Genomic DNA, 72,089 nt, shown 5'->3' on the forward strand with positions numbered 1-72,089 from the left:
GTAGAGTTTCTGCCGAGAGGTCTGCTGTTAGTCAGATGGGCTTCCCTTTGTGGGTAACCTGACCTTTCTCTCTGGCTGCCCTTAAGATTTTTTCCTTCATTTCAACTTTTGTGAATCTGGCAATTATGTGTCTTGGAGTTGCGCTTCTCGAGGAGTATCTTTGTGGTGTTCTCTGTATTTCCTGAATTTGAATGTTGGCCTGCCCTACTAGGTTGGGGAAGTTCTCCTGGATGATATCCTGAAGAGTGTTTTCCAACTTGGTTCCATTTTCCCCCTCACTTTCAGGCACCCCAATCAGACGTAGATTTGGTCTTTTTACATAATCCCATACTTCTTGCAGGCTTTGTTCATTTTTTTTTCTTCTTTTTTCTTTTGGTTTCTCTTCTCGCTTCATTTCATTCATTTGATCCTCAATCGCTGATACTCTTTCTTCCAGTTGATCGAGTCGGTTACTGAAGCTTGTGGATTTGTCACGTATTTCTCGTGTCATGGTTTTCATCTCTGTCATTTCATTTATGACCTTCTCTGCATTAATTATTCTAGCTATCAATTCTTCCACTCTTTTTTCAAGATTTGTAGTTTCTTTGCACTGGGTACGTAATTCCTCCTTTAGCTCTGAGAAGTTTGATGGACTGAAGCCTTCTTCTCTCATCTCGTCAAAGTCATTCTCTGACCAGCTTTGATCCATTGCTGGCGATGAGCTGCGCTCCTTTGCAGGGGGAGATGCGCTCTTATTGCTTGAATTTCCAGCTTTTCTGCCCTGCTTCTTCCCCATCTTCGTGGTTTTATCTGCCTCTGGTCTTTGATGATGGTGACGAACTGATGGGGTTTTGGTATAGGTGTTCTTCCTGTTTGTTAGTTTTCCTTCTAATAGTCAGGACCCTCAGCTGTAGGTCTGTTGGAGATTGCTTGAGGTCCACTCCAGACCCTGTTTGCATGGGTATCAGCAGCAGAGGTTGCAGAAGATAGAATATTGCTGAACAGCAAGTGTACCTGTCTGATTCTTACTTTGGAAGCTTCCTCTCAGGGGTGTACTCCACCCTGTGAGGTGTGGGGTGTCAGACTGCCCCTAGTGGGGGATGTCTCCCAGTTAGGCTACTCAGGGGTCAGAGACCCACTTGAGCAGGCAGTCTGTCCATTCTCAGATCTCAACCTCTGTGTTGGGAGATCCACTGCTCTCTTCAAAGCTGTCAGACAGAGTTGTTCACGTCTGCACAGGCCTCTGCTGCTTTCCCTTTTGTCGTTTAGCTGTGCCCTGTCCCCAGAGGTGGAGTCTACAGAGACAGGCAGGTTTCCTTGAGCTGCTGTGAGCTCCACCCAGTTCGAGCTTCCCAGCGGCTTTGTTTACCTACTTAAGCCTCAGCAATGGCGGACGCCCCTCCCCCAGCCTCGCTGCTGCTGTTTCAGTTAGATCGCAGACTGCTGTGCTAGCAATGAGGGAGGCTCCGTGGCAGTGGGACCCTCCCGGCCAGGTGTGGGTATAATCTCCTGGTGTGCCCGTTTGCTTAAAGCGCAGTGTTGGGGTGGGAATTACCCGTTTTTCCAGGTGTTGTGTGTCTCAGTTCCCCTGGCTAGGAAAAGGGATTCCCTTCCCCCTTGCGCTTCCCAGGTGAGGCAATGACTCGCCCTGCTTCAGCTCTCGCTGGTCGGGCTGCAGCAGCTGACCAGCACCAATTGTCCGGCACTCCCCAGTGAGATGACCCCAGTACCTCAGTTGAAAATGCAGAAATCACCGGTCTTCTGTGTCACTCGCGCTGGTAGTTGGAGACTGGAGCTGTTCCTATTCGGCCATCTTGCTCCGCCCCTCCCACTATTCAATATTGTACTCAAGGTCCTAGCTAGTCCAATAAGAGAAGGAAACAAAAATACTGGAAAAGAAGAATCAATATGTTGTTACTCATAGATGACATAATTATATACATATAAAATCCAAAAGAATCTAGAAATACTAGAAATAAGTGAATAAAACAAGTTCACTAAATTTAAGGTCCATACGTAAAAATTTATTTTATTTGTATATACTAGCAATAAGCAATTAGAAAATTGAATTTTATAAAAATACCAGTTACAATAGCACCAAGAAAAACCCCTAAGAATAAATCTAATGAAAGATGCACAAGATACCTATCCTGAAAACTATAAACCACAGTTGAGACAAATTAAATAAAACTTAAAATGAAGAGACACACCATCTCCATAATTTGAAATACACAATATCATGAAGATGTCAATTTTTCTAAAATTGATCTATAAATTTAATGTACTCCTATAAAATCCAGATTTTTTGTATGTGAAATTGACAAGCTGCTTTTAAATTTTATATTGAAATGCATCTAATGTAGCCAAAATAGTCTTCAATAAAAAAAAATCTGGACTGTTTACACTACCAGATAATCAAGGTAAGGATAGTCACACAGACCAATGGAACAAGGAACAGAACAGAGAGTTCAGAAGCAAACTTGCACATCTGTAGTCACCTAAGCACAACTGTAATTAAGTAGGGGAAATATGGTCTTTTCAATAAATGCTCTTGGCTTACTGGCTATCACAGAGGAAAACAAAACAAAACAAAAACCTTGAACCTTTCCTCACATCATACACAAAAATATTTGAGACAGATCAGTATACCTAAATGTTAAAGGTCAAGCAACAAGGCTTCTAGAATCATATATTGTATAATATCTTCATGAATTTGGGGAAGCTGTCTTAAATATGACACAAAAACATTACACATAAAAGATTAAATTGGACTGCACTAAAATTAAAAACCTCTATTCATCTAATGATACTATTAAGGCAAGACACAAACTAGGAGAAGGTATTTTCAGTATATCTTTCAGTATAAAAGACTCAGTATCCAGAACATATAAAGAACTCCCATAAATCAATAAGAAAAAGACAATTTAATTTAAAATTGTGCAAAAAAAACTTGAAGAGACACTTCACAAAAGACCAATATGTATATAAAAAGGTCCTTAACAACATTAGTCATTAGGGAAAATGCAAATCAAAACCACCAAATAATATGACTATACTCCCAAGAAAATGGATACAGTTAGAAAGACTGACAGTACAATGTACTCGGAATGTGGAATAACTTGAACAACCACTTGAAAAGTATTTGGGAGATCAACATAAGCTAGTGTCAAAGAAAAACTTCATGCAAACACTTGTTAAAGATGGTAAGGGGTGGGGGCCATGGCGATAGGTACAAGGACCATTGCAAGGAGGTCTTGCAGTTGGGGAGAGAGAGTGGATTAACTCCAACTCCAATAAGGACAAGTGGGAATTTATAACCAAGGAGAAGGCTGGAGTCAGTGGATGAAAAATGCCTAAGAGGAAACATCAAGGATAAGGAATGTCTGGCTAAACTGACTCAACAGGGTTATTGCTGAAGGCAGGCCATGGTGGAAAGATGCTGAGAATGGTCAGATACCAAAGGTGGGGATTTTCCCTAAACTGACTTAGGATTCTTGCTCAAACTGGATTCTGCAAGGACAGAGAGGGAAGCCCAAGGTCAGACCTAGTCAGAGAAGACTCAGGATCCTGACTTAAGTTTTGGTCAAAGGAAGGAGTCTTTGTCACTAGATAGATGTATACCCTGTCACCCAGCAATGTCACTCTTTGTATATTCGCAACTGAAATCAATGCTTACATCCATGGTAGCTTCATTCATAATAGCCCCAAACTGGAAATAGTCCAAATGTTCATCAAGAACAGGTGGTAAGTAAATTGCAGTATATTTTTACAATTCAATGCAATGGAAAAAGAACATATTACTGCTATATTCAACAACTTGGCTGAATCTCTTATAGAAAACATTATGTCACAGTAACCAAATGCAAGAGTATATATGGCATATTTCTGTTTATATGAAGTTCAAAAACAGGCAAAATTAACCTATGTGGCAATAGAAGTCAGAACAGCGATTATCTTTTGGGGGGATTGACTGGAAGGGAATGCAAAGGAAACTTCCAGAATGCTGGAAATATTCTTTGGTGAAAGCTTGTCCCTTAGGGTGCTAACTCCCTGCACCTCTGGTTTGTGTTATTTGGCCCATTTGGGCTGCCTCCGACAAAGCCAGATCCCAGTGCCATGGTGCAGTGCTTTATCTGAGCCAAAGCCTCCGCACATCCATTTCAAGCCAGACTTGGGCACGGGAGAGAATGGAGGAGCTGCCCACACAATCTGCACAGTGAAGGCCATGCTAAACTAGGCCCTCTTCCTGGGGAAAGCTAAGAAGAAACACTGATTTTAGGAGATGTGTGAATTTTAGCAGCAGCCAAGACTCTCCATTGAGCAAGCAGCCAAGACCCAACTTGCAGGGAATGCCAAGCAAATTTGGAGAGCACTTAAACTGGGTCTGTCACACCAGATGACCCTGTCACAGGGAAATGCAGCAGCTGCAGCCAACAAGGGCAAGACAACTAAAGACCCCACTCAGGGATGAAAGGTGGGATTACCCCAACAAGAGAACAAACAATACAGATCAGCCAAAATGCTGAGTAAAAGTGAGGGAAATAGGTGATAAAGGAGGGAGATTATACATGTCTTGAGACCAGCTGTAGCAGCAGGCATTGCAATTTATTTCAATAACCCTCTTGCCTCATGCATTTGAGCAGATTGCAATTGACCACCACTTTGAAGGAGATTCTGTAAATGATTAAACTTGTACCTTCTCTCAGGGAAAAAGTGAGACAGCTTGTGGTCACACACAGAGAAATGCAAATCCTACATTATAATACTGGAGCTAGATATCATGAAAGTACAAGAGTGAATCTGAGAAGCTCAAAGAGTGAAGAGAGTGAACTATATCAGACTCTTCTTATTGAACCTCCTCAGACTTGCTTGGTTCCATCTGTCTACTGGGCACTCAGTCACTTGCTCCACCTCAGTCACTATCCACTCCTTGCAGGTCCAAGCAGTTCCACTGCCTGAGGTCAAGGTGGAACCTTTTGTAACCCCTGGCTCCTCACATACCACAAGGCATGGAGGTCTCTCTTTCTAAGCAATGGCTGAAAGGGCTAGATGACACAGCCAGAAAGTCTAGGGGGAGATGATCACCTGTAGAAGATAAGAAGGAGCCAAACACTTTTCCTTCCTCTCTCCAAAGGGCTGCTCCAAGGCGTGGTTTCTTTGCCCAGCCCCTCAGGAGACATCCCACACAGGAAGGCAAGGGTGCCTGTGCACTGGCCTGCTGGGTCTCTCCATTGCATGGCTTAGTAATGCTCCTCCTTCAGTAATGATTCCCAGCCCTGCCTGACTCATTTCCCCATTCCCTCATTCTCACTGCTCTGGGATTAAACTCTCAAACTCTTAGCACATATGCCTGCCTTAGGCTCTGTTTTTCAGGGAACCCAGGCACATACATTTGGAGTCTGAGATAACTTGGTATCTAAATTTTTAAATTTTGTATGAATAATAAATGTATACATATTTTGATATAAAAGCATATTTTGGATCATCTGGACAACCATATTATAATTGAGTATTTCCACTCTATTTCAGTGTTTCTCTTTTAATTGCTTAAGATTATGCTAGCAAAAAGTACTGATTAAATTTTTATGAAAAGGCACAGACAAGATGAAATTGATGCTTACCACAATCTGAAGACAAAATGAAGTGATGGATGTAGAGATATTTCAAGTATTTCAATACAAGAAAATGGTGGGCCAATTTGAGGTTCCACCTGAGGTTTGGCAAATGGAAAGAATATATACAGCTGCTGACAGTCCGTAATTCATGTTCCAAGGGACACTTCATTTCGCCAAAATAATTTAATGTTGTTAATTGGAATTTTATTGACTGGTAGGAGCTATGGAATAGAGAAAGCAGAGGTCTGATGAGGAACTTGAAGGAGTATGCTTTGTAAAGTAAGATATACATTTTAACTTTACTCTCCATTATAAAATATTCAATAATATCTACATCACTTGCTAATGCTTTTGGTACAAATGGATGTGGAATATAATTGAATATTTTCTTATTTAAGGGGAGCATGAAGAGGTGTTGAGGTTATGTCAAGGTAAACAAAACCACTATTGTGGTAAAGACCACCATGAGGGATAACTAGATATATGGTTTACAAGATGTTTATTGAATATACAGAACAGTCTGGATGTTCCTAGGCAGGAGGGGGTTGGGGTGACTTTGGGTGGGTTGGTGTCCATGGCTGGGTAAACATTTCTTTTTTTTTTATTATTTATTTTCTTATTATACTTTAAGTTCTAGGGTACAGGTACATAACATGCAGGTTTGTTACATATGTATACTTGTGCCATGTTGGTGTGCTGCACCCATCAACTCATCAGCACCCATCAATTCATTATTTATATCAGGTATAACTCCCAATGCAATCCCTCCCCCCTTCTCCCCTCCCCATGATAGGCCCCGATGTGTGATGTTCCCCTTCCCGAGTCCAAGTGATTTCATTGTTCAGTTCCCACCTATGAGTGAGAACATGCGGTGTTTACATTTCTAAGAAGTAAACAAACCTATCAATGGCCAAGCTGCTTGTCACCTGTGAAGACTTCCATGGAACCGGATGTGGGCTCCCCCACCCTTACCCCAGCATCTGGCACACCTGAAGGCAAATTGAAATATTTACAAGTACACAATTTGAGACTAAGATATTGTTATCATTCTCCTATTGAAGACAAAAGCAATAGTAAAACACAAAGACCTGTGATAAACCACCTCTGATAAGTTGGAAATGTGTGTCTTTATTTTTATATCTACATACATATATATATATATAATGGTAAAGAAAGACACCTTCATAACCCACATTTTCCAAAGAGAGAATTCACAGGGAGATGTACAGCAATGGGGCCATTTAAGGGTTCTGTGTTCATCCTGATTCTTCACCTTCTAGAAGGGGCCCTGAGTAATTCACTCATTCAGCTGAACAACAATGGCTATGAAGGCATTGTCATTGCAATCGACCCCAATGTGCCAGAAGATGAAACACTCATTCAACAAATAAAAGTAAGTTCTTAGTAATTATCCATGCTTTTTAAAACATAGCATAATGTTGTGACAGAGAGAATATGAGTGACCTATTCCAGCTGCACGACACTGACATGTATTTTTGTGTCTAAGTCTCAGTTTCTTCATCTGTAAAATGGAAATAAGTTAACCATTAGGATTCTTGTGTCAGATAAGATAATAAATGCAATGCACATAACTCAGAGTGATACATTGTTGGCAATTGATAAATGATAAATTGATATGTACTGCTGTGGATAATGTCACTGAAAATTTAGTTCTATAGTACGGCAGGGTCAGCTACATTTGACAGATACTGTGAGATGCACAGACCCTTTGCCTGATTTTACCCTTGGCACGTATCAGACTCTCCGTTTATTCTCCTAATTGGAACCCCGTTCCCTGTGATCCTAAAAGGAGCCCAAGATGCAAATCTCTGATGTAAGAACAACCCTGACCCTCTGATGGGAGAAAACCTTGCATTTTATCAGCCCCAATTCAAGGGATCCTTTCAAGGATTTCTTGCTACCTCTTACGTAGCAGAAGGGAAAGGAAGAAGGCTTCCTGTCCTGGCAGGGGCATCTATACCATTGAAGAAGGTCTTGTACAACAACAAACAGCTAAAAGTAAGAGGGAAATGCTTTATGAAAGACCACCCTGGAATCTGGTTGTAGCACATCCAGAGGCAGTGCTGTACTAGTAAGAGGACTAGTCTGTAAAATGGGAATAATAATAATAAATATCTCTCTTATTGGATTTTGTGAGGATCAAAGTTTAAAATGCATGCATATAAAGGGAAGCTGGGTGGAGTATGTAAGAATACGGTGCAATATTTTGCATGTCTTCTGTTAATCTAAATTTATCTCAGAACTTTAAAAAATAACTTTAAAAATGCATGCATTAGTGCCTGGTACATAGTAAGAGCTCATAAATAAATGGTGGATATAGTCATCAGCTCTCTCTAGATGGAAAATTAATAGAACAAGGTCCCAGAGGGATTTCCCCAGAGATCCATTGCTCTAAGCAGAGGCAAATACAGAAAGACAATGTTTGGAAAGAAAACCATCTCTACCTGCCGGGAGTGTGTGGTTAGAGAATTGGAGCAGTAGGGGATGGGGAACAGAGTGGAGGGTGTCATTCACCGTAAAGTTTACATACTTAACCCAAAGAGAATCAGGCTGTCTGTAATAAAAGGGAGATTCAGACCTCTTGAATCTCTCAATCATCTAAAATGTTGAGTGAGTTTTTGATTGTTTCTGAATTTGGAAGTGGCATCAGCAAACATGTGACCAGTGTGTTTCGGTCTCTGGCTAGACAGTGGGGTTCAGCAATATGCCAGAAGGAGAATGTAGATGCCATATTCATCTTCAATGACCCTAGTAATTTGTATCTACAGTATACAGTGCTTAGAGCTTTCAAAGTGCTTCCACTTTATTGTCCTTGGAGGTTTTCCCCCTGAGATATGTACTTCTCACTACAATTATTAAATTGGCTTTCTAGTATGGATCCTGAAGTTGGGGGTAAGATAAGTTGGCTTCCATCATTTCCTTCTCTGTAACAAGAACACTTAAGTGAATAGAATGCTCAGAGTCCCTAACTCCCTCCTATTCGATGTCCCAGATCTGCAGAGTTGAGGGACCTCATCGAGGGCTTAGCCACCTTTCCCGACCATTCCTCCCTCTGCTCCAACAACCTTCTTGCTGATGAGAGACTCTCCCCTGGTGCCCCTGTGGGGACAGAAGCCTCTAAGTCAGCCTTTAAAATATTTGCTTCAGCAGGAAAGTCCCCAGATTTCCCTACCTACAAGAGCAGTTGATGGCTCTGCACCACTTCCATCCACTGCATTCTTGCTAATATTAGTAGGGTGAGTACACGTCACAAGCTGAGGAAGGGAGAGTCAGAGAGAAACTCTCTCTCCCCCTGTCAAATATACATACACACGCACACACACGTGTGCACACACACATGCCCATGCACACATGTAGACATACACACGGGCACGCACACACACACGAGAAGGTACACAATAGGGTTATTTTGGAGTCTCTGCAATGCACAGGACCCCACGCACTGCCTGTCTTGCCACTTCTATACCAGTTTGCCACTTACCAAATCCACTTTATTTATCCATTCATTTGTTTATTCATTCAACAAATATTTACAGAGCATCTAAATTATGTCAGGTACTCGAAGTCCAGTGGTCAATATACTATCCCTGTCCTGAAGGAATTTCTAGCCCATCCTATAAACTGTCACCCCCAACCTTCTCTCAGCCTGAGAGTCTAAGTGTGTATTAGGATGTGAGGTCATTTTCTGAAAATCTGGAACAGATGCCAAAACAAAGATCCCTTAGTATTGTTTCTATTACAATGTGGAAGACAAGAGCATTCCGTGTTACTTATTCTTCCTGGGAGACACTGGAAATTCCCATTTCACAAGTCAAATGGTAATATAATACTCTAATATATGAAGGTTTATACCTACTTTTCAAGTTTTTGGTGATCTTGGCTCATTTTTTAATTTTATTTTTTAAAGTGACATAATATTAAACTCTCCTGGTGAGTGTTAAAAATCCAGGAGTTTTAGAAGAAAAAAATGTAAATCATTAAGAACACTTAAAAAAATAGAGGCAACCATTATTATCACTATTTGAAAGGGAGAAACTGAGGCTCAGAGAGGTAAAATAAGTTCCTCAAGTTGACCTCTTAGGAAGAGGCACAGCAGGATTTCCCCTTGCGCTAATACCCAAGTGCTGATTCCCCATAAAATGATGAAGTGTTTCCGCTCGGAAGACAACCCCCACTAGGCAATGGAGTCTGGTCACTCTGGTCTGTTCCCACAAGGACTTTGCTCCTGCAGTGACCCCTTTTTCTCTTACATTTTTGGTTTTTTTCCCATTAGCATAGAAATATTGTATAATAGTTCCCATTAAAACAAACAAAACTGTCTTGTCCTGAAGTCCACTTCCAGCTACTGCCTATTTCTCCATTCCCTTTTAGTTCACAGAAAAACTTCTGAACCTGTTGTTGTCTGTATTCACTGTCTCCACTGCCTCACCTCCCACTTTCTCGAATCCACTCTATGGAGCTGCTGTCTTTATTCTGCCACAAGGGCTCACCATGCTGCCAAGTCCAGCAATCAGTTCTTAGTCCTCATATGAAGTGATGGCTCAGCAGTGCTTGACACTGATGATCACACCCTCCTCCCTACAACACTCTCATCCCACAGCTCCTTATTTCCTCTGCAGGCACTGGCTGCCCTTCTGAGGCCCCTGTACTGGCTCCTCCTCTTCCTACCTCTGAATGCTGGGGTCCCCCACATTCACTAGCCTCAGTCTTCAGCCTCTTCTTTCCTGTCTATGCTCACTTTCGAAGCAAATGGTTTTCAGTCCTAACAGACATACTGCCCCCTTTCTGTAACAGTATCTTCTATCACTCTCCCTGCTCTCTTGTCATAACGTATCTCAGGGAATCTGCAGACACATTTATAATTTAACACTGTAGCTATTTCATTTTAGAGAAGTAAAATTAGGTGTAATTTGAAAATATATAATTATGCTATTTTCTTATATCTAACTCTTAGTACCACGCTGTACAAAAAATAAATACTTCTACAGCCCTTGGCAAAGTTTAAGAAAAAGAAAAATAAATAAACAAATACTACCATAACATTTAGTATTACATTTAATTTGACTTAGTATATAATCCCAAAATGATTACAAGAGTCAGCAGGTGTTAAAATCATATTCACTTTTTCTCTTCATTACTACTTGCTGTGAGACCTTGAGAATTAAGTACTAAGTCTCAGTTTCACCCTCAAAGATTTATTGATCCTCAAAGAAGCGAGTGAAATGAAATGCGTAGCTAACATTTTATACTTGCTTGTGCGAAGTAAACATTGTTCCTAGCACATCACATGTTTCACTTTGTTCCTCACCACGACCTTATCAGCCAGTTACTATAACATAATATTCCATTTCGTAAATGGGAAAACTGAGGCTCAGAATTAGAAATTGCCGAATGTCCCACAAAAAGTGGTGCAGCCAGGATTAGAGTCTGTCTCTAGAGTCTACATTGCTAGTGATTTTTCGATGACACAGGGTATATGGCAGATGCTCACAAAGCTTAGCTATTATCATTAAAATGTATTTCTACATTTCTTCTTCCCATCCTAACAAATAACTAGTTTTTGAAAATGTGAAATTCCGATGTGAATTTGAATGACTGATAATTTAATTTATTTTCAGTCAATTGTTAGGTATGTTTTTTTTTCTTCCCAGGACATGGTGACGCAGGCATCTCCATACCTGTTTGAAGCTACAGGAAAACGATTTTATTTCAAAAATGTTGCCATTTTGATTCCGGAAACATGGAAGACAAAAGCTGACTATGTGAGACCAAAACTCGAGACCTACAAAAATGTGAGCATATCAAGTTCTTCTTTAAAATTCCATTTCCTCCTGTAACCCAGATTTTTTAAAATCAAAATACTCTAAAATCAAACGTGATTGTTTAAAACTTACTCCAGCATGAATATGGAGTTTGCTGAAACTTTGTGATGATAAAAACTGTTTCTTAAATTTCAGGCTGATGTTCTGGTTGCTGAGCCTACTCCTCCAGATGATGATGAACCCTACACTGAGCACATAGGCAAGTGTGGAGACAAGGGTGAAAGGATCCACCTCACTCCTAATTTCATAGCAGGAAAAAAGTTAAATGAATATGGACCACAAGGTATGAACTATTCTACCATACTTCTCATACGATGTAACTATTTTATGTTCAAAGTGTATAAACACTAGCATTATCTTTTTGAGTAAGCGCGTATAAGCCAAATTATTAGAGTTTAAAACATCATCGCATTTTTCACTTGAAATGGAACATGCATTTCACTTAGAATTTCTAGCATTTCTCAGCTATGAATTTAATTTACTTTAGATACATGTATAAATATAGTATTTTGAATTTTCATAAATTATTGTAGCATCATACTATAACTGTAAAAGAATTTAATTTGTATTATTAAGTTTCTATGGATATGCAAGGAGACAACGGAATTAAATCTTCTGCCTGCAATTCATATGATAGCCACGAGATGGCGTATATGTGCAGTGTTCTCAGACGTGCATTCAAATTATGAATGAATCTTGTTAAATTGTGGATTCTTCTTTAGGAGACCGAGGCGGGCGGATCACGAGGTCAGGAAATCAAGACCATCCTGGCTAACACAGTGAAACCCCGTCTCTACTAAAAAATACAAAAAAAATTAGCCGGATGTGGTGGTGGACACCTGTAGTCCCAGTTAACTTGGGAGGCTGAGGCAGGAGAATGGCGTGAACCCGGGAGGCGGAGGTTGCAGTGAGCCGAGATCGCGCCACCGCACCCCAGTCTGGGTGACAGAGCGAGACACCGTCTCAAAAAAAAAAAAAAAAAAAAAAAAGTGGATTCTCATTCATTAGGTGTGGAGTGGGACTCAAGAATCTGCATTTTTAACAAGCTCAGAGATGTTGATTCTAGTTGTCTGTGGCTCACACTTTGAGTAGCAGACAGAATACCTTTGCAATTCAGCTCTCAAAAACATGTAACTAAAGAAAGAACTCCAATGATAAACAAACTTTATCATTTATATATAAGGTATACATAATAATTATTGGAGGAAGTATTAAGTAATGACATATATATAAAATGTACTTTTCAAGTATAATCAAATGTGATTCATTACTAAATAACTAGCATTAGATTTCTTTATCTCAAAAAAGATTTGGATCCCCTAGAACCAGCTTGATTTTCTTTTTTTAAACACATAAGGCAGAGAAAACAAGCAAACAAAAGAACGCCATCCAAGCCCCACTCACTCCCAAATACACTACAGCGCTTAAAGACCTGATCAAGAGGATGTGTCAAGCGTACCTCTCTGTTGTTCTACAACACATTTCACCTCCATAACAGGAACAGAACATTCTCAATGTATGGCTCAACAAATAAGTGTTGAATTGATTGACCTAACTGCCCCATCCCACTCCTGAGCCCACTCCAGCCATCGTGATCATATATATAACCATTCCTTTATAATGTCTCCTTTCTGTACTGTGACTCCACTCCAATTCTCTCACAATCTTCCTTTAAAGAGACCACAAACACCTACAAAATAAAGTCCCAATCCTTCGTGTGGGATACTAGAGTTTCCACACAATGCCCCACGTCACATAACCATCCAAATTCAGCCTTCCTTGGAATTTACATTCCAGGAAAACTGAGCTGTACATAAGTCATTAAGATTTCATTCAAGTTTAACAAATATCACTGAATGCCTGCTAAGTTCTAGACACTATGTGCCCAGATAGGACAGTGAAGAAGTCATATTGTCGGTCCTCATGGAGACAATTTTCTATTGCGGGAGACTGGCAATTAAGTAGAAATGACTATTTATCATTTGTAAGTTCCTAACAGGAGATAGTGAAATGCAAATGGGGAGTACTGGGCCTAGGATGAGGATGTCAGGGCAGGCAGGCTTCTAGGCACACAGAAGCTTGATTTTCAAAGAAGAATAGGGGTTATCCAGGCAAAGATAGGAAGGAAGTATTCCAAGCTAAGGAAACACAGGTAAAAAAGACCAGAGTTGAACAAGAGCATGATGTGACCTAGGAAAAAAGGAGTTCAGGAACTCATCCTAATTCTAGAATTTGGGAAGTGAGTGGAGAACAGCAAGAAACAAGGTTGCAGAGAAGAGCAGGCCTGAGGCATCAGGGACCTTGTACACCATGTTGAGAAGTTAGACTTTCCCTGAAGGATGGAGACATGGAAGCCAATCTGGTGACTATTGCAGCAATTCAGGAGTAAGTGGCAATGGGCCTGGAAAGGTGAGAATGAATAAAACAGACAGAGATGGAGTAAGCAGACCTTGAGGTTTGATGAGATGGGAGCCATGAGGAAGAAGAATTGGTTGAGATGTTGCCCTGGCTGCTGTGGGAATGCCTGGGCTCCCATAGCCGCCTTTGCTGACCTCTGTCATCATGCCTGCACCACCAGGCATTTTAGCTTCTAATCACACATGCCCTCCACTATACCAGGAGCTATGTGAGGACAGGGCAGCTGTTTCTCTGTATCTGAATGGCTGCTTGGCACTTACGAGGTGCCTGATTAACATTTGATAAGCCAAAATAAGTATTTATATTTCAAGAAAATGTACAGCTATGATATTAGATCTAAAGAAATCAAGTCTTTCATTTAAAAAATTAACACAGCAAAGCATAAATATTCCAAAACATTGCTTTCTCCTAGTGTGAGAAGGTAATTTTGCCATTCTTATTGTAATCAGTTTTTTAAAATACTTTCTCACAGGTAGGGCATTTGTCCATGAGTGGGCTCATCTACGATGGGGAGTATTTGATGAGTACAATAATGATGAGAAATTCTACTTATCCAATGGAAGAATCCAAGCAGTAAGGTATGTATATTTTTATTTAACTTGTTCCAAACTATTTTATTTATTTTATTTTATTTTTTTTTGAGACGGAGTCTCGCTCTGTTGCCCAGGCTGGAGTGCAGTGGCGCAATCTCGGCTCACTGCAAGCTCCGCCTCCCAGGTTTACACCATTCTCCTGCCTCAGCCTCCCGAGTAGCTGGGACTATAGGCGCCCGCCATCTCGCCAGGCTAGTTTTTTGTATTTTTTTTTTTTTAGGAGAGACGGGGTTTCACCGTGTAGGCCAGGATGGTCTCGATCTCCTGACCTCGTGATCCACCCGTCTCGGCCTCCCAAAGTGCTGGGATTACAGGCTTGAGCCACCCCGCCCGGCCCCAAACTATTTTAAATTGCAACCTTTTTTTTCTTGAATTGATTACTTTAAAAAATGCGTGTCCTGTCTTATTTTCTAATTCAAATTCATTCTTAGTGCCTTCTTTTTCAGAGTTCCACAAAACCACTGTTTGGTTACTTTACAAGTGTTTCAGTTCATTGAATTCTTCACTCTGCAGCTAGAAATCATTTGCCTCCTTTTTTTTTTTTTTTTTTAACTATACCAACTATAAAAAATCTACAGGTGCTGTGTTCAGTGTCTCCATCATCCCATACCAGCACCAGTGACATAAACAGAGCTAATGAGGCTCTTCAGTGCCTTGAGAGCAGAATAATATCTTTTTTTTTTTTTTTTTTTTTTTTTTTTTTTTTTTTTTTTTTTTTGAGAAAGGGTGTTGCTCTGTCACCCAGGCTGGAGTACAGTGATGCAATCACAGCTCACCCCAGCTTCAACCTCTGAGCTCAAGCAATCCTCCCGCCTAAGCCTCCTGAGTAGCTGGGACTACAGGCACACATTCATATCAGACTAATTTTTATATTTTCCGTAGAGATGGAGTCTCACCATGTTGCCCAGGCTGGTCTTAAGTTTTCGTACAGACAGGGTGTCCTTATGTTGCCCAGGCTGGTGTTGAACTCCTGGGCTCAACAGATCTTCCCACTTCAGCCTGTCAAAGTGCTGGGATTATTTCTGCCGTCACGGTAGTGTGAGCCACCATGCCCACCCAGCCCAGAATGGTATCTGTGTGGACTTTGTCAGTATGAATGGGCTTGGGAGGGACTGTGAAACTTATCTGAAAAACAGTTTGAATATCAAAGCAAAACAGAAACTCCTCCCAGTTTGAATTAAACCTTGCGCAATGTCAGTAGAAATCAAGCACAACCCTTGGAAAGAACACTTGGTTGCCGTGAATTTATGGGCTAATTCTTGCAACCAGTAGTCTCAGTGCACAAAAACTGCTTTAGTGCAAACAGAAGTGATAGGGAACTTCCCAATGTATTTTAAAGAGTTAGTATAACTCAGACACTAAAACCTGACAAATGGAATGAAAAAAATTCTGTAGCTACAGCCTCTCTAAAAAGATAGAGGCGAAAATTTCAAATAAAAGGATAGCAAATTACATCTGGCAAAATTAAGGGAATAACAAACACATTAAAACCAAGTAAGAATGTGTTCCAGAAATCCAAAAATGTTGTAATAGTAAGTAATGAATATAGTATATGAAGAAAAGAAGAAAATAAACGATTGTTTCAATAGATTCTCAGAAGAAACTTGATAAAATGCACATTTATTCCTGCATTTAAGAACAATACCCTCTTTTTAAGTAGAAGTTGGTACAGCATCCTCTCCATGTCTGCTTCCAGTCTTGCTTGCCTGATAGCCCTTTAAGAAGATGCACTCAGCTTTGATTCCTGTCTCGGCCTAGTATGATTTTTTCAAAAGGGGCTCAGAACTCAGTTCTGGCTTCCATTTATCCCACAAGACCATTACTGCTCTTTACTTTTCCCTTTCTTTATAACAGTCAGACTCTGTACACTTGGTCCATTTCCATTATATTATGCCTCAGTGTTGGATCTCTTCAGGCATAAAGAGACACCAAGTGGGCTGGGCACGGTGGCTCACATCTGTAATCCCAGCACTTTGGGAGGCCCAGGCAGGATCGCCTGAGGTCAGGAGTTCGAAACCAGCCTGGCCAACATGGCAAAACTCTGTCTCTACTAAAAATACAAAAAAACTGGCCAGGTGTGGTGGCACACACCTATAATCCCAGCTACTCAGGAGGCTGAGGCAGGAGAATTGGTTGAACCCGGGAGGCGGAGGTTGCAGTGAGCCAAGATCACGCCACTGCACTCCAGCCTGGGCCACAGAGCAAGACTCCACCATAAAAAAAAAGAGAGAGAGAGAGAGAGAGAGAGACAGTGAGAGAGAGACACCAAGTGCACTGCTGCCTCCTAGAGCCATGCACAGTCTTCCTGATGCCTTCAGCCTATACACGCTGCACTGCATGGACCATAGCCCAGAGGAGCTTCTCTGATGCAATCATGTTGCTTTGACTTTTCAAACGCAATGGGCACCATTCCAAACCTGATATCTCTTTCCCGGTTCTCTTTCCTAAGCTTCCAGCCAGTTAGACACTGTATATTGCCTTGGCAGAAAGGGTGATTAGTATTATTTCTTTCCAGAGATATTCTAGAAATGAGTACATATACAACATGTTTTTCTTTCCACGGATAAGACATGATCACCATGTCCTCTTTAAACCTTTTAATTTTAATATATTAATAATATGTATTGTTCATTATCTTCCAAATTTTTAAATTATTTGTAAGGCTTAGAAACAATCACACAAATGACAGCACTGCCCAGGACAGGAGGTTACTTCATTCATATGATACAGAACATCTGTTTAGAGCCAACAATCTACCTCATATTTAATAGGGAAACACTAGAGACACTGCCAGGACTAAGAATGGCCACTGTTATCACAATTATTCAACCTTGCTTAGGAAACTGTGTCCAACGTAATAAAACCGGGGAGGTAAAAAGATGGAAAGGCTGTAATCCCAGCATTTTGGGAGGCCGAGGCGGGCGGATCACAAGGTCAGGAGATCGAGACCACGGTGAAACTCCGTCTCTACTAAAAATACAAAAAATTAGCCGGGCGCGGTGGCGGGTGCCTGTAGTCCCAGCTACTCGGGAGGCTGAGGCAGGAGAATGGCGTGAACCCGGGAGGCGGAGCTTGCAGTGAGCCAAGATCGCGCCACTGCACTCCAGCCTGGGCAACAGAGCCAGACTCCGTCTCAAAAAAAAAAAAAAGACAGAAAGGAAGAGAGAAAATCACTGTTACACAGATGATCTGTGATCCACTTAGAAAACACAAGGAAATAAATTGAAATTAAAATTGACAAGGGAAGCCAATAAGGTGACCAGGTACAAAATAAATATTCAAATTACTTTTCCATATATTAGCAATAACCAGTTCAAAAATATAATACTCCAAGACAGCAATGAAAGGTATAATAAAAGTAGAAACAATGCTAAAAAATGTGGAAGACATATTTAAAGAAAACTATAAAATCCTTCTCAAGGGGTTAAAAGAAAACCAAGATAAATTGAGAGACATTCAATTCATGGAAGACATAAACAAATTTCATATATAGGTTTTATGAAATTCTAGTCAGAAGTACATCAATTTTTACCTCATTAAAAAAATCCAGGAGTTCGTTTAGTAGATAGTAGCTAAGATCATTTTGGGGAAAAGATGTCCTTATTTCTTGGATCATGAGAGGAAAATCACAGAAAAGCAATCTGTCAGAAACTGAGCATAGACTCTGACCCTTTGAAATGACGACATCACCTAAACATCTAACCTTCCTATATTTTCAGATGTTCAGTAGGTATTACTGGTAGAAATTACTGGTAGTAATGACAGATGTAAATTTGACAAGGATGAGGTTCATGTATTATCTAGTAAGTTACTGTCAGTGGGATGAAAGCTCTCACAGATGGTTGTTAGAGGCCTAAATTCATAAAGGGGATTCTTACTTTTCAAATTTTAAATATGCTATAAAACTATATTAATTAAAACAATGTGGGCCAGGGCACAGTGGCTCACCACACCTGTAATTCCAGCACTTTAGGAGGCTGAGGCAGGCGGATCAGGAGTCAGGAGATCGAGACCTTCCTGGCTAACACGGTGAAACCCCATCTCTACTAAAAACACAAAAAATTAACCAGGCGTGGTGACGGGCGCCTGTAGTCCCAGCTACTCAGGGGCTGAGGCAGGAGAATGGCGTGAACTTGGGAGGTGGAGCTTGCAGTGAGCCGAGATCACGCCACTGCACGCCAGCCTGGGCGACAGAGCGAGACTCTGTCTCAAGAAAAAAAAAAAAAAAAACAATGTGGGTAGATATTTACACTTACACATGTAATTTAGTTATTATAGGTAGAATTACAAATCTGAAAAAAGGTAGGCTTTCTTGAGATAGACATTTTTTTAACTATGTGGGGAAAATATTAAGACTCTTTTCCAATTGGATGAACTCTTTAAAGATAAAAAACAAAATCATAATGAAAACTAGAAGAACGTTAATAAGTATCAAATCCCTAGATAGCAAAACTCTTTCAATGCATTCAATCATTGAAAAATATAACTAAGAGAATAATAAATGTGGCTACATAGAAATTAAAAATTTTGTTGCACACAAACCAAACATTAAATAAAAAGGAAAAACAGAAAAAGATATTTGCAAAAATAAAAAAGAAAGCCTTTAGAAGCTTAGTATTGTAATACAGAAAGAGCTTTTGAAAAATCAGTAAAACAGTAACATCCAAATAGAAAAACAGACAAAGGAGAAGGGTAAATAATTTACAAAAGAAGAAATTAAAATGCCCAGGAGTTTGAGACCAGCCTTGGCAACACGGTGAAACCCTTTCTCTACAAAAAATAAAAATTGGCCTGGCATGGTGGCACGTGCCTGTGATCCTGGCTACTTGAGAGGCTGAGGTGGAAGGATCACCTGAGTCTGGGGGTGAGGTTGAAGCTGCAGTGAGCCATGATCACAACACTGCATTCTAACCTGGGCAACAAGAGTGAGACCCTGTCTCAAGAAAAAGAAAATTAAAGAAATGAAATAATACTAGTAATGAGAGATGTAAATTTGACAAGGATGAGGTTCGTGTATTATCTAGTAAGTTACTGTCGGTGGGATGAAAGCTCTCACAGATGGTTGTTAGAGGCATAAATTCATGCAACTTTTCTGGAAAGCAATTTGGGTGACACATATTAAGTTTAAAAATTTATTGATCCTGTGATTTCATGTTTAAAAATGCATTTCATGTTTAAAAATGCATTGTAAGGACATGATAGAGAAGCTGTATCAACAGGCTTTAAAATGTTCAAACTTTTGGATCTAGTAATTACTCAGGGAATCAATCACAGGGCAAACTTGGAAATACAGTCAAAATTGGATATGAAATTTTGTTTATTCATTGATGTTTTATTTATAGTACTGACAAATTGGGAGGGGAAACTAAGTTCAACAAGTTAGTCTGAATACATATGATGGTATTAAACGATATAAAATTATTAAGATCACATTTTGAAAATTTTTTTTTTTTTTTTGAGGCAGTCTCAACTGTGTCTCCCAGGCCAGAGTGCAGTGGTGCGATCTCAGCTCACTGCAACCTCTGCGTTCCAGGTTCAAGTGATTGTCGTGCCTTAGCTTCCCAAGTAGCTGGGATTACAGGTGCACACCACCCTGCCCAGCTAATTTTTATTGTATTTCTGGTAGAGTTGGGTTTCACCACATTGCCCAGGCTGGTCTCAAATTCCTGGCCTCAAGCAATCCACCCGCCTCAGCCTCCCGAAGTGCTGGGATTATAGGTATGAGTCACCGCACCCAGCCACATTTTGAAAAATATTAAATAATATATAAATATATAAATAATAATATTAAAAAGTTAAATATGCTAAGATTTTTTAAAGCAGGAAACAAAGCTATATGTGCAGTGTTATGTTAATATATACATATTCAACATGGTAACAGTAGCTCATTTCTGATGGTGAGACATGTTTTTTTCTTTTCTTCATGCTTTTTGCCATTTTCCAAATTTTCTGTAGTGCTCATGCATTGTTATATGGTTAAAAAATAAAATTAAACAATAAGATGTAGGGGGAAAGCATTCCAACTGTAATAGCAACAAAACTCATAAATACCTAATGCATGGAAACATTTAAAATACCTATGAACATACCAGAACTCCGCAAAAGTCGTATGCAATAAACTAATTAGAAAACAAACAAATAAGAAATGTCAGCAAATCTTTTGTGGGAAATAAAAGAGGGCTCTTGACCTTCTAGGGATGAAGGGAATAGATTCAGAGGTGCCTGAGGACTTAAGTCTGTATTAATGCTAACAACAGCCCTAAGCCAGACTTGGCTCTTCTGCTGCATAGAAATACATTCTAATACCATTTTTGGAATCACCCCAGATACTTTCCGGCAAACAGAAATGACTCTGATGACAGTTTAACAATTTTGCTATGATGGGATGTCCTTGTTTCTTGGATCACGAGAGGAAAATCACAGAAAAGCAATCTGTCAGAAACTGAGCATAGACTCTGACCCTTTGAAATGATGACATCACCTAAACATCTAACCTTCCTATATTTTCAGATGTTCAGTAGGTATTACTGGTAAAACTGAAGTAAAGAAGTGTCAGGGAGGCAGCTGTTACAGCAAAAAATGCACATTCAATAAAGCAACAGGACTCTACGAAAAAGGATGTGAGTTTATACCCTATTCCTCACAGACCCAGAAGGCTTCTATAATGTTTGCACAACATGTTGGTTCTGTAAGTACCTTGTTTTCCCCCTTGTCCCCACCCCCCGCCCAGATTCTTTTGAATTTAGTGAGGCTTTTACTCCAAGTGCTCCAAGGCAGAATCAAAGTTTACAGAAATCATCAGTGAGCAGTGGATTATCTCTGGGACAAGCTGGGCGTGCAAGTCAAGGATAAAGTCCTATCTTCCTTCCCCTCACCCTCCTCGTGTCCACGCTTTCTTCTCCATCATCCTCCCCCAACTAGTTTTTAGTTCAAGTGCTTAGCATTACTTTAAATACTCACAAAGGCATACAAGCACACACATTCTTACTTAAATAAGGACTTTACCCAGGGTGATTAGGCAGTTCCTTTTGTTAGTTAATAAAGACATGATCAGTAGGCTCTTTTTTTTTTTTTTTGAGACGGAGTCTCGCTCTGTCACCCAGGCTGGAGTGCAGTGGCCGGATCTCAGCTCACTGCAAGCTCTGCCTCCCGGGTTCACGCCATTCTCCTGCCTCAGCCTCCCGAGCAGCTGGGACTACAGGCGCCCGTCACCTCGCCCGGCTAGTTTTTTGTATTTTTTAGTAGAGACGGGGTTTCACCGTGTTAGCCAGGATGGTCTCGATCTCTGACCTTGTGATCCGCCCGTCTCGGCCTCCCAAAGTGCTGGGATTACAGGCTTGAGCCACCGCACCCGGCCAACTTTTCAGAGAGTTCTTTTCAGCCTGCATGTTTGCTTTTGGTTAACTGAAATTTTCTATCTTTTTAAGAGTGTTGGTTACGTTAGGGAGTTCATATATAGTTTAAATAGCTTTAAAGTTTTAAAATTCTTAATTTTTTTACTGACCAACTGGTCATAAAATGAACTTGGCCAGTTATTGATATTACTGTTAAATATATAAATCAGAAATTTTGCACAAAATGAGATTGAAGGCATCAGTTAACTGACTTCAGTGGGAAATCTCTCTTATCTTCCAGTCTCATATAAAATTACATTTTCCTTTTGGAATGGAGGTTGAAATAAATTGCAAGAGTCTGCCAATAGGAATGTAGCATAAGTTTTTAAAATGTGATGCACCATGGCTCACCAGGCCCATCGTCCTTCAATTTGGCTTTGCAGTCCATTCCCAGGCCTATTCAGAAACTTCCAGGAGGAGGCCCAGATTATATATTTTAAATTAACCACAGAGTTAAATCTGATGCCTAGTCAGGTGTGGTAGCCTCTGCCTGGGGTTTACACAAAAGTTTTTCAGGTCTTCTTCCTAAAAAGTATCCATACTGATAACATAAAAACATCACTAAAACACGTGACCTGAAAAATGCACATAAAGAGAAAAATGTTGTACAACTAATGATTACTTTCTAAATTAATAGAATCCTAGATACTAGGATTTATAATTGAATGATAATATTGTAAAGTCACTGAGAGGAGGAATCATGTTATTTCTCTTTTATATACTGTGTCTTAATAAAAAATCCCCCACATGTGAGGGATATAAATACTAGCAAGTGTTATATGACATAGGAAAGGGAAAGGAACCATCATGTATTGGCTGTGTTAGTATTGACCCTAGTGCCTATATTCTCATTTATTCCTTGCATAATAACTATCACTATTTTATAGATTTAATAATTCAGGTGCAGAGAGGTTAAGGTTAGTCAAAAAACAAAGTTATATTGAGTTTTTGTTATGTGTCAGACACTAGGGCTAAATTTTGAGGAAGCAAAATTTAGTAAGCAGGTTTTTGTAATAGATGGTGTATTAATTCATTTTCACACCACTATAAACTATACCTAAGACTGAGTCATTTATAAATGAAAGAGGTTTCACTGACTCACAGTTCCACATGGCTAAGGGGTGGCCTCAGGAAACTTACAATCATGGTGGAAGGTGAAGGGGAAGCAATGCACACCTTACGAGGTGGCAGGAGAGAGAGAATGCAGGGGAAACTGCCACTTACAAAATCATCAGATCCCGTGGGAACTCACTCAGTATCACAAGAACAGCATGAGGGAAACCATCTGAATGATCCAATCAACTCCCACCAGATCCCTCCCTCAACACGTGGAGATTACAAATCAAGATGAGATTTGGGTGAGGACACAGAACCAAACCATATCAGATGGATTTACAGTCCAATAAGTGCATTGCAATGTTAAAGGGGCCTTATTGAAATTTCTACAAGATACTATGAAGCTGTAAAGGGCAGAATGGAAATTCTCAGGAGGAAAAGTAGAAAATGAAGAAACATTTCGGAAGTGACTTTTTGGCTGAACATGAAGGTAGTTTACAACATAGAAGACAGAGGAGGAGCAAAGCCTTAGAGATGCCAAAGGCTAGCAAGTTTGGGAACTGACAGGCTAGAGTGGGGTAAATTAAGAGACATGGAACACACAGCCAGAATGAGAATAGAGAAGGAAGCAAAGTTCCAAGTCATAGAGTTTGCCATTGGTATATGAAGGAGCGGATTGTAATGTATTAACAATCATGAGCCAACAAAGGGTGTTAAGCAGAGGAATAAGAGGAAAGACTCTCAGGCAGCTGGGAGGTGGACCAAACAGAGAGAAAACAAGACGGAAAAGTTACATAGGAAACTGCAATCATCTGAGGGAGGGACTGTGATGGCTTGGGTGATGGATATTTCATTGGAGATGGAGAAAAGATGATGAAATGGAGAGACAGTGAAATGTATTGGTCTTGGTTACTTTTTAGGAGGGAAAAGGTAGGAAAACTTCCAGTTTCCTAATTTTGGTGATGGAGTGCATAGTGGTGACATCAAGTTAGGAAATACATGAGGAGGAGGAGCAGATGGGAGGAAGGTGATAAGGTCAATAATGAACATGAGGAGTTTGAGGAGCATGTGAGACCTCCAAGTGGATTTTGGAGAGAGCTGGAAGATTGGGAGTTGAAGGTTGGAATATAGTGTGTTAGTAAATAGGTGGGAAGTAAGGAAATGGAGTTTGGTAGTACAAGGATGGAGAGATAAGATGGTTCCAAGAGAGGAATGCTGAAAAGGGTGCCATGGAGAGAGTAGTGATGGCTTGAAATGGTAAATTTGAGGAGTAGGAAGGAAACCAAAAAGAGGAGGTAAATGGATTGCCGAGGAGCACTAAGGGTCTAATGAGATTGAAGGCCTGGTTTAAGGTAGGAAGGCTGCATTATGACCATGATTTTCCCCAGCACTGTTTTACAGTGATTGTGCAATTGAGCCAAGGTTATGCAATAGCAGAGCAGACAGGAAAAGGACAGAGGATTAAACTATTTTAAACGTGGATTTAGAATATTTCTATCAGGCTGGGCATAGTGGCTCATGCCTGTAATCCCAGCACTGTGGGAGGCCAAAGTGGGCAGATCACTTTAGCTCAGGAGTTCAAGACCAGCCTGAGCAACATGGAAAAACCCCATCTCTACTAAAAATACAAAAATAAGCCAGGCATGGTGGCACAAACCTGTAGTCCCAACTACGCGGGAGGCTGAGGTGGGAGGCTTACTTGAGCCCAGGAGGCAGAAGCTGCAGTGAGCTAAGATTGTGCCACTGCACTCCAGCGGCTAAGTGATACCTTGTCTCAAAATAAAATAAAATATTTCTAACAAATTATCGAATATTTTACCACGTAGTTTACCATTATCTATATCATTTCATTGACAATTTCAGGTAGTTGAATTCTGTACAGAACAAAACCATAACAAAGAAGCTCCAAACATGCAAAATACAAAATGCAGTCTCCGAAGCACATGGGAAGTGATCCGTGATTCTGAGGACTTTAAGAAAACCACTCCTACGACAACACAGCCACCCAATCCCACCTTCTCATTGCTGCAGATTGGACAAAGAATTGTGTGTTTAGTCCTTGATAAATCTGGAAGCATGGCGGTATGTTCAATGAGTCTTGGTCTTCTGGATGCTGGTCACAGATATGCATGTTCTGGACCCTGACTCGGAACTGGTTGGGAATAAACATAACCTGAGGGCCAGAATAGTTGTAACTATAACATTGTCTTCAGAAACGCCCACCTCACCTTTCTTCAACAAAGATTCAGCATCAACTATCTCATTTGCCAAATTGAATTAATTTTCAATTTATGAGCCAAGATCTGATGAATTATATGAGCTTAACATTTTTAATGTTTCACTGACAATATATAAGTCTATAGGTCCACAGCCTTATGTATTACTCTGTTCTCATACTGCTATAAAGAAATACCCAAGACTGGGTAATTTATAAAGGAAAGAGGTTTAATTGATGCACAGTTCCCCATGGCTGGGGAGGCCTCAGGAAATTTACAATCATGGTGGAAGGGGAAGCAGGGATGTCTTACATGGCAGCAGGAGAGACAGAGAGTGAGAGAGTGAGAGAGCGTGAGAGAGAGAGAGAGAGCGCGCACAAAGTGGGAAGAGTCCCTTATAAAACATCAGATCTTGTGAGAACTCACTCACTATAGCGAGAACATCATGGAAGAAACCACCTCCATGTTCCAATCACCTCCCACCAGGTCCCTCTGTTGACATGTGGGGATTATGGGGATTACAATTTGAGGTGAGATTTGGTTGAGGACACAGAGCCAAACCATATCACCTGATACAGAACTTATCTATAATTATTACTAATGCATTGAACTTTAATGATTATGTAATCTGTTTTTATCTTTTACTATTTATACACTGACCCTAAAATTCTACCCAAAGATGCTGCTAAATATAAATAAGAAATTTTTCCCCCTAGGATATGCCTCAAGTAAGCTTATGGTCATTTGCTCTACATTTATGCAACCACTTCCAAATTCCCTATCGCCTTTTCTGTTATTAGTCTTTCCATCTAAATGCAACCTGTTTTTCTTTTGCTTCTCCATTTAGACTGGTAACCGCCTCAATCGACTGAATCAAGCAGGCCAGCTTTTCCTGCTGCAGATAATTGAGCTGCGGTCCTGGGTTGGGATGGTGACATTTGACAGTGCTGCCCGTGTACAAAGTGAACTCATACAGATAAACAGTGGCAGTGACAGGGACACACTCACCAAAAGTTTACCTACAGCAGCTTCAGGAGGGACGTCCATCTGCTCCGGGCTTCGATCGGCATTTACTGTGAGATGTGTTTTTCTATTGTAGTTTAGAATGTTTGCAATTTATGTTGCTTAACAAATTTCCATTTCCAGTGTTTTCATGCATGCCTACCTAGGGTCCAACTGGATGAGAGAGCCAAGGTCAGAGCAATGGTTCAAATGATGCAAAGATACAAACCTCCAAAGATACTAGTAACCAATTCATTTACGCTTTTATGCTTTTTTGCATCTGTGCATTCATGCTTTTCTGCATGCGTATCTGCATTCAAAATATTCATGGTGTGCCTTCTACGTGCCAGGCAATGTGCTAGGCCCTAAGAATACCATGAGGGCCAAATAGACACTACCCTTCTGTCATGGAATTTACCATCTTATTGGGGGAGACACTTTAACCAAAATATAACACAAATAAGTATATATTTACAAACTGCAATGAATGCTGTGAAGTAAAGGTACACAATGATGTAAAAAAGTATCTTCTGTGGGAATAAAGAGGTCTGTGAATATGGTTAAGCTTTGAGGCAACTGAACACTCCAAACTTTAGGGCATATCAGACCTCCTTTTGGGAAAGCAAATAGTTTATTTATTGAAGCAGGAGGGCTTGGGGACTGTAACTATGATTGTATTGGGGTAATACCTAAAAATCTCTCATCTGACCATCCAATCACATCATTCCTCTACTTAGATGTCCTGTCTCCCCATTTTCAGCGAAATTAAGAAAAAATTTCTCTATCTAATGTGTAAGATCTATCATGATGCAGCCTTTATCTACCTTTCCAGGCTTAAGCACCAGGGACTCTCTGCCAGGCAGCCTGTGTTTAAGCAAACCGGATAACCTGTCCTTCAGGGCTTCTACATCTTTGCCACACTAGGTCCTCACCAGAGCACTGTCTCCTCCCTTCTTTGAACTTTTAATCACGCTCATTCTTCAAAGACCCATCTCAGACACCACCTGCTTCTTGACATCTTTCCTGATTCTTTCAACCATATAGAATTGCTTCCTAAACCCTATAACTCTTAAAAGAAATGCCCTCTTATAATATCTAGCTAGTCTGTCTTACATTCTAATTATCCATTGCAATTGAGAATAACTACTTTAGGAATACGAGTTATCTTCTTACCTCCTAGACTGCTAGCACAATATCATTTATGCAGGAGGTTCTTAGTAAATAAAATTGAATTCATTGTTTGATGCACTAATAACACCTGATGTTTAGTTGCTGCAAGTATAAAATGCAATATTCCATCTTTACCTGGAGGCTCTTTAGCCACATGAAACAGAACAGGAGATTGAAAGGGGCTGGCAGGGATAAGGTCTCAGAACCTCGCAGTATCTTAGGCAAGTTTGCCCTAAGCCTGCTCGTTGGGCACATCACACTCAATAGTGCTGTTCCATTTTCCCACGTGGCAGCAGAAATCTGTAGTTTCCAGCTGACACTGCTTGATGTGGACAATGGGCTTGACCATTTCTTCAAGTGCTTCTGTCCCTCTGACCATTTTGGTCCACTTTGAAGATCAGTTCCCTGAAAGTGGTTTCTATCGCATATACAGTTAGCTACGAAACCCTTCTCCAGATGCCTGCATGCATCTGCATTTCATTACCCTGTCACCCACCCAAGCCTTGACTAAAAGAGCAAATAAGGGAGGAAAACAGACAATGAAATCACTTGTGCTGTACCAAACTCTCGCTATGCAAGACCCTAGGGGAGATGACTAATGCCAGATGGCACGGTGGTGAAGAGAGAACTTCTGATTCTGCATTTTCCATTCAGATGAGTAAGAGAGAGAGTGGTATACCAGTGGAATTTAGGATGCCCCCTGGAGTGGAGTCTGGGTGTGGGGTGAGAGAAGCTCATGTGGCTTCAGGGTGATGAGGCAAAGGACCTTGGATGTTATACTGTCTTCAAGATCCCTGCTAGTCCTGCTGCAGGCCCTGGTCAGGTCTGCCCTGGGCTCCTTGCAGTGGTGTCTGCTGTAGCCATAGCAGTTTGGCTTGTTCTCCTTTGTTCTCTTGGCTTGCTCAGGGCCCAGTGGTCCTTCCCCACTGACTCAGTCCCACCCTGGCTCTCCCTGTCGGAGAGGAGCCCTGAGCACCACCCTGTCCTCCGTCCAGCCTCTAGCCACACTGTTCACTCCTCAACCTCTGTGGCAGGATTATCTTTCTCTCACCTGCCAACATTCAACTCAGCTGTCTTCTGTCTCCCCTTTAGGATATGTGGGAACATTTGCCTGTTTTCCATGACACACGGCAGTTATGGGAAGTGAGACAAGAAAATCCAAATTGGGCCTCTCTGGCCTGCAGCTTATTAAGGCCAAAGCCGTGATCACAGCTGACAGGCTTCTGGGCTCTGGGCTCCTTGACACAGCAACAGTCACAGTTCTGTTCTCTTCTAGGGAGTGAAGGCAGCCTCCTCTAATAGCTGAAACAGGGAGAGAGGTGGAAGCCTCCTTTCCCTTCAACCTTCAGAGGACACCTTCTTTTCTGAGATTCTAGGCCTTTGGAGGATGCCTTCTTATCTGAGATTCTAGGTCAGAGAGATGCTTAGGCTTGACTGCTTGTTTCCCCTATTTCTGGGTCTCTCCTTCCACTCTTTTTAGGGGAAGAGTGGACTCTTGCTTTCTTTTCTTAAATAGATAGCATTATTATTTTATCTAATTTTCCTTCCATCCTAATCTTATTCAACATTGGCAGGAGTATCCTCTCTATGCCGTGTAAAAAAATAAATAAATAATCCAAATGTACCAGGAATAGTTGAGACACAGGTGTCACACAACAACTAGGAACTGAGATTAATGGAAACGAAATGTTTTGCTTTAATCAGAAAGACTGTTAAAAATATTGACAACTCATGTGACCTAGGTAATGACCAATCAAAACCAATGCCAGGCATAAATAGCTGGTATTGTCCGACTGGTGAATATCATACAAATTAAAGTCTGCCCTGGGTCTAATATCCCCCCAATATAATCCCCGTTAAATGAGGATGGTTTCTGAAGGCGTCTTGGAAGCTCTGAAAGCCTATCAAGGAGACACCACGTGAAGGAAACTAGGAACACCCTTTGCTGTTTCCCCAGTGCTGTCCACCCCTAGAGTTGCCCTGCATCCCACACCATCCCTCTCTACAGCAGACTAGCCAAGGGGAAAGACAGCAGTCAAGTTCCATGAATGCTGCTGGGTTAAGATTGTATCATTTCAAGGCAGACAGATATTTGGTCATTCCCAGACACTTTGGTTTATTCCTTCTGGAATTTCTTTTCTCCTTTCCTGTAAGCAGAATTTTCATAAACACCTTGGCCACCCTGAGTCTGATAACTCATGACCTGAATTCTGTCCTTAGGTGATTAAGAAGAAATATCCAACTGATGGATCTGAAATTGTGCTGCTGACGGATGGGGAAGACAACTCTATAAGCGGGTGCTTTAACGAGGTCAAACAAAGTGGTGCCATCATCCACACAGTCGCCTTGGGGCCCTCTGCGGCTCGAGAACTAGAGGAACTGTCCAAAATGACAGGTGAGGGATGATTTGCTGAGACCCCCGGTATTGTCTCTCCTACTGGACTGTGAGCTCCAGTGAACTGGGGAGTGGGGGAAAGCTGAGATAGAGAGAGAGAAGATAACCTAATTGGCCAACTAGCCACCCTTACCCCCAAATGACTATTTGAATGGACTCTGCTGATTTATTTTAAAGCTTTGGATCTAGGACTAGGGCAGTGTGGAGAAGAGAGAACTAGCACAGCACTCTAGTGAGGACTTAAGACCTTCTTCCTGAGCCAAGAACCACTCCCTTCCAGTGGCAGCTGGCCAAGAGACCCAGAGGAGACAGATGACAAGCCACTAACTACATAACACCATGGCACAAGTGCTACATTAGCAATAGGAAGTACAATAAAGCACAAATAAGGGAGCCTTTAACTTTACCTGGAGAAGAAGCGTTCAAGAAACAGGAGGAGTAGCAAGGAAGGGCAAAGAGCCTGTTAAACAAGGCAAAAGATCACTCCCAAAATAGAATACAATGCAGTTTCTCCATAAAACCTTAACGTATTGTGTGTCTAACTCTCATACACAGTCAGATGGTTAAAATAGATTCCATATGTCACCAGTTTCTTTAGCAGAGTAGGTGAACACTTTTTTTTTCTTTTTTAGGGATAATATTGTGGATCTCAATTATCATACTGAGTTGCCTTCTGAGGCCACTAAAATGCCAGAACTGTATATTCCTAGTACTACCTGTCCTAGACTGGGTTTCTTAGAAGCAGAGCCTGAGACAGGGATTTGGGTGCATGCAATTTATAGGGGAGAGAGTGCTCAGGAGAAAAGGAAGGAGGAAAGGATAGGGCCAAGGAAGGAGCTAAGCACTGATGCAGACGTAGGCAGTCTAGCTGCACCCCCAGGGGACTCTGGAATTGAAAGTGCATCACAGACTTTTCTCACCTTGAGGCAGGAGGGTGGACTTTTCCACCATTGTGTCTATCAGTCTTTGACTGTGGACTGTCAGAACAGGGCAGAGGAGAGGGGCATGTTATTTCTCTATGCAGGGTGGCCCCTTTTAGTAAGACAATTCTCTGGAAGAGGAGGCAGCTATAAGCCAACGCCTAGAGCAGCTGGGAAGAAATGCACTTGGCTAGGTACGGAGATGTGGGTGGGGCATCAACAGCCTTACTGAAATTATTTCCTTAACTTCAGATGGAATCATAATAGTTAAAAAGTACTTTCACATCAACTAACTTAGTGACACCTATTCTAAATAGCCCAAGACTGCCTGGCCTGGTGTAAAATCCTGTTTTTATGATATACTACTCTGTAACTGTCCCTTTGTCCACTGTTGTTTCTTGCTGTTGTCACATATCTGTCTTTCCTCATTTAGAAGAAAACTCTAAAGCCAGGTTTGTTAGAATTATGTTTCAAATAAATCAATAGTCTTGGAGTACGGCTTAATGAATTCTCTCAAGTAAAAGTACAGGACCTTTAATTTCATGATTTCATGGCATAAGTTTATATCATAAGTTGATATCAAATTGTATCAGAGATTCATGGCTGCTTTGCAGATAGTTAAAGTAACCAGGTAACTGAGATGTTGCTGAAGCTATTATGTACTAAGATTTAAAAATTAGTGGCTGGGTCTGGTGGCTCACTCCTATAATCCTAGAATTTGGGGAGGCCAAGGCAGGTGGATTCATTGAGCCCAGGAGTTCAAGACCAGCCTGAGCAACATGGTGAAACTCATCTCTAAAAAAAAAAAAAAAAAAAAAAAAAAAAATTAGCCAGACATGGTGGTATATGCCTGTAATCCCAGCTACTTGGGGGCTGAAGTAGGAAGATCACTCGAGCCTGGGAGGTGGAGATTGTAGTGAGCCAAGATCATGCCACTGTACTCCACCCTGGGCAACAGAGCAAGAGCCTGTCTCAGAAAAAAAAAATAAATAAGTTAAAATAGTATCAAAGTCTGAGTTAATGTAGGCACCTATTTGATGTTGATCTATTTACACTTTAATAACACAATGGGATATTTATTTTGTATATTCTCTAAACAACAGCTAAAATGTTGCAAATATTTGCTTACTGGTAAGTAATTTCTGAAAATGTATTGCATTTTAGGAGGTTTACAGACATATGCTTCAGATCAAGTTCAGAACAATGGCCTCATTGATGCTTTTGGAGCCCTTTCATCAGGAAATGGAGCTGTCTCTCAGCGCTCCATCCAGGTTGGAGTTCTTAATCTTTGGTTTTTCATATTTACACACAATCATAGCCAAGATGAAGAATTTAATGGCTAAAAGTTTTAAGTTTTACACTCTTCTGGTACTGAATTAAAATTAAAATAGAAGGTCCAGCCTGATATTAGACATTATTCCTAAAATGCAACACTACTCATTTAAACAAGGCAATTAGTGTTTACTTGTTTGGAAGCAATACCAAGTGACTTCTTCATAGAAATCAGCAGATAAAATGTCGTAGGTCCAAGAATTCTTTTTTAACATCTCTAAACAAGCAACTAGAGCAATGTAGTTGGCTCAGAATTTTCTTCAGAGTAGATCATCTCAATTACAAATGTTCTGGGACAAGTGTCCAGGGACTACTTGTTTTATTTTTCCATTAAATCAAATTTCTGATGTTTGCCAAGATTTACATATAATGGACAGAAAGTGCTTTGTACTGTAAAAAGCCAGCGGTGTCAGTCTAGACGCCTGGATCTTGGCCCTGGGTCTGTCATTAACTATGTGACCTGGGCAATGAACTTCACCTCTGTGGACTTTCATTTCTCCACCAGGTATAGACCAGAAAACTTCCAATGGCCCATCTGGTTCTAAAATTTCAGGAAAACCAAATTGCCTTTCAAAAGTCTTGGGACTATTAAGAAAAAAGAAAAAAAATGCATCTTTTTTCAATGCTTTTTTTAAGTAATTGCAGAAATTATTTGCGTTAATTTTTAAACTAGAGAGAGTGAACAATCAACATTCACACTGGTGTGAATTATAATTTTTATGATGAAAGTTCAGATAAAGATAAAGGAATATCGTAATGTCAAAGCCTAATAATGACAGATTTTGAAACCACAGGCTTTCTGGCTTATCAATGGAGCATTTACTCAATCTAGGAAGACACCAATTATACCCATCTGGGTTATTCTGGTTCAGATTTAGAAAATTAAACTCAAGGGCCTGGTTTGGGAAAATGGAGGAATGTGTCCTAGAAAAGTAATTAAAGTGATAAAAGGACAAGTTCACATTTAGGAAATTTCTGCCTGTGATTTTTGTATTTAACAAACCTAACAGAGAGAGAGCGAGAGAGATGGAGAAATGAGCAAGACTCATTCACCAGCGTGCCACAAGAACCAGGTCTAATAGCCCTTTACTTTCTCCACATGCCAGCTTTTAATCTACCTGTGAAACTAGGAAATCTGGCTCCATGACCAGCCCAGTCTGTCTTCTAATAGGTGCTAACTTTGAGACAATAACTACCTAGGAGATAATCCTCAAAATCACATTTTCTAAAAAAGTCTTCCCTACCTCACTCCCTGCTCTGCAGCTCCCTCATCTATTCCAAAAAAGTTGGCCTTGGCTTACTTCATTTATCTCCACGGGGCCTGCAATACTCCTTGACTGACCTAGCAATTAGGTAATTCAGACAATTTCACCCACAATGTGTAGGTGTCACACACACCCACAATGTGTGGGTGTGATGAATGTCAAAGGATTGATAGAAATGAAATCCTATAGGAGATCAGAGGAAAAGGGGAAATTTTTTACAACTGGTAAATGAGATGGACAGCAGAGAAACCTTTACAGAGAAAGTAAAATTTGAATTTTGAAGAATGAGTAAGGCTTGGACAAATAGAGAAGACTAAGAAGGCTTAGATAAATGGAGAAGACAAATGTAAAGCCTTCTAGGAAAAGTAAAGAGTATGATAATAAAGTCAAAGAGTCAGGGATTCACAAGGATATTTTGGGGAAGTGGTCTTGTTTGGGTGGAGGAAGGGAACTTGTGGAAGCTAAGGCTAGAAAGATAACTTAGAACTGCATCATAATTGCTCCTAACACCAAATCAAGGACTCAGGCATTACTGAAGTCTTTTTGATGGGGCACTGGGAAGAGAGGGGCAGAAGGGAAAAGACCATGTGATGGGAGCTGTATTCTCCAGAAAGTAAGAGCTGTTTTTCTTAACAGCTTGAGAGTAAGGGATCAACCCTCCAGAACAGCCAGTGGATGAATGGCACAGTGATCGTGGACAGCACAGTGGGAAAGGACACTTTGTTTCTTATCACCTGGACAACACAGCCTCCCCAAATCCTTCTCTGGGATCCCAGTGGACAGAAGCAAGAAGGCTTTGTAGTGGACAAAAACACCAAAATGGCCTTCCTCCAAATCCCAGGCATTGCTAAGGTATGGAGTCAGCTTTTTTTGTTTCTCATAATTCAACAAGATAAAATAAAGCTTTTACAATATAATTGTAGCATTTTAAATGTTGGTGGTGGCTAAAAGGAGAGTCAGTATTGAATCAAAGAGAGAACAAGGAAAAAAGTCTCCATCCAATGAAAATCACTCAGTATGCCAGCAAGTAAAGAGAAAGGAAATAGGTGATATTTTGTCCAGGTACTAAATGGAGAACCTTCAAATTACATAGTAATCAAGATGCAAAACGATCCTCGACGTTTTGGGATCACAAAAACGATTTGCGTTGTCTCAGAGACTCGTCTCTTATAAAAACAAAGCAACAATAAGCATACAGCTTTCAGACCTCACCATCCCCCTGACACCCGCCGTGGAATTTTCTTGACAATGGGAACAATATAGTTAGTTCAAACACACTGAAGCTCCCCATGGCTGACAGAGTATCAAACATGCACACCTCTTCTTAGATATGCTTCCAACATGCGTGTATCAGAAGCTTTTCCTTTACGTGACATTGAAGTCAGGTCTGTGTCACCTGAAGTTATTCATTGGAAATGTTTACACGTGTTTTGGTTCAGGTTGGCACCTGGAAATACAGTCTGCAAGCAAGCTCACAAACCTTGACTCTGACTGTCACATCCCGTGCATCCAATGCTACCCTGCCTCCAATTACAGTGACTTCCAAAATGAACAAGGACACTGGCAAATTCCCCAGCCCTATGTTAGTTTATGCAAATATTCGCCAAGGAGCCTCTCCAATTCTCAGGGCCAGTGTCACAGCCCTGATTGAATCAGAGAATGGAAAAACAGTTACCTTGGAACTACTGGATAATGGAGCAGGTAATCACCCAAGAAATTGGAAAGTATATATTTCTTTTTCCAAGAAGCAACCAGGGAATGCCAAAAGGGCACAGTCTGGTGAGGGCAGTTAGACAGGCAAGGCAGAACAGCACTGGGGTCTGGTTGGGAGAGTTCTCCACTTCCCCACAATTCCTACGTTTCAAAATGCTGGAAAATATGAAGGCTTCTGCAAGCCCCAAAGCACATTAATAGCTCAACCTCAATGGATTCAGAGTCTCTAGGGAGTTGTCATAGGGTATTCCACAAACCCCAAAAAAAGAAAAAGAGGAAAATTCATAACTATACTGTGGTAGGTGCTTTGTATATACACATATGTACACACACATATGTGTGTATGTATATATACACAAATGCATGTATACAAAGACATATATAATCTTTGTTTTTACAATATCTTCACTGAGGCTTTCACTTTTAGAAAGCAGCAGACGTAGATTCAAGCACAGTCCTATATGATTCCTGTATCTATGCAGATTCTATATTAGCTTGCCCCAAAAGTGAAAATTCTGCCCCTTATTCTTGTCTTTAAGAAGTCTATTGGGGAGAGACAGAAAGAGAATTCTACATTTCTTTTTAGAAAAAAACATGTCTTCTTACTGTGAAGCAAGTAATCATACTAGAATGAATCCTGTGAATGAATTTCCCACCTAAATCTACCTTGGGGAGAAGTCATTAATTTTATTAAATAACCATACAACATTTTTTTCCTCCACAGTTGCATATAGCAGTTTAATTTAGTTCAACAGATGCTTATTGACTAGTTACCTTGTGCTGTGTTGGGTGTAACAAAGAAACAATATCATCTTAGATTTCATTAAAAAAGTCAACAATTCAAGAAGACAGAATGTATACCTAAAACCACACACACTACACACACAGTGATAAAAGAAGTAAGCCTTACCCTCAACACACCAAAATCTTAAGCTCTTGGAGCTAATGCTGAATTTCTTGTTGCTTTGAAAATTCTTTTTTTTTTTTTTTTTTTTTTTTTTGAGACGGAGTCTTGCTCTGTCGCCCGGGCTGGAGTGCAGTGGCCGGATCTCAGCTCACTGCAAGCTCCACCTCCCGGGTTTACGCGATTCTCCTGCCTCAGCCTCCCGAGTAGCTGGGACTACAGGCGCCCGCCACCTCGCCCGGCTAGTTTTTTTGTATTTTTTTTAGTAGAGACGGGGTTTCACCGTGTTAGCCAGGATGGTCTCGATCTCCTGACCTCGTGATCCGCCCGTCTCAGCCTCCCAAAGTGCTGGGATTACAGGCTTGAGCCACCGCGCCCGGCTGCTTTGAAAATTCTTAGCCTACATATGAGTTGGAAATATACAAATACCCTCCCAGTTACCTTTAGGATATTTATTAATTCCTTCATTGTTTATCAAGGTGCTGATGCTGCTAAGGATGACGGTGTCTACTCAAGGTATTTCACAACTTACGACACGAATGGTAGATACAGTGTAAAAGTGCGGGCTCTGGGAGGAGTCAACGCAGTCAGACGGAGAGCAATACCCCAGCAGAGTGGAGTAATGTACATACCTGGCTGGATTCAGAATGGTAAGCAATCTGTAATAACACACCTGGCTTGTGCAAAAGGATTGGTTTCAAGAGGAAACTATTAAGCCTGTGGGGCAGAATGGTGCATGATTAAATCAGGGTTTCTCAACCTTGGCACTACTAAGATTTTAAGCCAGACAATCCTTTGTTGTGGAGGGCTATCCTGCACATTGTGGGATGTTTAGCAGCATCCTTAACCTCTATCCATTATTTGTCAATAGCAATTCCCTAGTCATGACAATCAAAAATGTCTCCATATGTCATCCACTGTCCCTTAGGGGGGCAAACTAGCCCCCGGCTGAAAATCACTAGATAGAACACAGCTTTTGACTGCCTCACTTCAAAGCCCAGCCCTCTATCAAATACAGTATTTTGTATAATCTTTTGTACTTCACTCTCCTCAGTTGTAAAATAAGGATAATAATGGCAGTTACCTGATAGCATGGTCACAAAGAATAAATAACACATCTAACAAACTGTTACTGGTAAATAGTATTTAATAAAGGTTTTATCATTATTTTAAAAACATTTTTAATGAAGTTCTTTCCATTGAAGCATTTCTAATTTATCCTAATGAATCATTTAAACAGAATTTAAAAAGCAGTAATTTAGGGTTTGTTATCTACATCAATATCATTATCCAAGTCCACTGTCTGTCTTTCCTCTTTTCTCCTCCTGCTCAGGCCAGGGAGCATAGTAGATGAATTTCATGCAGGCCAGCACACTGACCCCATGTGTAAACAGTTGAGAAAATTATGTCCATGAAACAGACAGTCCCATACCACTTTTGGTTACAAACACTTGCCCTGGACTAGAGAAGGAGTTGAGACCAAGTTTGTGTCCCAGTGGATTCCCGGACTAGTTTTCCATCAATCTCCACCCTGTCCTGGGCAGGCTTTTTCTTGATGTTGGTGTGGGGGAAGGAGAAGAGCTCCTTTGAGAACCTTCCCACTGTCATCTTTACTTGGCTGTGTGCTTAGTGAAGAGAGAGAGGATTCAGTGACACATGGTGTCCCTCATGCAAAGGTGATAATAGAGGGGAAATGTTTTAAAAGATGCCACTGCCTTTTTTTTTTTTTAGACAGTCTTGCTCTGTTGCCAGGCTGGAGTGCAGCAGCGTGATCTCAGCTCACTGCAACCTCCGCCTCCTGGGTTCAAGAGATTCTCCTGCCTCAGCCTCCCGAGTAGCTGGGACTACAGGTGCACGCCACCACGCCTAGCTAAGTTTTGTATTTTTAGTAAAGACAGGGTTTCACCATGTTGGCCAGGATGGTCTTGATCTCCTGACCTTGTGATCTGCCCACCTCGGACTCCCAAAGTGCTGGGATTACAAGCGTGAGCCACCGCGCCCAGCCAATGGCACTGCTTTTTGAGTTAGGGGAAGGAAGCAGAAGGGGACTGGTTAAGTGACTAAGTCTAGCCTTATCACAGCATTTTACTTACAGTAATACATTTCATTCTTGTAAGTATCCATTTTTAAAGATGGGGAAACAGAAGCTAGAGAGGTTATGGGTTCATATAACTAATAGTGTTAGTGCCTCGCATAACAGTAGGCCATGTTCTTCCCTCTATCCCTCGATAAGCCGTAATGGCAGTCTCTACCGGTGCTTTCAGTATGAACCCTGAACCTGCTAGAGCATTCACTCCATCTTTGCCAAAGACCAGATTAATGGGTATGAAGATTAAATGGTCTTTAACAGATAAAAATTTTATAAAGAGGTAGAGTTTATGAGAAAACAAATTCTAAGTAATGCCATGTTAGGATCTTATGAGATATTTTTATTGAAAAGAAAAGAGAACCTGAGAACTCTATAGATTGAACAGACCAGGGTATTTTTTAAATTCCACAATTACTTTTATACCTATCTTTGATAAGAATGTGGATGAAATTGGAATTACTACAATAACTAGATTCCCATGCATTCACTGAGAAAATCAGAAGTCTTTCAAAAGCACAAAATTTTGGAACCTCTAACATAAAACATTTCATTAAAAACTGAAATTTAATAAGAAACATGAAACGCAAACATGGAGAAAGTGAAAGAAATATGCATAAACAATCAAGGCATTCTTGAAGGTCCAGTTGATTAGTTGCCAAATAAATAGGAAAGATAATGAAACCCACACTACTATTTAGGTGGAAGACATTTCTTGAGGCAGTCTGAGGTTTAAAACAGAGTTAGCATTTAGGCTGGGCACAGTGACCCACTCCGTAATCCCAGCACTTTGGGAGGCCGAGGCAGGTGGATCACCTGAGGTCAAGAGTTCGAGACCACCCTGGCCAACATGGTAAAACCCCATCTCTACTAAAAATACAAAAAATAGCTCGGTGTGATGACACATGCCTGTAATCCCAGCTACTCAGGAGGCTGAGGCAGGAGAATCACCTGAACCCAGGAGGCGGAGGTGGTAGTGAGCTGAGATCGCGCCACTGCACTCCAGCCTGGATGACAAGAGCGAAACTTCATCTCAATAACATAAATGAAAGAAAGGAAAGGAGAGGAGAGGAGGAGAGGAGAGGAGAGGAGAGGAGAGGACAGGAAAGGAAAGGAAAGGAAAAACAGAGGTAGTATTTAAACTGACCTTGCGGAAAGACAAGATCAGGATGGGCAAAGAGATGGAAAAAGAAGCAATTTCAGGACAAATGTCATGAAAATAAATTCCAAAAGGTTATTCCACTAAATATCCAGGGAATATCTTAAGAGATAAAAAGCCGTGATTCTCTGTTTGCTCTTTTCCCTCTGATGAAACCATATTTGGGGTCTTGTCTCCAAATATTTAAAATTAATTCTGTGCGTGGAAGTAAAGAAGCAGAAGTGGGGAATAGGAAGAGGGTGATCCGATAATAAAACAGACGGAGGTATCACCATTTAGTGATGTTGCTTACCATATTTCACATAATTATTTTAATGCAGATGAAATACAATGGAATCCACCAAGACCTGAAATTGAGGAAAATGTTCAACACAAGCAAGTATGTTTCAGCAGAACATCCTCGGGAGGCTCATTTGTGGCTTCTGGTGTCCCAAATGCTCCCATACCTGATCTCTTCCCACCTTGCCAAATCACCGACCTGAAGGCGGAAATTCACGGGGGCAGTCTCATTAATCTGACTTGGACAGCTCCTGGGGATGATTATGACCATGGAACAGGTAAGCTGAACCTGGTGTGGACCCTGTAAAGGAGTTTACCAGCCAAGCAGAGGAGCAGAAGCAGGTGAGGCAGGCACCTGTGTTCTGATGCTTGGGGGCAGAAGGCAGGAGGGATCTTGCTGGTCCTTTGAAATGAAGGATAAATGTATTTAAAGAAGAGAGATTTAAAACCTGAAAAACTGGTATACTTTGGGAGTAAGAGGTTTCAGCCAGGAAAGGTAAACCTCACTTAGTTTCTGAAAACTTGCCAAACTGTCCTTTGACAAACTCCATTTTCTGGGGAGCAGTGACCCCTGGAGAAGAACTGGGAATAGAGCATAGATGTCTATAGAGCAGAGCTCTTTTGGAAGGAACCTCAGGTCCTACCAGACTTTCTCTTTCAAAGTGCGGTCTGCGGACTACAGCATGCGGATACCATGAACACTTGTTAGAAAGTGTTTTCAGATCTGCATTTTCAGATCCCTGGGTGATTTGTACACACATTACAGTTTGAGAAGCACTGGTGCAAACTCCCTCTATAAATAATAAAATAATAAACAGTTGTTAAACAACCTCTTCTTTCTGCCAGGCACTATGCCCAGAAATGCTGACCAAGGCTTTAAGTCATGCCCAATCCAGTTTTATGCTTATCACTGTGTCATTATATACAAAGAAGAATGTAAAAGAGATAGTGACCCTTGTAAATAGGACCATCGGTTCATTTATTTGGGAATCTTATGGGGTGATGATATAATTTCTAATAGACTTTTAAAGCTTTTTAAATATTTTTTAAAGCTCTACAGCTTAGGAAGTTTCTTTAAGATTTCAGAATTGAAGTCACATTCTTTTTTTTTGTTTTTCTTTTTAGCTCACAAGTATATCATTCGAATAAGTACAAGTATTCTTGATCTCAGAGATAAGTTCAATGAATCTCTTCAAGTGAATACTACTGCTCTCATCCCAAAGGAAGCCAACTCTGAGGAAGTCTTTTTGTTTAAACCAGAAAACATTACTTTTGAAAATGGCACAGATCTTTTCATTGCTATTCAAGCTGTTGATAAGGTCGATCTAAAATCAGAAATATCCAACATTGCACGAGTATCTTTGTTTATTCCTCCACAGACTCTGCCAGAGACACCTAGTCCTGATGAAACGTCTGCTCCTTGTCCTAATATTAGTATCAACAGCACCATTCCTGGCATTCACATTTTAAAAATTATGTGGAAGTGGATAGGAGAACTGCAGCTGTCAATAGGCTAGGGCTGAATTTTTGTGAGATAAATAAAATAAATCATTCATCCTTTTTTTTTTTGTTTTGATTATAAAATGTTCTAAAATGTATTTTAGATTTCCTGTAGGGGGCGATATATTAAATGTATTTCCTGTAGGGGGCGATATACTAAATGTATTTTAGACTTCCTGTAGGGGGCGATAAAATAAAATGCTAAACAACTGGGTATATATGCATAAAAACTATCCATTCAAATCCAAAAATTTAATAATCATTGAGTCTTTTATTAATGAATTTAAATACTAGAAAGAAACAGGGCTTGCATCAATAAATGGAAGTATGTTTTTATTTGTTTTAAGGAGCTTTGTCCCTTAAAAACAACATGCAATTGCATAAATCTAACAGAGTTGCTAAAAGTTGTTTGGTTTCTTTTGGTGAAGAAAAGACCAAACTAAATTATTTAAATATAAAAGTCGTGACTTGTTATGTAGGGGTTTTGGACCAGCATCACCAGGAACATGTCTTATTTTCTCTAAATTTGAGCAATGATGGTGCATTTAAGGAAGTGATGGCATTGAAGAAAGAAAGAACAGCATAATGAAAGTTCTCTAGGCACAGAAATGAATGTTATGTGCATGAAATTACAAGAGTTAGCGATGCTTTAAGCCATGGCAGTGGGGATAAGGTGGGAAAGACAGTTTCAGGCCAGGTGTGAAGGGAAAGTGATTGAGAAAAAAATATTTATTGTGTACTTTGTCCAAGGGCCCTTCTAATGCCTTATATGCATTACTTTATTTAATGTAATTCAGTTCTTTCAACAAATGTACACCAGCTGCTTATTATTTTCCAGGCCAATGCTAGGTTCTAAGGATAGAGAGATAAGTAAGCATTGGATTTTTTCCTGTACACTAAAAAGAGCATTTGAGGATTTATTTTTGAAGTCAGGAGGCAGATATGCTCAGAGATATGCTTGAGAAGGGGGTCTTTGAGAACCACATGAAGGCCTTAATAAGCGTGAGAAAGGCGGGTAGCATGACAGATGAAAGGGGAAGGAGAAGAGGAAAAAGGGCTGCATGTGTAGGCCTAGCAGTATGGCAGTCTTCGTGAAGGACTAGTCACAGATTCCAGTGCCTGCAGGAGTAGATATTCCTGTGAAAATTGTTTCAAGTTCTCAGTTATTAGCACAATGAGTTCAAGGTATGGGTGGCTTTCTTTATGATTGAAAACAAAATATCTAGCATATTGTTTTTGTGTCAACCCAAATTTCTTTATGTGTAGACCTTTCTTATTTCAAAACCAGATTTGAGGCATCTTAGTGATACATGCAATAAACATAAAAATAAAGAAATAAAATATATAATAAAAACTAGAAGAAGTGGTCAGCTATAAACCTATAAAGAATGCATGGGGGAAAAAAAACTAAAGGAAAAATCACCACATCGAATGCCTAATACAATGTTCTGTACAATTGCTACAGCCAAGTCACATATTTCACTTTGTGGCAAGTAGGCAGGACAAATGAGGCGTATATAGTAACAAGATTAACAGAGTCTATAGTGAAAAGCAAGCCAGAAGCAGCTCAGGAGAAGCATGGTTTTTCCTAGTCATGAGACCCAGGAGAAGTTTTATCTATGGATCCTCAGTTTATTAGGGCACTGTGATGTTAAGGGCTGCAGCAGCATCCTTACAGTAATCATAACAAAAGTTTAATATAGTGCTAATTACATCCTTCACAGTAAGCCAAAGGAGCAACACCACAGCATTGTTCAGGAAAGGCAATTATACAGGGACCCCAAAAATGCGGGCCTAGCAATTAGCTCTTGAGCTTGCCCCAGAGGTAAAATTTGGAGTGAATGGGTTGCATGTCCTTCAGGCTGTTTCCTAGGACCCATGTCTTTTACATACAAATTTGTTATAAAAACTGAACAGTAGAGCGTTCCAAGACTATGAAGACCCTGATGTTCCCAAAGTCAGTACTGTTTATTGAGGGCACAACCAGTTGCTTTGCCAGCCAAATGGTCACAGGGTTGCTGGGGGTGCATGGCAATATATTCAAGCGTGTGTACAAGGCATTTGAGGTTGGGGGCATGGAAAAATACTGAGGCACTGTGTGTATGATATTTGTGCATGGGAATGTAACTCCTTGACCCTGAAAACAGAACAAGGAATGGAGTGTGTCATAAGAAACGCTGAAAACAGCCTCCCGAGAATGCAGTTTGGGAGCTTTTACAAGGCCATAGGTGCCTCGCGACCCGACCTCAAAAGGCCATCTAGTGGATGTTTGTAGTTTAACAAGCCCTTTCAATAAATACTTGGCAGATAGATTCTGGGGTGACACTCTCTCTCAGAAGAGTGGTCCCCCGCTCCACTCAGCTGGAATCGTCTGATAACTCATTCTTGGTGTTCACTGCAAGCTATAAGCTCTGCAAGCGTCAGTTTGGAGTCCTCTTCTGAATGTTACAAAACCAAACCAAGCACATACCTGATGAGAAGGCCACTTACCTGCCCCATGTGACAAATGAGTCTGAGGTCCCAACTTCATAGAACATGGTTGCCATGGGTCTCGCCTGGAAAATTTCCAATAAGTCACTCACTGAGATTTTAATTTCCCATTTAGGTGAACTCAGAGAAATGTAGCATGGGATATAGTAGTAACCTGCAGAGAGGCTTACCACGTGACTTCGGAGAAGAAGAGATAAATGTCATCATGTAGATAAGATAGAAAATAGAGAACAACAAAGAAAAAGCATTCTTATGTACTCTGGGTTATAGGAAAGTTTATTGCAAAATGGATCTGTATTGTCATAGGAGATAAAATAAGCCAAATTTTTGCCTTATGCCATCATTGACTCGCAATGGCCTTAGTTTCTTTAGTTTCTGATAAGCCAATTGAGTGAGTGAGTAAATCTGGTAAATCTGTCCCAGACATTGGTACTTCTCTTGATATCCAAGTATCCAGCATCAGAAGAGGTAGGGAGAAATATTCTCCAAGCTCCCCTTTGCAACTTCCAAGCTAGGCTGTTACCCCTATGATCTAATGTGGTTTGTTTAGAGCCTCCATCCTATGTCATTGATCTACGCTGTTTTTTATCCCTTCTCTTCACTGTTATCTACTATCCTCACCCAAGCTAGACACAACACTCTTCCTCCTTCACCTCTTAAAATCACTCCGAGTGGGATCAGAATCTATATGAATGAGTCAATTAATATCTCAGCCTCAAAAGTCCTTGATTGTCACCCCACTTCCACTAAAATTTAGCAAACTATTGGTTTGAATAATAAAACTGTCTCTTTATAAGTAAAAAAATTCGAATACTGGCAATTCCATGTGGTTTGACCAAGTACAGCTAAGGCCGCATTTTGACCTAGTAATGACCTGAAACAACTCCACCTGTGAAATCTTAAAATCCAGTATCCTATTCTGGCCACAACCTCCTAACCCTCCGTGCTGTTCACTTCCTACCCCACTGAACTGATATTGTAATTTCATGATGACTGTCATCACTTGATTGTTTCTTTTCACCTGGTCCATTATCTTTTTCTTTCTATGGCCCCTATATGCCTTGGGGTGTCACTTCAAGTCCTCCTTTGACAATTCCTTCAACTCCCACATCTACTTACCCTCTTAACACACCTGCCCTGAAATCCTCTAGCTTTGCATTTAGCATATTGTCTGTGTGATTGAGACATTTATTTATCTATTCAGCAAATATTTTTAAAGTACCCACATTGTATTCCAAGTTCCATGTTAGACACTAAGATTACAATGGATAATAAGCTATATGGTTTCTGCCAACTAAAGTACAATGAAGCCAACAGACACTTAACAATGCTCAGATCTATAAGGAACTTAAATTTACAAGAGAAAAACAAACAACCCCTTTAAAAAGTGGGCAAAGAACATAGACACTTCTCAAAAGAAGACATACATGCAGCCAACAAGCATATAAAAAAATGCCCAACATCACTAATTATTAGAGAAACGTAAATCAAAACCACAATGAGATACCACCTCACACAAGTCAGAATGGCTATTTTTAAAAAGTCAAAAAATAACAGATGCTGGCAAGATTGCAGAGAAAAGGGGGACACTTATACACTGTTGGTGGGAGTGTAAATTAGTTCAACCATTGTGGAAAGCAGTATGGTGATTCCTCAAAGAGCTGAAAGCAGAACTACATTTGACCCAGCAAACCCATTACTGGGTATATACCCAGAGAAACATAAACCATTCTACCATAAAGACACACACATGTGAATGTTAACTCCACCACTATTCATAATAGCAAAGACATGGAATCCACCTAAATTCCCATCAATGATAGACTGGGTAAAGAAAATGTGGTGCATATACACCGTGGAATACTATGCAGCCACAAAAAAAGAACAGATCTTGTCTTTTGTGGGAACATGGATGGAGCTGGAGGTTATTATCCTTAGCAAACTAATTCAGGAACAGAAAACCAAATACCACATGTTCTCAATTATAAGTGGGAGCTAAATGATGAGAACTTGTGAACATAAAGAAGAGAACTACAGACACTGGGGTCTACTTAAGGATGGAGGGTAAGAGGAGGGAGAGGAGGAGGAAAAAATAACTATTGTCCTCTGGTCTTTATACCTGGGCGATGAAATAATCTGTACAACAAACCCTCATGACACAAGTTTACCTATGTAACAAACCTTCATATGTACCCCCAAACCTAAAATAAAAGTTAAAAACAAACAAACAAACAAAGCAATGCACAGTATGTAGGGTCTATTTCAGGGGAAGCACATATTATAGGAACTCATGCTATATATACCTAATCCACATGTGGTATCTGCCAGAGAAAGTGATCCTTTTACTTTAATGGTGTCTGGGTATATGTATAAAATAAGAAGAGAAAAGCAAGAGAAAGAAATGAAGCAAAATAACCCTAATCAAACCTCTGTTTCTCCAAATATTTCTACATCTTGGAATTAGTCATACTGGGCAAAATCTACTTCCAGGTATACTCTGGAATTCCTCTAGGGATCAAATTCTTTTCTAATTAATTTTTTGTTGGATATTAGCAAGTTATAATTATATATATTTTATGAGGTACAAAATGATTCTGATATATATATATATATATATACACACACACACACACACACACACACACACACACACACACACACACACACAATATGGAATGATTGAACCCAATTAATTAAGAAATCCATCACCTTAAATTCTTATCATTTATTCCTCCTGTCTGGCTGAAACATTATATACTTTGACCAACATCTCCCCATTCCCTTAACTCTCCAGCCTCTGTTAATCCCCATTCTACTCTCTGTTTCTATGTGTTCAATTTTTTTGGCTTCCACATATAGATGAGAACATAAGGCATTTGTCTTTTGTGCCTGGCTTATTTCACTTAGAATAATGTCCTTCTGGTTCATCCATGTTGTCACAACATAACCTCTTTTTTTAAGGCTGAATAGTATTCCACTGTGTGAATATATAGATATGTGGTGTACATATATATATATACAACTGCATATGTATGCATATATAGATACATATACATTCATCCAAATAGATGAATGGATAAAGAAAATGTTCTATATACGGATGGACACTTAGATTGATTCCATAACTTGGCTATTGTGACTGATGCTGTAATGAACATGGAAGTACAAATATGTCTTCAACATAGTGATTTAAAAACTTTTGAATATGTACCCAGAAGAGGAATTGGTGGGTTATATGGTAATTTAGTCTTTTAGGAGACCTCAATACTGTTTTCCATGATTGCTGTCTTAGCATACATTCCCACCAACAGTATACTAGGTTCCCCATTCTCTACATCCTCGCCAACAACTGTTTTTTGTCTTTATTATAATTGCCATTCTGATAGGTATTAAGTGATATCTCATTGTGGTTTTAATTTGCATTTCCCCAGTGATGTTGACCAGTTTTTTCACGTATTATTGACTATTTCTTGTCCTCTGTGTTACTTCGGCCCATTTATTGAGTGACCCGAAAGACTGCCAGTTTTTAGTGGGGTCCAGAACAGAAGGCTTTGCAACAAGCCCAGGCTGCTGTGCAAGCTGCTTTGCCACTTGGGCCACATGACCAGCAAATCCAATGGTGCTTGAGGTGTCAGTGGCAGATAGGGATGCTGTTTGGAGCCTTTTGCAGGCACCCATAGGTGAATCACAGTGGAGGCCTCTAGGATTTTGGAGCAAGGCCCTGCCATCTTCTGCAGATAACTACTCTCCTTTTGAGAGACAGCTCTTGGCCTGTTACTTAGCTTTGGTGGAAACTGAATATTTGACTATGGGTCATGAAGTCACCATGCTCTCTGAACTGCCTATCATGAACTGGGTGCTTTCTGATCCATCTAGTTATAAAGTGGATCATGCACAGCAGCATTCCATCATCAAATGGAAGTGGTATATAATGTGATCTGGCTCGAGTAGGTACTGAAGGCACAAGTAAGTTACATGAGGAAGTGGTTCAAATGCCCATGGTCTCCATTCCTGCCACCTTGCCTTCTCTCCTCCAGCCTGCACCAATGGCCTCATGGGGAGTTCCCTATGGTCAACTGACAGAGGAAGAGAAGACTAGGGCCTGGTTCACAGATGATTCTGCACAATATCCAGGCACTACCTGAAAGTGGACAGCTGCAGCAATACAGCCCCTTTCTAGGACATCCTTGAAAGATAGTGAAGGGAAATCTTCCCGGTAGGCAGAACTTCCAGCAGTTCACCTGGTTGTGCACTTTGCTTGAAATTAGAGATGGCCAGATGTGCAATTATATACTGATTCATGGGCTGGAGCCAATGGTTTGGCTGGATGGTCAGGGACTTGGAAGAAGCATGATTGGAAAACTGATGACAAAGAAATCTGGGGAAGAGGTTTGTGGATAGACTTCTCTGAGTGGTCAAAAACTGAAGATATTTGTATCCCATGTGAGTGCTCACCAATGGGTGACCTCAGCAGAGGAGGATTTTAATAATCAAGTGGACCAGGTGACCCATTCTGTAGACATCACTCAGCCTCTTTCCCCAGTCACCCCTGTCATCGTCCAGTGGACCCATGAACAAAGTGGTCATGGTGGCAAGGATGGAGGTTACTCATGGGCTCAGCAACATGGACTTCCATTCACCAAGACTGACCTGGCTATGGTCATTACTGAGTGCCCAATTTGCCAGCAGAAGAGACCCACACTGAGCCCTCCATATGTGAATGGCACCATTCCTTGGGGTGATCAGCCAGCTATCTGGTGGCAGATTGATTATATTGGACCTCTTTCATCATGGAACAGGCAGAGGTTTGTCCTCACTGGATAGAATAAGTGTCTATCTGGAATAGACACTTACTCTGGATATGGGTTTGCCTATCCTACATGAACTGCTTCTGCCAAGACTACATCCATGGACTCACAGAAAGCCTTATCCACTGTTGTTATATTCCACACAGCATTGCCTCTGACCAAGGTACTCATTTTACGGTCAAAGAAGTGTGGCAGTGGGCTCATGCTTATGGAATTCACTGTTCTTACCATGTTTCCCAACATTCTGAAGCAGCTGGATTGATAAAATGGTGGAAAGGCCTTTTGAAGTCAAAATTACAAAGCCAACTAGGTGACAATACTTTACAGGGCTGAGGCAAAGGTCTCCAGAAGGCCGTGTATGCTCTGAATCAGCATCCAACATATGGTACTGTTTCTCCCATAGCCAGGATTCATGGGTCCAGGAATCAAGGGGTGGAAGTGGAAGTCGCACCGCTCACCATCACCCCTAGTGATTCACTAGCAAAATTTTTGTTTCCTGTTCTCGTGACATTACATTCTGCTGGCCTGGAGGTCTTAGTTCCAGAGGGTGGAACTCCTGCCACCAGGAGACACAACGATTCAATTAAACTGGAAGTTAAGATTGCCACCTGGACACTTTGGGCTCCTCCTACCTTTAAGTCAACAGGCTAAGAAGGGAGTTACAGTGTTGGCTGGGGTGATTGACCCAGACTATCAAGACGAAATCAGTCCACCACTCCACAACAGAGGTAAGGAAGAATATGCACGGAATACAGGAGATCCATTAGGGCGTCTCTTAGTATTACCGTGCCCTGTGATTAAGGTCAATGGGAAAGTACAACAGCCCAATCCAGGCAGGACTACAAATGGCCCAGGCCCTTCAGGAATAAAGGGTTGGGTCACTCCACTAGGGAAAAAACTCTGCCTGCTGAGGTGCTTGCTGAAAGCAAATGGGATACAAAATGGGTAATACAACAAGGTAGTCATCGATATCAGCTACCATGACAGAACCAGCTGTAGAAACAAGAACTATAATTGTCATGAGTATTTCCTCCTTCTTTTGTTAAAAACATGTTTGTACATGTATACACTCACACCAAGAAAATATCTTCATTTTACTTCCTTTCTCCTTTATCATGTGACATAAGATTTATTGACTTCACATCAGCATTTAAGTATCATTAACTTTGTGTCATAGTATTTGGGTTGGGGATTGGTGCATTTCGGTTGTATGAAAGACAGTTGTATTATGTTAGGCATAATCATAACATTATTATTATCTCTATTTGAAGATTATGTGTGATCTTAGGAGATGTATATGCGTTCAAGTTGACAAGGGATGGTTAATACTGAGTGTCAACTTGATTCAATTGGAGGATACAAAGTATTGATCCTGGGTGTGTCCTTGAGGGTGTTGCCAAAGGAGATTAACATTTGAGTCAGTGGGCTGGGGAAGGCAGACCCACCCTCAGTCTGGGTGGGCATAATCTCATCAGCTGCCAGTGCAGGTAGAATACAAGCAGGCAGAAAAATGTGAAATGAAAGACTGGCCTAGCCTCTCAGCCTACATCTTTCTCCTGTGCTGGATGCTTCCTGCCCTTGAACATCAAACTCAAAGTTCTTCAGTTTTGGAACTTGGACTGGCTCTTCTTGCTACTCAGCCTGGAGATGGCCTATTGTGGGACCTTGTGATTGTGTGAGTTAATACTTAATAAAATCCCCTTTATATATTCCATTAGCTCTGTGCCTCTAGAGAACTCTGACTAATACATCCTCTTTTGAGAAATGTCTATTTAGGCCCTTTGCTTATCTTTTAATCAGGTCATTTTCTTGTTATTGAGTTGTTTGAGTTCCTTCTATATTTTAGACATTCTCTCTTTATTAGATATATGGCCTTGCAAATATTTCCTCCCATTTCACAGGTTGCCTGTTCACTCTGTTATTTGTTTCCTTCGCTGTGCAGGAGCTTTTTCGTTTGATGTAATCCCATTTGCCTATTTTTGTTTTGTTGCCTGAGCTTTGGAGTCGAATCCAAAAAAATCATTGCCCAGAACAATAACAAATATAAAGAAAATACAAGCACTATAATCTTTAAATTATACTTTAAAAATACACCTGACATATGGCCTCAATAGATTTTCATTGCCTCCAAGTAATTCTACACAGTTTCAGACTTTTAAAGAAATGCCAAAATCTTTCCCAAACAAATGTTTTAGAGTGATTCATTAAACTAAGAAAGAGAAGACAAATCAACAAAGCCGTGTTCAAGGAGGCTTACAGTAAAATTTCACACAGACAGTAACATTTAACAACCCAGGTAAGAACTAAATAATGACGAGAAAGTTATTCAATTAAAAAGCCCAAGCAATGCATAGTTATTGTATTTGAGAAAAATCTATTTAACTGAGTTCCTGAGCCCACATGCCAAAAGGAAAACATGTTAAATGGTTCTTCCTAACCTATTTTAGCTGTTTCTAGAGATAAACCTTTTCCTAAATTTCAAAGAAGTTCAGAATTCTTAAGGGGGAGGGGAGACTAATTAGAGTGATGACCTGTACAATGGACAGCACAATTCAAATTCCAGAGGGCACACTGAGTTCATATGTGATTCAGGCAGGCACAGGAATTCACTACTCCTACTCATAGGGCATGGAAGTGGGACCCCAGGCAGCACTTTAAGGATCCAGGCAATCGGTCCATGAAGAGAAAGGTCTCCCTCCTCAGATACAATCTGAGGGTTGGAAAGCAAAATACTACCACCATCATCACACCAACTGGAGCGGGGACGTGCAGGGGGAGGGAGAGGTGAGCAAAACTCAGAGCCTGGACCGAGAAGGAAATGGAGTGATATTATTATCATTAATTATTGTATCTGATAATGATAACAGCTACCATTTCCTGGTTTTTGTTTTGCTTTGTTTTGTTTTACTGAGTGCCAGACACTAAGTGCTTCCCATATTCACATCTAGGCCTTCCACTAATATTTGAGTGTCCTGAGGCAAGAGGACAAATGTAGATCCAGATACCATGTGTCTAAATATGCAAACATTACAAATCAGGCCTACAAGCTGTTACAGTGTGTTATCTCCTATCTTGACAAATATACCTTCATAATGATTTGGAAGGCCAGGTTCAAATTTAAAATTCTTGGAAACCTCTTAGTGTGATGGTGGGACATGACAACTCAGGAACACATGGGGCCATGGTTCACCCTCTTCCTATCTTTCTCCACCCCACAGTCCAAACCCCAACGGGCCTCATGCATATGGGTGTGGCCTCATCAGCTCATACACCATATCAATAGCCACCTTTTTCCATCTTTCCAACCTGGAAGTATACATACCTTTGTCACAATCTTCCCTAGGAAGAACCGGCCCTGGCACCCAAGTCAGTTCTGGCACACACAGACCATGGAAGGAGGATGAGTCATTTGTCAGGGAATTTCAGGTTGGGTATGTTATGCATGTTCTAGAAATGTGGGGCTCTGGGAGGACACACACTGGGTGTCACAACCCCTTGGTCCTGTGGACTCTCCACTCCATTGGAAGAGGACAGGACATATTACATAATTTTGGGGAGCCAGTACAAAATGAAAATGAAGGACCAAGGCCTTATTCAAATATCAGGAAAAAAAGTGTTATTAAAGTTAGTAAAATATGAAGCTTTTTTCTTTCTTCCACAGTGCATCTCAGCTTGTCATGGTATATATATATATATATTTTTTGTCATTTAATGTTCTACACAAAGAAAAATTATAATTCTAAAGTATTCATATGAATTTCACCATGCATCTACATTGTGGTGCCAGTTTTAAACACAAATGTAAGAACTTTTAACTTGTATATTGAATACACAATTTGTATTTTGTAGCTTGTACATGCATACTTTGTTTAGTCAAAACAATGAAAATACTGCATAAAACTGGCTCAAGTGTTTTTATTTCACTTAATATGTTCACATTCTATCAACACACTCTACCTTCAGCTGACTGATGAATAAGAAAAGACTGAAAGGAAAAGGAAATATGGGCTGCTTCATCTTCTTCCTTCTATGTCATCATTTTCAGCACAAGTAATTGGCAAATACAGGGAAGTAACACAAATAAGAAAGGATAGGTAGAATCGCATGGTCATTTATGTTTCTTAGAATGTCATTGCTTTCTTTCTGTGTTGGAAGAAAGTTCTGATTTGAACTGAAAGTGTGGTCTCAAGATGTCAGGGCACCTGCTTACTCAGTCCTAGAAATGGCATGCTTATCTGGTACTTTGAGTCTCTGATTTTCCATGCATTCTAGGTCTACCCAAATTATTTGTACATGAGCCATCAGGAACCTGTATGCAAATGGCACAGTACGGAATGGCAAATACGCATATTACACCTATCTCCACTAGTTACACACGTTCTCTATTGTCCCATCAGAGTTCCCTTATAAAACACAAATTAAAAGATAAAATTATTAAGAATTTTAAGACACCTGAAGCAGAGGAATAAACCAAGCACAGGACCCCTTGAGTGCAGGGCCATAAGTGACTACACAGGACTCTCATGCCCATGAAACTGGCCCTGGGCCCACTAAGGGGAAGAAATGTCTTATCAAAAGGCTGTGTAGATGGACAACTAAGACTGAAAGCTAAATGATCTGCCTGCAAACTCATTTGGTAAGCGACTTAAGCAGTATGTAAATCAGAGTTAGTCTGACTCTGAAAGCCAATCTCTTTCACCAGTTTATTATATTTCCTCTTGAAAGAAGCTTAGTTGCATGAACTGAGCCAACACTGTACAAGCCTCAGATGTTCAACAGCTTTAGTCCTTATAGCCAAGAAGCATTTTCAGGTTAATTCATTGGCAGGCTCACTCCAGAAACACAGTCGCAATTATATTAATGCTATTCACAAGACATTATTTGCTGGATGAAGAAAGAAGCGGAAAAACTACTTTCCTTACAGCAGTAACAGAATACTTAGAATAATAACAAAATATTTATCATTGCTTAGTAATAATACTAAGAATTGCTACTATTTACTAAGCACTTTCCATGTGTCAAGCACTACTCTAAGAGCTTCCGCTGTATTATCTCATTTTTCTTCACAGAAACCCTAGGTCAATGATATTATTATCTGTATTTACAAATCAGGAAGCTGAGGCAAAGAGTGGTTCAACTAGTTGAGTAAGATCATAAGGCCAGTTAGTGACAAAGGACTAGGTTAGTTGAACCCAGACAGCTTTGCTACTTTGAACCGTTTCTCTCTGTGCATGGATCCATCTCTGTGTTAGTAAGCTCTATCTGCAGGCAGATAGAACTAAAGCAATTGACCCAGACAAGATAATCTGTAAATATTTCTAGAGTAATAGTACAAGTAACTTCAGGAACGTTTTAGTTTATCTGATGAACATCTAACATTAGTCATTTTTTTTCTTGCATTTTACTTTTCAGAAAATAATTTTTAATGCTTTCATTAAAGATCTAACTTTTTGTCGTGTAGCCAAAGTCCCATACGCAGGAAATATTTTGTATTTAATTCAATGTCCTGTGTACCTTCCTTACCTATATTTCCAGGAACCAGGAAATCAGGGGAAATTCCTATGGATTCAGGGAGGAACTGTTACAAGGGACTATTCTCAACATAACTATTGACTTTGGAATTTTTATGACTGTGCGTCCATCAAATTTACTAACTTAAAGTATGTAGTTAATGGCCTAGCTTGCTTGCCTGTTTTGTTTTTCTGTTTTAACACCGGATAAGGCGTGTCAATCAAATTTGCTAATTTAACACAGTTGACATAGTTATCTAGTGAGTTGGAGTTTTTTGTTTTGTTGTTCTGTTTTACTGCTGAATGGATTCTTTTTTTTTTTTTTTTTTTATACTTTAAGTTCTAGGGTACATGTGTATAACGTGCAGGTTTGTTACATATGTATACTTGTGCCATGTTGGTGTGCTGCACCCATCAACTCGTCAGCACCCATCAATTCATCATTTATATCATGTATAACTCCCAATGCAGTCCCTCCCCCCTCCCCCCTCCCCATGATAGGCCCCAGTGTGTGATGTTCCCCTTCCCGAGTCCAAGTGATCTCATTGTTCAATTCCCACCTATGAGTGAGAACATGCGGTGTTTGGTTTTCAGTTCTTGTGACAGTTTGCTAAGAATGATGGTTTCCAGCTGCATCCATGTCCCTACAAAGGACGCAAACTCATCCTTTTTTATGGCTACATAGTATTCCATGGTGTATATGTGCCACATTTTCTTAATCCAGTCTGTCACAGATGGACATTTGGGTTGACTGGATCCTTTCCTTACTCCTTATACGAAGATTAATTCAAGATGGATTAGAGACTTAAATGCTAGACCTAATACCATAAAAACCCTAGAAGAAAATCTAGGTAGTACCATTCAGGAAATAGGCATGGGCAAGGACTTCATGTCTAAAACATCAAAAGCAACGGCAGCAAAAGCCAAAATTGACAAATGGGATCTCATTAAACTAAAGAGCTTCTGCACAGCAAAAGAAACTACCATCAGAGTGAACAGGCAACCTACAGAATGGGAGAAAATTTTTGCAATCTACTCATCTGACAAAGGGCTAATATCCAGAATCTACAAAGAACTCAAACAAATATACAAGAAAAAAACAAACAACCCCATCAAAAAGTGGGCAATGGATTCTTAAATTAGGAGAACTGGCATCTTACTAATCTTTGTCACTGTGGGTTAGACGATTTGAGAATCTAGTGAGACTTTGAATCAGAATCCCAAAAGTGGTTGTAGATGCTTTAAATTCTTACCACTTTTCTATCTTTTTTTTTTTTTTAATAATAGAGACAGGGATCTTGCTATGTTGCCCCAGGCTGGTCTCGAACTCCTGGCCTCAAGTGATCCTCCCACCTCAGCTTCCCAAAATGCTGAGACTACAAGTATAAGCCACCTTACCCAGCCCATTCTCTTAAAAGAAAAAAAAAAAAAAAATCACCACTTGAAATGATTTAAACCATTCACCAATAAAAAGCTACTATAGAAAAAAATCTATCATATTTTAATTTAATTCATCAACAATAAGTGACATAAACAATTCTGTGTAAAAAGTCAATATTCTTTGGAACTGTCCTTTAATCCTTTGGGAATCTGTTGTAATCAACCTTCGTTTTGACTAATAGCAAAGACACAATCTGATTTTTTAAAGCTCTGATATGCAGAGAAGATAAAGAGAATAGTTGATTCTTGAAAATGCTTTTGCTCCACTCAACCAAAGAACAAATTTTTTACCGTCAAAAAGCATTTTCTAGACTTTACCTGGAATAAGCTAGAAAAAAGGATTGGTAAATTTAAGAAACCTGTTTCTTTCTTTTCCTTCCTTCCTTCCTTCCTTCCTTCCTTCCTCCCTCCCTCTTCCCTCCCTCCCTCCCTCTCTCTCTCTCTCTCTTTCTTTCTTTCCTTCCTTCCTTCTTTTTTCCTTCCTTCCTTCCTTCCTTCCTTCCTTCCTTCCTTCCTTCCTTCCTCCTCCTCCCTCCCTCCCTCCCTCCCTCCCTCTCTCTCTCTCTCTCTCTTTCTTTCTTTCTTTCTTTCTTTCGAGATGGAGTCTCAATATCATGTAGAGAAAACATAATTAGTGTGAGGCCCAAAGAGGAAATAAGTCACTGCTATAGAAATAGGTATTTCCCGGTACCAGTATCTAGTCTCTGGGGTGAATTTGTTTAAAAAAAAAAAAAAAATAGGTAGCCGGGCGCGGTGGCTCAAGCCTGTAATCCCAGCACTTTGGGAGGCCGAGACAGGCGGATCACAAGGTCAGGAGATCGAGACCATCCTGGCTAACATGGTGAAACCCCGTCTCTACTAAAAAGTACAAAAAACTAGCCGGGCGAGGTGGCGGGCGCCTGTAGTCCCAGCTACTTGGGAGGCTGAGGCAGGAGAATGGGGTGAACCCGGGAGGTGGAGCTTGCAGTGAGCTGAGATCCGGCCACTGCACTCCAGCTTGGGCGACAGAGCGAGACTCTGTCTCAAAAAAAAAAAAAAAAAAAAAAAAAAAGGTAATTTATTATAGAAATGATGGGAGAGTAAAGTAAGTCTGAATGTCAATTTTTTTGCATATATGACAAACTATTCTAGAGAAAAACAGCAAATATTTCTCTGTAAAATTTCTTCCAAAAAAAAATTGCAAAACTTTTCAAGATACTGTTGTATTCTATGTTTTAAACACAAGATAATCTTACAAACATTTCCTTACAATACCTTTTGCTACAACTTAAAATCAATACTAATCTTCCCAGTCTCAGAAAAAATAGAGAACTGTTGTTCCTGGTTAATGCGTTCTATGCCTCTTAAACTTGAGTGTGTACATGAAACACTTGGGAGCTAGTTAAAATGCAGATTTTGGTTCAGTAAGTTCAGGAGCCCAAGATTCTTTATGTCTAATAAGCTCCAGATGATGCTGGAGGACATCATTTTGCATGAGACTGCCCCACTTCTCATACCTTTGGCTATCTGCCCCTTCCCTCCTTGCTATCACTGATTCACCCTGGGTGGGCACCTGACTCAGAAGGCTTATCAGAGCTCTTCTCCAGGACTTATTCAACAGGAGCCAGTGAAGGAGATCAATGTCTCTGACAGAAAAACTACATGTTGTAAGGCTCGGGGCTCCTCTCTATCCATTTTTCCTGCTGAAAGAGGGAAGCTGGTATAAGAGGTGAGGCCAGTAGACCAAGAGATGGTCAGAACGCTGGCTACATTCATGTCCCCAGTTTTCCCAGTTCCCTTTGAACCTGAGCTCTAGGGGCAGCCTCACCTTACAATGCTATTTGAGACATGCCCAATACTTTTTACATATACTGTACATTTAACTAACTTATTTGAGTTGGTTTTCTGTCACATGCAACCATCAGAGTGCTGCCGAAGTATAATACTCATACAGTACAATTAAATTTCAGAAAATAACTTGTTTACGTTAATTTCCTTTTTGAGCGAACTAAATCATTTAGTGTAACCTTTGTACCCAGAACCTATTTCCTAAATTTTTGTTTCTTACCTCTTGGTCTGAGTCTAACACTGTCTAGCACTTGAGACATAGTATTTGTTGTCTGGGATTCATCTACTCAAACAATCTGTACCACATGTCAGGCACTGTGCTGGAGGTGGGACCATGTGGTCCCTGTTTTCCAGTAGTTTACAATTTAGTAGGGGATATGAATAAAGCAACAAAGTAATGTAATGTGATGTAATATAATGTCATATTAATATAGGAGCATAAAGGAGACAGTATCATGGAGAGGGTGGTACCTCCTCAAAGTCTTGATGGATAAAGAAGGAAGAAGGAAATTCCAGCCAGAAAGATTCAAATAGGCAAAGGTACATCAATGAGAATTATAATGCTTTATGTAGAAAAGTGCAAATGTTTCATCCCAAAGCATGAAGAGGAGAGAATAAGAGGGTCAAGGGTACAGAGGCAATAGGGAAGTAGCCAACACAAATCAGGAAAGGCTTTGAATAACATGACAGCGATCTTGGACTTTTATCCTGTAGGCAATGGATAATGATTGTGAAAAGCAGCAACAGGTGTGGATCATGTTTTACTTAGACTGTGTTGCAGGACATATTGAGAGCAATCAAGTTAGAGACAAAGAGTTCTGTAAAACAGAGTTGGCAATCTTTGAGCTAGTGAGCTATTGAGCAAAGCTATAATGAGGCAGAATAAAATATTTTAGGGTCAACTGATTTTTTCTTTTTCATTACCTGTTACAAATATCCTAACTTTCATACATTTTCTTTTACCCATAGGTAATTTTGGAATTGTTACATTACCACTTAAAATATTTGTCGATGAACCTTATACTATTGCATCATTTAAAAATCTATACTGAGAGTCTCTGTCTTACTAAAAGTGAGTTTAACTAATTCACGAAGGTTTATTATTATTTACTTATTTATTGCATTTATTTCTTCATTTTATGTATTTCCTTTGTGTTTCTTCTGTTTCCCTCCTTTCCTAACATCTATTGGATAGGTTGAGTTTTACTCTGCTGGTTTGAAAATTACACATTATGATTTTTAGTCTTCTGGTATTTTTCTCAACTTAAGATGTGTTCTTATCTCTAGTATTCATTGATTTATTTCCTACAGTAATAGAATTCTAAAGCTTGTCAGTAGCTATATTTTCCTTATCCCCTTCATTCTCAACAGAAATGCCTTAGTAATCTCTTTTGTCTCTCTGGACTCCAACACCAACCTGACTCATGTTGGTGTTTTCTAAAGTTTAAACATTGATAGACTTTTGTTGTTGTTATTCTTTACTTTAGACAAGAAATTTTACTAAATTATTTACTGATATTTATTTCCTATATCATATTTGCTTCTAACTGGATAATTTCCTCCAACAGTGCTTTTAACATGTGTGTTAGGTGGTCTGAGTCTTAGTATCCACTTCATGCAAATATGTAAGTGATAATTAAAAATACTAGGTTTAATTTGTTTCTTTAAACACTTTGAAAATATATTCTACCACTTCTTGCACCTAGAGCTGCTGTTCAGAAGTCTGAGCTGGATGTGTAGCTGGTCATCATCAGCACACAGAAGATAACTGAAGCCATGTGTGGGAGGGAGATCACCAACTGGAACACAAATGGGAGAAGAGAAGGGAGCCAAGAATGAACTCCGAGAAAAGCTAACATTTAAGGAGGGGATACAAGAAGAGGCATTGTGAGCTAGACTGAGAAGGAATGGCCAGAGTTTTGCAAATGTAATCAGAAGTCATGAAAACCAAGAAAGGGGGCAGTTTCAACAAAGAGGGATAATCAGCAACAACCTCAAATATTACAGAAAGATCTAGCAATACAAGTATTTCAAACTGTTTTTCGCATGTAACGATGTGTACAAGTTACTGCATTTTCTTTAAGATGAGAAAGGTTCGTATCATTTTTCTATGTTGGGGGGGCAGGGGGAGGAGTAGGAAACCAGTAGAGAAGAGGACATAAAAAAGAGAGGAGACAAATAGCACATCAAGAAGGTACTGAAAGAGAATGGAGGATAAAGAGCACAAGTGCACAGAGATTACCCTTTACAAAGGTAATGATCAGTGTTCTCTGATGATTAAGGAAAGAAATAGTCACGAAGGCAAGCATTTGAGGGAGTTCATGTCTAGGAGCTTCTATATTCTTTGTGAAGTAGGAATCAAGGCCTTTTGCTGATAGATAGGGAGTGAGGTGAGTTAATAGTGCCAGTAGTATTGGAACTATTAATGATACCAGTAAATAGCACCAGTAGTACTGGTCTACTTGTACTTGTCGTATGAGATATCGCTTCTAATTAGACCAAAGAACAAAAATATTTGCCTAGAGTAAATAATTAGATTTCCCCCATTGATTCCCCAGAATCAAAAACCAAAAATAAACCTAAGAGAAAGTGTTGCTTCTATGTCCTTAAAAAGTTGTGAAAAGGAACCATAGTGCTTTAATTGCATGTTTAAGAATTTATTACATTTTCCTTTTAATGTTATGAGGTGGAAGTTGTCTGACGAGTCTCTGGTTCTTCGGGGAAAATTTTGGTTCCAACCTAGATTTTTGTAATTCTAAGCTCTATAATTAAGGCAAAGACTCAGTTAATAAAATTTTACAAAGTTAAAGACTGATCAGGGAGCAAAATTTTGGTCGCTGTATAGTTTCCCAGGGTTGCAATAACAAAGTGCCACAAACATGGCAGAATTTTATCGTCTCATAGTTCTGGAAACTAGGAGTTCAAGATTAAGGTGTTGGCAGGTTGAATCCTTCTGAGTTTTTGAGGGCCGTGAGACAGAATTCGTTCCATTCCTTTCTCCCCCTAGCTTCTGGTAGTTTGCTGGCAATCTGTGGCATTCTTTGACTTATAGACACATCACCTGATCCCTTGCCTTCATGTCTACATGGTGTTGTCCCTATTTGAGGGTCTGTGTCTAAATTTCCCCATTTTATAAGTACACTAGTTATATTGAAATAGGAGCTTCACCAGTATGATCTCTTAATTAATTACATCTTTAATGGCCTTATTTTCAAATAAAGTTATATTCTGAAGTACTAGGGGTCCAGACTTCAACATAGGAATTTTGGAGTAATAAGATTTAACCCATAATAGCCCTTTTCCAAACTTCCAAAACTCTTTCCAAAGAGCCCCTTTCAAAACTTTTCAGGTCATGAAAGTGACTCAGGGTATTTCAAACTCTCAGTCTATGGTTATTACTTTTGTTTTTATTTTTATTTTTTCCCAGGTTTTCTGCTTACGAGAAGAAAAGCAAAAGTGAAAAGGAGGAAGCCATTTATGTAACAACCTAGGAGGAAGGTGCTGGCAGCCTAAAGAAACAGATGTGAGAGGAATTCTGGTCTATATAAGAAGTCTGACTGCCATTTAAAAATTCAGGATTTTAAAAAATAATTTTGTTTAAACAAGAGTGTTAAAAATACCAGCTATTCAATAATTCAAAAGAATTAAGAATTAGTGAGTGCCATAAACTATACATCTGACAACGGTCTAATACCCGGAATTTATAAGGAACTTAAACAATTCAACAAGCAAAAAACAACCCCATTAAAAAGTGGGCAATCACGCCTGTAATTCCAGCACTTTGGGAGGACAAGGCAGGTGGATCACAAGGTCAGGAGTTCGAGACCAGCTGACCAACACGGTGAAACCCGTCTCTAGTAGAAATACAAAAATCAGTTGGGCGTGGTGGCACACACCTGGAATCCCAGCTACTCAGGAGGCTGAGGCAGGAGAATCGCTTGAACCCGGGAGGTGGAGGTTGCAGTGAGCCGAGATCGTGCCACTGCACTCCAGCCTGGAGTCAACAGAGACACCATCTCAAAAAAAAAGAAAAAAAAAGTGGGCAAAAGACGTGAACAGATGCTTCTCAAAAGAAAACATATAAGTAGCCAACAAACATATGAAAAAAATGCTCAGCATCACCAGTAGTCAGAAAAACGCAAATCAAAACCACAATGAGATACCATCTCACACCAGTCTGAATGACTATTATTAAAAAGTCAAAAAACAATAGATGTTGGCAAGGCTGCAGAGAAAAGGGAACACTTATATATTGTCAGTAGAACAGTAGATTTGTTCAGCCACTGCAGAAAGCTATTTGGAAATTCCTCAAGGAACTAAAAACAGAATTATCATTCAATCCAGCAACCCCATTAGTGGGTATATACCAAAAGGAAAGAAATGGTTCTACCAAAAGGACACATGCACTCGTAAGTTCATCATCACACTATTCACAGTAGCAAAGACATGGAATCAACCCAGGTGACCATCAATAGTAGATCAAATAAAGAAAATTTGGAATATATATACACCATGGAATACAATGAAGCCATAAAAAGGAACAAAATCACGTCCTTTGCAGGAATATGGATGGGTCTGGAGGCCATAATTGTAAGCAAATTAATGCAGGAACAGAAAACCAAACACCATACGTTCTCCCTTGCAAGTGTGAGCTGAACATTGAGCACACGTGGATATAAACGTGGGAACAATAGACACTAGGGAGGAAGAGAGGGGTGCGTGAGTTTAAAACTACCTATTGTGTACTATGCCCACAACCTGGGTGATGGGATCATTCCTACCCCAAAACTCAGCATCATGCAATATACCCATGTAGCAAACATGCACATGTACCCCTGAATCTAAAGTAAAAGTCGAAATTATTTTTTAAAAATTAGTGAATGTAATCCTGATAAAATTAATAGAATTTTAGAGTTGAAAAGAATCTTAGGAATTACCTATTCTAATATCTTAATTTGCTACATCATATTATAGAAGGTCAGAGAGACGGCAAAGTTAGACCCAGAAACCATTTCTCCAGATTTCTAATACAGTGGTTCTGCCTGTCTCTTATGATACCCAGTGTGTTCTACATGACAATAAATCAATCAGTAAATACCTGATCAAAATCCTTAATTATGGAAGAAAGCAAAATATAAGGCATGACTGATACTTCAAAGAAGCTTACAATTTTGTTAGAGAAATAACACATGTACACTATATGAAGATGATAGTAGGTAATTTCAGGTTTTTGTCTTTCTGGATGAGAACTGCCTCCTGCATCCAGATCTCTATGACTAGAACTTTTCCGCCATAAGACCCCCATCTTCTGGCCACAGGTGATTGGTTTAGAGACTGGTATATGACCCATGATGGGCCAATTATAGTATCTCATCCCCCTCCCACTCTGGTAATTGACCAAGGGATGGGTACCTAATCCAAGTCAGGCCAATCAAAGTATTCGCCTAAGAAACTGAATGAATCCATTCTTTTCCAGTGAGAGAAGCTTTAACGCATAAAACTCAGTTTCTGTTCTTGGCTCTGTTTCTTGTCATATGGACAAGGTCAGCCTTCATAAGAGAGAATGGAAGTGACTAAAGAAAGTAGAAACAAAGGAGAGAGAGAAATGGGTAAGTTCCTGGTTTCGACTGCTCTTGAAATTAGCTGTACCTTGACCTTCCCACACTTCCTTGTTCAATCTTCATTGGGATCTAATAAGTATTTACCACATGTTAAGCCCTATTCTAAGCATTTCACAATAACAACCCATTTAATCCTCACAACAATCCTATGAGGTAAGAATCATTACTACCCCCATTTTACAGAAACTAAAGCACAGATTTAGTAACTTGCTTAAGATCACACTTCTGGTAAAAAGTAATCCAGCCAGGATTCAAATTCAGGCAGTGTGTTCCAGAAACTGCTCTTACAACCAGAATTTCGTATATATTTCTGTTACACGTTGCATTACACTAAGTTGCAGTCATTTGTCTCCATGTCTGTCTTCTGCGACCTCATTTGTCTCCATGCTAATCTGTGACCTCACTAAAGTCAAGGGCTATATTTAACTTCTTTTTGTATCTTTAAGGCCTGCTACAGTGCCTGGTTAATAGTCAGCAGGGCACTGAGCAAATGCTTGTTGGACTATTGGTAACCCTGGAAAACTGAGGTTACCAATACCTGACACCAACCTACCTAATAAAGCTACCTAATAAAGGCAATAACACTGTGGTGTTTAACTCATTAACTTAAACATGAGATAATAGAAAGTGTTAAACCTTCATCCTCTTAAGTTTCTAAATTTTTCCTTATGGCAAAATATATGTAAAATAAAATTTACCTTTTTAACCATTTTTAAGTACACAACTTAGTGGCACTAGATACATTCATACTTTTGTGCAACCATCACTCCCATCCATCTGTAGAACATTTTCATCTTCCCAAACTGAAACTCTACCCATTAAAAATAATTTCCCATTCCTGCCTCTCCCCGGTTCCTGGCAACCACCATTCTACTTTGTCTCTCTATGAATCTGACTTCCGTGGGTACCTCATAAAAATTGACTCATACAACATTTGTGTCCTTTTGTGACTGGCTTGTTCCACATAGCATAATGTCTTCAAGGTTCATCCATGTTGTAGCATGTGTCAAAATTTCCTTCCATTTTAAGGCTGAATAATATTCAATTGTGTCGAGACCAGCTCAGTCAGGGAAACCCTAACCCAGTGGTGCTAGAGGAATTAAAGACACACACACAAAAATACAGAGGTGTGAAGTGGGAAATCAGGGGTCTCAGCCTTCAGAGCTGAGAGCCCCGAACAGAGATTTACCCACATACTTGTTAACAGCAAGTCAGTCGTTAGCATTGTTTCTATAGACATTAAATGAACTAAAAGTATCCCTTATGGGAAACGAAGGGATGGGCTGAATTAAAGGAATAGGTTGGGCTAGTTAACTGCAGCAGGAGCATGTCCTTAAGGCCCAGATCATTCATGCTATTTTTGTGGCTTAAGAATCCCTTTAAGCGGTTTTCCACCCTGGGTGGGCCAGGTGTTCCTTGCCCTCATTGCGGTAAACCCACAACCTTCCAGCTTGGGCGTTATGGCCATCATGAACATGTCACAGTGCTGCAGAGATTTTGTTTATGTTCAGTTTTGGGGCCAGCTTATGGTCACATTTTGGGGGGTTTGTTCCCAACACAACTGCACATAGATATCACATATTTTTTTAGTTCATTCATCCATCAATGAACAGTTTGGTTGTTAACTGTAAATAATGCTGCTATGAACATGGGTGTACAAATATATGTTCAAGTTCCTATTTTCAATTCTTTTGGGTATATACCCAGAAGTGAAATCGCTGAATTATATGATTATTCTGTGTTTAAAATTTTTGAAGAATCACCATACTATTTTTCAAGATTGCTGCATCATTTTACATTCCCACCAGCAATGCAAGAGGGTCCCAAATTCTCCACATCCTTGCCAACACTCGTTATTTTATGTTTTTTGTTTTGTTGGTTTGATGATAATAGCTTTCTAGCAAGTGTGAAGCAGTGTCTCATTGTGAAGTTTCTAACATTTTTGACCAGTGTTTATCTTTCTGACAACTCTGAATATTCTAAATTTCATACTACTCTTGAATCCTACACTGAAAGAAAACTTATTTCAAATCATAGAAATAAAGAACACTTCCCAAAGGATAGTATTCTTTCTATTTTATGCATACTGGTATGGAGGTGTTGAAATACTCTACGTTTTGTGCTTAATATACAAAATTCACACTTTTTTCCTAGTTAACCCTGTGTTAGTCTTTGTCCTGTCTTTAATTGAGCAGTTCATTTAGACCCTATTTATCTTTATTCTGTTTAGATCAGCTTTACAATTTTTCAGTCATTCAAACTTTTTATCCAGTTCTTCAGGTAAGAGTCATCAACAAGTGAATGAAGAAGCACGTTATTTATCAACTGCATTTTCTAAAATTGAGGGGCAAATTTTAAAACATTTTATGCTCTTTATATTATATATTATTTATTTAAACATTGTATATTATTACTTTATATTATTTATATTATTTTATATTATTACTTTATGAAGTATATTATTACTTTATGAAGTTTTCTCCCTTAAAAACATATTGTCTTAAATAACCGTCAAAAGAATTTACTTACAAAAAAAAAAACACAGCAAACTTTATTGACAGGCACTTTGTCTAAAAGAAAATTAAAATTGATTTGCTCTGTGACAATCTTCTGAATAAAATACCTCAAAGTATACAGAAACATTAAATTTCTATCTAGAGGGAAAACCCATTATATAAACACTGTATTTCACTAAATAAGGAGTTCAATAATAATTTTCAACTTGCTTACTTTGAAGCACACATATGTAGAAAGAAGAAAAACAAGTAGCCCAACCAATAATTAGTTGGGCAAGTATTTAACTGAAAGAGGGACCTTTCCTTCCAATCATCCCTCCCCCAAGTGGCAAGAGAATTGTCTGAGCAGGTTTTACAAGAATAATTCAAAAGCTAAAATAGGATATGAATGGCACAGCTGACTCTGTACCAAGAATGAAGGGCATGCTTGGTAAAGAAATGCAAAGATGTGAATGCCTAGCAAAGAAAGTAGATCAGGCATGAAAGATTATGTGGGTGGCAGTGCTGCCACCATAAGCCTCTTTGACTGTAGCAGATAAATGATTTATAATAATGCATTTACATCCAAGTCAAACAAACAAAGGCATAGTCTGGCCATTATAGTCAATATGGTGAACATCAGTGCTTCTCAAAATTTATTGTGCATATGAATCATTGGAGAACCTGTTAAAATGCAGATTCTGATTCAGTAGGTCTGGGATAATGCCTGAAACTGCATTTCTAACAAGCTCCCAGCTGATGACAATGTAGCAATGCAGCTGGTCCACAGACCACACTTTTTTTTTTTTTTTTTACTTTTTTTTTTTTTTGAGACAAAGTCTCGCTTTGTCACCCAGGCTGAAGTGCAGTGGTGCAATATCTTGGCTCATTGCAACCTATTTCTCCCAGGCTCAAGCTATTCTTTTGCCTTAGCCTCCCCAGTAGCCTGGGATTACAGGCATGAGCTACTGTGCCCAGACCATAGACCACACTTTTAATAGCATGACATACAGAATCAAGAGATACAGCGAATCAGATGGAAATTGAAATTTTCTGAAGCTCTTGGTGGTGTGCGCCTGTAATCCCAGCTACTCAGGAGGCTGAGGCAGGAGAATCGCTTGAACCCGGGAGGCGGAGGTTGCAGTGAGCCAAGATCGTGCCACTGCAATCCAGCCTGGGCAACAGAGGAAGACTCCTCTAAAAAAAAAAAAAAAAAAAAAAAAAAAAAAAAAAAATTGCATTCTGATAAAAGAGCAGGCATTGTTGGGGCCACCACAGTCCTCCATAGCTGCAGCAGCCATCTTATGATGAGTAAAAAGGCACCAATCCAAAGCTGGTGAAGAAATATAGAAAGAACCTGTGTCCTTATTGCCATCATTAAGCTACTATACTAGCCCTAGACTGCCTTATAAAGAAAATCAATCCATATTTGGTTCAGCCACTATTAATCAGGTGTTACAACTGAAAACACTCCTAATAAATAGATATAGGCTAAAAGTACTAATGTGTCAAGTGTGGACAAACAAGCTAGCAGGACAGAGAGAGAAAGAAGGAATGAAAGACCTGGGTAGTCTGGCCTGGCACGGTGGCTCACGCCTGTAATCCCAGCATTTTGGGAGGCCAAGGCAGGTAGATCACGAGGTCAAGAGATCAAGATCATCCTGGCCAACATGGTGAAACTCCATCTCTACTAAAAATACAAAAATTATTCAGGTGTGGTGGCACAGGCCTGTAGTCCCAGGTACTCATGAGCCTGAGGCAGGGGAATTGCTTGAACCTGGGAGGCGGAGGTGGCAGTGAGCTGAGATCGTGCCACTGCACTCCAGCCTGGGCAACACAGCAAGACTCCATGTCAAAAAAAAAAAAAAAAAGACCTGGGTAATCCCAACTGAGATAAGCTTCTGTGAATAAGCAAGAATCCACCATGGACTAGAAATCCTCAGCTTTTTATAGACTTCATTTTTTTCTGAAGCAATTTCAGGTTCACAGCAAAATTGAGAAAAAGGTACAGAGATTTCCCATGTATCCCAGTTTCCTACACATGCATAGCTTCCCCTGTTATCCACATCCCTACCAAATATAGTGATATATTTGTTATAATTGATAAACCTACATTGACACTATAGTTTACATTAGGGTTCACTCTTGGTATTGTACATTCTATGTTTTCACAAATGTATAATGACGTGTCCACCATTATAGTATCATACAAAGTATAAATCTGTGCTTTGACTTTTTATCCTCACCCTCCCCCACTCAATCTCTAGCAATCACTCACCTTTTTACTGTCTCCAAATTTTTGCCTCCAAATTATGCCAGAATGTCAAATAGTTGGAATTCTACAGTATGCAGTCTTTTCAAATTGGCTTCTTTCATTTAGTAATATTTATTTAAGATTCCTCCATGTCTTTTCATGGCTTTGTAACTCATTTCTTTTTAGTGGTAAATAATATTTCATTGTTTGGATGTACCACAGTTTAATCATTCTCTCATCTACTGAAGGATATCTTGACTGCTTCCAAGTTTTGGCAATTATGAATAAAGCTGCTATAATAATCCATGTGCAGGTTTTTGTGTAATGTCTTCAACTTTTTGGATAGATACCAAGGAATAGAATTGCTGAATCATGTAGTAAAAGTATGTTTAGCTTTGTAAGAAACTGTCTCCCAAAGTGGCTACGCCATTTTGTATTCCTGCCAATGAGAGTTCTTGTTGCTCCAGTATTGCTGTCATTCGATCTTGTCAGTATTCAGAATTTTGGCCATTCAAATTGGTGAGCAGTGGTAGTTCATTGTGGTTTTAATTTGCATTTCCCTGATGGCCTATGATGTGGAGCATGTTTTCATATGCTTATGTTCCATCTGCATATCTTCTTTGGTGAGGTGTCTGTTAAGGTCCTTGGCCCATTTTTAAATTAGGTTGGTTTTCTTATTGTTGAATTTTCAGAATCCTTTGTATGTTTTGAGTAACTGTCCTTTCTCAGATGTGTCTTTTGCAAATATTTTCTCCCAATCTCTGGCTTATCTTCTTATTCACTTGACATTGTATTTTGCAGAGCAGAAGTTTTAAATGTTGATAAAATCCAGCCTATCAATGATTTCCTTCATGAATTGTGCCTTTGTACTGTATTTAATAAGTCATCACCATATACAGGTCATTTAAGTTTTCTCTTATGTTATCTTCAAGGAGTTTTATAGTTTTGCATTTCACATTTAGGTCTATGATCCATTTTGGGTTAACTTTTTGTGAAGGGTGTAAGGTTTGTGACTAAATTCTTTTTTGTTTTGCATGTGGATGTCCAGTTGTTCTACCACCAAACTATCTTTACTTCATTGTGTTTCCTTTGCTCCCTTGTCATAAGTTATGATCAGTTGAGCATATTTGTTGATCTATTTCTGGGCTGTCTATGCTGTGTCCTTGATCTATTTACCTATTCTTTTGCCAATACCACACTGTCTGAATTACTACAGCTTTGTAGTAAGTCCTGAAGTCAGGTAGTGTCAATCAGTTCAATTTTGTTCTTCTCCTTCAATATTATATTAACTATTCTGGATATTGGCTTTCCGTATAAACATTAAAACGAGTTTGTTGATATCCACAGAATAACCTTCTTGGATTTAGATTGGGGTTGCATTGAATCTAAAGATCAAGTTGGGAAGAACTGACATCTTGACAATATTGAATCTTCTTATCCATGAACATGAAATATCTTTCCATTGTAGTTCTTTGATATCTTTCATCAGAGTTTTGTAGCTTTCCATATACAGATCATAAAAATATTTTATTAGACTATATTTGTTTCTTCTTTTCAGTTCTAATGTAAATGATATTGTGTTTTTCATTTCAAATTCTTTTTGGTCATTTGGTGTGTAGGAAAGTGACTAACCTTTGTATATTAACTTTGGATCCTGCAACTCTACTATAATTATTTATTAGTTTCAGGATTTTTTTTGCCAACTTTTGCAAATTTTCTACATAGACACTCAAGTCATCTGTGAACAATGGCAATTTTATTTCTTGGTTCCCAATCTGTATATCTTTTGTTTCTCCCTCCCGCACCCTTCCCCCATCCCCACATTTTTTTCTTATTGCATTAACTAGAATTATCAGTATGTTGTTGAGGAGTGGTGAGAGGGACACTTTTGCCTTGGTCTGATCTTGGAGGAAAAGCTCTGATTTCTCACTATTAAGGAAAATGTTAGCTGTGGGGTTTTTTGTAGATATTCTTTGTCAAGTTCAGGAAATGCTCCTCTATCCCTGGTTTACTGAGAATTTTTATCATGAATGGGTGTTTGGTTTGTCAAATGCTTTGAATCATCGATATGATCATGTGATTTTCGCATTTTACCCTATTGATGTGATGAATTAGATTAATTCATTTTCCAAAGTTGAATCAACCTTGTATAAAGGGATAAAAACCTAGGGTATATCCTGTTTGGTCATGGTATGTAATTCTTTGTATACATTTTTTGATCCACTTTACTAATATTTTGTTGAGGATTATTGCATGAGAGATATTGGTCTGTAGTTGTCTTTTTCTTATAATGTCTTTGTCTGGTATTGGTTTTAGAATAACATTTGCCTTATAGAATGAGTTGGAAAGTAACCCCTCTGCTTCTAGCCTCTGAAAGAGATTGTCAAGAATTGGTTTAATTTCTTTCTTAAATGTTGGGTATAAATCACCAGTGAACCCATCTGGACTTGTTGCTTTCTGTAGGAAGTTATTATTATTGATTCAATGTCTTTAACAGATACAGGCCTATTCCAATGGTCTATTTGTGCCTGTGTGAGTCTTGGCCGATTGTGACTTTCAAGGTCCATTTCATCTAGTTATCAAATTGTAGGCATAAAGCTGTTCATAGTATTTCCTTATTAACCTTCTAATGTCCATGGGATCTGTAGTAATATGCTTTATTTCATTTCTTCTATCAACAATTTATGTCCTCTCTCTTTTTTCTTAGCCTGGCTAGAGACTTACCAGTTTTACTGTTCTTTTCAAAGAACCAGATTTTGGTTTCATTGATTTTCTCTATTAATGTCCTGTTTTAAATGTTATTGTTTTTTGTTCACTTATTTCTTTTCTTCTGCACAGTTTAAATTCCCCCCCCCTTTTTTTTTTTTTTAGTTTCCTAAGGTTTTTTCTATCCTTTTACTTTTAATCTTATGTGTCTTTATATTTAGAGTGAGTTTCTTATAAACAAGAAGATGGATCTTGTTTTTATAGATGGATCTTGTTTTTTGATTCACTCTGACAATCTCTGACTTTTAATTGGTTCATTTAGACTATTGATGTTCAAAGTGATTATTGATGTAGTTGGATTACTGTCTACCATATTTGTTACTATTTTTCTATTTGTTTTCCTTGCTATTTTTTTATTTGTTTTCCTTTGTTACTATTTTTGTCTTCCTCTCTTTTCCTGCCTTTGGTGGTTTTAACTGAGAATTTTATATCATCTATTTTCTCTTCTTTCTTAGCATTATTCATTATTATTCTTTTTACTTTTTTTAGTGGTTGCCCTAGAATTTGCAATATACACTTACAACTCACCCAACTCCATTTTCAAATAACACTACATCACTTCACAGGTAGTGTGAGTACCTTATAATACAAAATAATTCTAATTCATCTGCCCCATTTTTTGTATCATTGCTGTCATTCATTTCACCAAAATATAAGCACATATATTATATATATAAAAGAAAGACAGACGTTATATCTACATATGTAGATATATATAGCACACATCTATCTATAAATGAGATATATAATACATACCCATAAGCATACATAATCTAATATATTGTTACTATTACTTTTGAACAATTGAAAATAAGATAAATAGAAGTTTTTACCTGCACTTATTCCTCCTTCAGTGCTTTTCTCTTCTTTATGAAGATCTGAGTTTCTGACCTATATTATTTTCCTCTTCTCTAAAGAACTTTTTAAAACATATTTTGCAAGGCAGGACTGCTGGCAATAAATTTCCTTAATTTTTGTTTGAGAAACTCTTTATTACTCTCTCAATTTTGGGAGGTACAGAACTCTGGGTTGATGGTTTTCTTTTTTTTCCTCTCAACACTTTAAATATTTTATTTCACTCTCTTCTTGATTACGTGGCTTCTGAGGAAAGTCAAATGTAATTCATTGTTTCTCTACAGGTGAAATCCTTGTTGAGATTTTTTTTTTAATCTTTAATTTTTTGTAGTTTAAAAATGATAAGCCTAAGTGTAATTTTTTGACATTCATCCCACTTGGTATTCTCTGAGCTTCCTGGATTGGTACATTAATTTGGAAAAATTCTCAGTCTTTATTATGTCAAATATGACTTCTATTCCTTTCTCTCTTTCTTCTCCTTCTGGTATTCCCATCATGCCCATATTACACCTATTGCAGTTGTCCTACAACTCTTGGACATTCTTTTCTATTTTTTTTTTTCAGTGTTTGTTCTCTTTGCTTTTCAGTTTTGGAGGTTGGTGTTGATATACCCATAACCTTAGAGATTGCTTCGTAAGTTGTGTCCAGTCTACTAGTAGGCACACCAAAGTATTCTTCATTTCTATTACAATATTTTTTTATCTCTAGCATTTTTTTTCATTCTTTCTTAGGATTTCCATCTCTCTGCTTACATTGCCCATCTGGTTTTGCATGTTAGTTCCTTTATCCATTAGTATATTAGTCACTTTTGTTTAAAATTTCTGGTCTGATTCCAATATCCTTGCCATGTCTGGTGATTCCAATATCCCTGCCATGTCTGGTTCTGATCTTTCCTGTCTCTCTTCACGTTGTTGTTATTTCGCTTTTTAGTATGCCTTGTATTTTTTTCTTGATAGTTGAACATGATATACTGAGTGAAAGGAACTGCCACAAGTAGACCTGTAAAAATGTGGTGGTAAGGTTGGGGGTGGAGGAAGAGGGAAAATGTCCTATCATCCTATGATTAGTCTTTCAGTGAGCCTATACCTCTGGACTGGAAAATGTTACAAATGTGTCTCAGGTTTTTCTCCCTCTTTAGATGGAACAGGATGGCTACAGTTGGCTGGAGCTAGGTAGTTCCCTTC

The 72,089-nt window shown here is 39.5% G+C and overlaps 1 protein-coding gene across 1 annotated transcript; it reads left to right on the forward strand.

The window, feature by feature from the left end:
- The first annotated feature begins 5,934 nt into the window (after positions 1-5,934).
- On the forward strand, positions 5,935-40,905 carry CLCA1 (chloride channel accessory 1). Its single transcript, XM_010388776.2, has 15 exons — positions 5,935-6,025; positions 6,572-6,987; positions 11,267-11,407; positions 11,573-11,720; positions 14,328-14,433; positions 20,959-21,136; positions 24,762-24,980; positions 25,962-26,189; positions 29,507-29,681; positions 31,766-31,872; positions 33,835-34,050; positions 34,638-34,899; positions 36,295-36,465; positions 39,381-39,617; positions 40,465-40,905. Exons 2-15 carry the CDS (start codon positions 6,826-6,828, stop codon positions 40,854-40,856), a joined length of 2,742 nt encoding a protein of 913 aa, XP_010387078.1. The 5' UTR covers positions 5,935-6,025; positions 6,572-6,825; the 3' UTR covers positions 40,857-40,905.
- Positions 40,906-72,089: the final 31,184 nt, after the last annotated feature.

This window comes from Rhinopithecus roxellana, chromosome 12 (assembly GCF_007565055.1).
Source record: "Rhinopithecus roxellana isolate Shanxi Qingling chromosome 12, ASM756505v1, whole genome shotgun sequence".
In the NCBI taxonomy this organism is placed as follows: Eukaryota; Metazoa; Chordata; class Mammalia; order Primates; family Cercopithecidae; genus Rhinopithecus; species Rhinopithecus roxellana.

Bases quoted from the DNA above. Each gene is read 5' to 3' on its own strand.
- CLCA1 (XM_010388776.2), top strand. From the start codon at position 6,826: ATGGGGCCATTTAAGGGTTCTGTGTTCATCCTGATTCTTCACCTTCTA. The intron at 11,721-14,327 runs GTATGAACTATT...ACTTTCTCACAG, and splicing joins AAATGAATATGGACCACAAG to GTAGGGCATTTGTCCATGAG. The intron at 31,873-33,834 runs GTTGGAGTTCTT...TTTTCTTAACAG, and splicing joins TCTCTCAGCGCTCCATCCAG to CTTGAGAGTAAGGGATCAAC.